Source organism: Peromyscus leucopus, chromosome 3, assembly GCF_004664715.2.
Source record: "Peromyscus leucopus breed LL Stock chromosome 3, UCI_PerLeu_2.1, whole genome shotgun sequence".
NCBI lineage: Eukaryota > Metazoa > Chordata > Mammalia > Rodentia > Cricetidae > Peromyscus > Peromyscus leucopus.
The window spans coordinates 103,271,631-103,335,458 of NC_051065.1; the positions used below are offsets into that span (position 1 = coordinate 103,271,631).

General features: G+C 45.4%; 1 protein-coding gene and 1 long non-coding RNA gene across 6 annotated transcripts; both read right to left on the reverse strand.

The window, feature by feature from the left end:
* Nucleotides 1-6,376: 6,376 nt before the first annotated feature.
* On the reverse strand, nucleotides 6,377-10,585 carry LOC119087634. Its single transcript, XR_005091118.1, has 2 exons — nucleotides 10,543-10,585; nucleotides 6,377-7,232 (listed from the first exon to the last, which is right to left on the reverse strand). It is a non-coding gene; the product is annotated as an uncharacterized LOC119087634 (long non-coding RNA).
* Nucleotides 10,586-21,077: 10,492 nt separating this feature from the next.
* On the reverse strand, nucleotides 21,078-60,029 carry C3H2orf42 (chromosome 3 C2orf42 homolog). Of its 5 annotated transcripts, none has more exons than XM_028853934.2 (10): nucleotides 57,617-60,029; nucleotides 50,610-50,875; nucleotides 48,574-49,408; nucleotides 47,421-47,531; nucleotides 43,506-43,610; nucleotides 38,434-38,538; nucleotides 35,383-35,490; nucleotides 31,365-31,465; nucleotides 27,113-27,275; nucleotides 21,078-21,713 (listed from the first exon to the last, which is right to left on the reverse strand). In XM_028853934.2, exons 3-10 carry the CDS (start codon nucleotides 49,394-49,396, stop codon nucleotides 21,505-21,507), a joined length of 1,725 nt encoding a protein of 574 aa, XP_028709767.1. In that variant the 5' UTR covers nucleotides 49,397-49,408; nucleotides 50,610-50,875; nucleotides 57,617-60,029; the 3' UTR covers nucleotides 21,078-21,504. The 5 variants fall into 5 exon arrangements, with proteins under 5 accessions (XP_028709767.1, XP_037059786.1, XP_028709775.1 ...); XM_037203891.1 differs by having other exon boundaries at nucleotides 57,613-60,029; XM_028853942.2 differs by lacking the exon at nucleotides 57,617-60,029 and adding an exon at nucleotides 57,258-57,584.
* Nucleotides 60,030-63,828: the final 3,799 nt, after the last annotated feature.

The window sequence follows — 63,828 nt, forward strand, 5'->3', positions numbered from 1 at the left end:
TAAACAAACAAACCAACAAAAATCAGTGAAAACTTCTTTTGGGCCTTGTATAACTTTAGTAAGTGACTCAGAACTCTTTTCTGGTTCTTTTTTTTTTTTTTTTTTTTTTGGTTTTTTCGAGACAGGGTTTCTCTTGTGTAGCTTTGCGCCTTTCCTGGAACTCACTTGGTAGCCCAGGCTGGCCTCGAACTCACAGAGATCCGCCTGGCTCTGCCTCCTGAGTGCTGGGATTAAAGGCGTGCGCCACCACTGCCCGGCTCTTTTCTGGTTCTTTAACTTTGTCCAAACATTTAATGCTGTTGACACAGCACCAAGATGTGGTCATCAAATTCAAATTGTCTTTGCAATTCAGCATATTGGCCTTTACCTAGCAATTGATCTTGGGAAATATTAATACCTCTAGCCCTATTTTGTTTTCCTATGGCCCTAGCTACCTCTTTCTACCATACATGCCATTATAACTGAGGACCAGCTTTCAATGTTACTGATGCCAAGTCTTTCCAGTCTTGAGGGATAATTCTGTAATGAGTTGCCCATGAATTTAATATCTGCTTCACATAGGATGAATGCATTACCATATGAAACAACATCTTCCTTGAATCTCCTCAAATCTAATATTTCTATAGGATTACATTTAACTTCTCCATAAAATAAGGTTGGTTTTCTAATAACCTTGGGCTGCCCCTCTTTAATTTTATAATGTAATAGTGAGGTTGGTTCTCCTTTAAATTCCTCTGTCTTTGTCTGAATATCTCTATTATCTGTTTTAATAAATTTTTCTAAGGCTTGTAACTTAGTTAAAATTACATTATTCTCTCTCTCTCTCTCTCTCTATATATATATATATATATATATATATATATATATTTTTTTTTTTTTTTTTTTTTTTTTTTTTTTTTTTGAGACAGGGTTTATCTGTGTAGCCTTGGCTGTCTTGGAACTCACTCTGTAAACCAGGCTGGCCTTGAACTCAGAGATCCACATACCTTTGCCTCCAATAACCTTTTCTAAGGTCTGTATCTTGGCATTTATATCAACCAACTTTTTTAGAAATAAAACCAGAATTACCAAACCAATAATATTTATAATTGACATTCCATAAATCACAGCTAAGTAAATTATCCCCTCATTTAATTGTTTCTTTTTTGTTTGTTTGTTTGTTGATTTTTCGAGACAGCTCTCTCTGTGTAGCTTTGCGCCTTTTCCTGGATCTCCTTCTGTAGACCAGGCTGGCCTCGAACTCACAAAGATCCGCTTGGCTCTGCCTCCCAAGTGCTGGGATTAAAGGCATGCGCCACCACTGCCTGGCCTAATTGTTTCATTTTTAAACCATCCATTTTGGAATCACACAGAGACCTAACTCCTTCCATCAAAATATTATTTCCCATTTTTAATGTGTGTAAAAAAATCATTTCTCTCTCTCTTCTTAACTAATTCTCCCTATTAAGAATTCCAAGTTGGGGTTGGGGTTTTAGCTCAGTGGTAGAGTGCTTGCCTAGCAAGCACAAGGCCCTGGGTTCGGTCCTCAGCTCCGGAAAATTAAAAAACAAAACAAAACAACAACAAAAAGAATTCCAAGTTGTTGGGCAGCTGGTGGTAGTGCACACCTTTAATCCCAGCACTTGGGAGGCAGAGGCAGGCGGATGTCTGTGAGTTCGAGGCCAGCCTGGGCTACAAAGCGAGTTCTAGGAAAGGCACAAAGCTACACAGAGAAACCCTGTCTCAGAAAAACCAACAAAACAAAACAAAAAGAATTCCAAGTTGTCTCATCAAGTCTGCTGACCAAGACAGTGAAGTGTGAGGCTGGCTGTTGCATACCCTGAGGAGGAAGTCCAGGCAAAGGCCACAACCCACGGGAAAAAGGAGCCAATGAGATATCATCTGCAAAGTGGACACAGGAAAACACGAGAAAGCCGATGATGTGTGACAGGCAGGAAGTGAGAGCACTGAGCTGCCTGAAGGCGAGCTGGGTGGCGGTGAGGGGCTGACTCTGGCACGTTTGGAGCACAGGCGCCTGTGGAGTTTGCTGTAGAGAGGCTGCAACAGGAAAATCCCAGACTCACTCAGAGGGCTTGGGGAAGAAAAGGAAAAGCCAGTTGTGCAGTGACTCTAGTGCGTGCAGCTCCCAAGTGCGGCAATGGCGGGTGCTGCGGCTGCAGTCACCAGCAAGTACCTGTCCTGTGAATTCACGCCCCAGAAGGTGGGCACCAGATGAAGCATTAATCTAATTAATCTTTTTTATTTATTTATTTTTATATTTTGGTTTTTCGAGAAGGAGTTTCTCTGTGTAGATTAAAGGTGTGCGCCGCCACCACTGGCAATCTAATTAATCTATATCAATAAAAAGTCAGGAGTCAAATATTGGGGTAAGAATCTGAAAGATCAGAGAACCAGGAGCAGCTGCCAGTTGCTTCCCAGCTTTTCCATTCCTTTCAGCCCCGCCTTGCTACTTCCTGCCTTTCTCTATCTACAGTCCTCCAAACCTCTATGGTTAATTCTGGTCAGCTAGTGGCTGCTTCTGCCCTCTGACTTTAAGCAAGCTTTATCTGTCAGAACACAATCAAAATATCACACGACACACAATAATAACAATTTTTATTATTTTATCATTTTATTTTTATTTATTTATTTGGAAGCAGGGTTTCTCTGTAGACCAGACTGACCTTGAACTCACAGAGATCTGCCTGGCTCTCACTCTCCAGTGATGGGACAAAAGGCGTGTGCCACCACCACCCAGCTTAAAATAAATAATTTAAAACAAACAAACAAACAAACAAAACACAGAAGGATGGAATAAAGGAAACAAAACAAAATAGAAAACCCAGAAACAAACCTTGGGGCAAGGTCCAGATCCTATCCCAGGGCTCCAGTCCCCTAGGTCAGAGCAACAGACCAGGTCCATCTCCTGAAATCTGGGGGCCCCTCCCTGGAATGCTGTTTGCTATTTGGGGACTGGCTCAGCAGCCACTGGTATGATAAGGGGTCGATAGGATCTTGTGAGGTGCAGTCAGGACGCTGTTGTAACCCGGCAAGGTGACAAGTGAGCCCCAAAGGATCCCTTAGTCAAGGTAGCTTGGCAGCAGAGCCTGCGGAGGACAGCCAGAGGGAGCAGGTGTCTCCGAGACGCTGTAGCCACAGCCAAGCAAGCGGCAGCTCTTCTGCGGCTGTCCCTGGGGAGGGCAGGCAGTGGTTAGCAGACAGACGCCTGGCTTCCCTTTATATGGGCACACAGTAACCACGCGATTACAAAGGGCTGTCAAGCTGGGCAGCAGATGGAAGAAAAGGCCAGGGAGCCTTCTCTCCTGACAGGGCACCTTCTGAGGCTGAAATTGTGAGGGGAGGGCTCAGTTAATCCAAGTCCTGCAAGAACTGGGGTTAGGGTGCCACACAGCAGGTCAGCAAGTGGTCCAGGCTGGTGCTTGGGTAAGCAGAACTTCAGGATGAGTGAGGCCAGAGCCTGCCAGGAAGCCTGTCTGGCCAAGTAGCACTACGGGGTACTGGCGGGTTGGAGACCGGCATCTTGCAGGTCTGTGATGCAAGACCAGGAAACAAAGGGATTGGGACACCAGGGGCCTCCTGTGCTCACTGGGGCTGCTAGGTAAGAGCTAAGGGCAGAAGGCAGGGGACAGAGTGTCCGCCTCAGAGTGCAAACTAAAGCAAACGTGTGTTCGTGGTGTGTGTGCGGTATGTGTGTGTGGTTAGCGTCTGTACACGGTGTTTCTGTGTGTATTCTGTTTGTGGCCGCGTGGAGGCCCGTGTAGACACTGCGTGTTTGCTATGGGACCCTCTGCATGCTCACAGCGGGACGGTGGAGGCTGAGGAAGAGGCGGTGCCGGAGTCAACAGGGTGGTACAAAGCCAGACTTGCAGGTTTGGGGCAGCATGGGACTCAGCAGCCCCGCCTGCGTGCAGACAAAGACGCTTGCGCCTGCGCTGTGCCCTCCCGGCCCCGCCCCGAGCCTTGAGCCCCTCCTCGCCTCGGTGGCCATTTACTGCCTGCCCAGTTCCCTTGCTCTTGTGTCTGCCGTTAGGACTTTGCCTGTCTGCTACGTGTGTGTAAGCGGGAACTTGCAATGTTTGCCCTTGCTCAGGCTCATCTAACTTAGTTCAGTGTTTTATCTATGTTGTAACATTTGGTAAGACTATTCCTTAAAACAAACAAACAAACAAAAAACTATGGCAAACCATTTGGGAAGTAGAGGCAGGCAGATCTGCAGTTAAAATTCCTACTCTGGAAGTTGGAGGCCAGCTTAGGTTACAATGAGACCGTGTCTCAAAAGGCCAACAAAAAAAGTAAAAGGAAGCCTGAGTGCTAACAGGAGGGGTCTTAGGTTTCGTACCCGGTATGGAAAATAAAATAGTGTTAAAAAAAAAAGGTAAAATCTTTTCCTTAGGGCTAGCAAGGTGGCTCAGTGGGTAAAGGCACGTGCTGAACCACATGCCTGAGAACCCTAGTTCTATCCCAGGAGCTCGTGGAAAGAGAAAGGCAAGAACGGACTCAAGTGCACCTTCCCATCATACCACTCCCACCCCCACCCCCACACAATAACGATCACTGTAAAATAAATGAAATTAGCCTGGCGGTGGTGGCGCAGGCCTCTAATCCCAGCACTCGGGAGGCAGGCAGATCTCTGTGAGTTCGAGGCCAGTCAATTCCCTGACACCCAGGTCTACGGAGAGGAACCTTATCTAAAAACAAAATTACCTAAATTAAATTATTTTTAAAATAACATATTTGATGCACCAAAACTTATTACAACATGTAATTAATTTAAATGCAAACACGATATTGGACTCATTATTATTATTATTATTATTATTATTATTATTATTATTATTATTATTGGACTTGGTTCTGTGAAATCAGGGTGGCCATATTTAGAGTGCTCAGTTACCACACGGCACCTGGACTGGACTGAGCAGGTCTGGAGAATGTGGACACTAGACAGATCTGGACCCCTGGCTTACACCAGTCCCTTCCTGTGTGCTGTGTGACCCGGCAAAGTACAACCTTGTGGAGACCCACAGAGGTTCCTAGTGAGGACTTACTCAGGGCCTGAGAATCTGAGCTTGCTTTACGCAGCAGGGCTGCATAAGAGGATCATTTGACCATGGGCGGGCGTGGTACCAGGTGTTTGGAAGGGTCTACACTGGGCTGTGCAGTGTGCTTTGATCTTGCAAGGGGGAGGTCTTTTGCCCCACCCCTTGGCATTGTCATAAAAAATCCTTTTGAATAAACGGAAAAGCCCGTTGGGTATTGACCTAGGTCCTCCTGAAGCTATCCTGAGTTTCTGTATTCCTCTTCTTTGGTATCTTTCTATCTACTATTTTCTTATCCCTCTCTCCTCTTTATAAGGACCCTTGAAAAGGTGGGAGCTGGCCTCCGACACAGCCTCTCTCTCTTTTTTTTTAAGGTCTTAATTTTTTTTTTATTTTTTTATGTTTAAAGACTAACATGATCTCTATCATTCACTGGGTGAATGGTCTTGAATAATCCAGTCAAGAATGGTGGCTGAGCTGGGCAGTGGTGGCACTCACCTTTAATCCCAGCACTCGGGAGGCACAGGCAGGCGGATCTCTGTGAGTTCGAGGCCAGCCTGGACTACAGAGTGAGTTCCAGGAAAGGCGCAAAGCTACACAGAGAAACCCTGTCTCGGAAAACCAAAAAAAAAAAAAAAAAAAAAAAAAAAAAAAGAATGGTGGCTGAGTCCAACCTAATGAAGGCTTTGTGGTTCTAGTTCTGATGGAACCCTGCCAGCACATGCTTAGCCCCTCATGGTCTGAGGAGCCCTGGTGGGAGGGAGAGCTCTGGTGGAATTTCTGTGGGAGACTCCAGTGACCCATCCTGCCCTCAGATGTCCAAGGAAGGAAAGGGCTTCTCCCATGTTTCTATTGCTCCCTCTTTTCCTTTTTGTTTGGTACTGGGGACTGAAGCCCGGGCTTGGGCATGGTAGGCAAGCACTCTACATCACCCAGCCCGACTATTTCTTGTTTTATTTGTTGTTTGTGTGCTCTTGAGACGAAGTCTCAAGCATCCCAGGCTAGTCTCAAACCCCAAGTGTAGCTGAGGAGGGCTTTGAACTCGTGGTTCTCCGGCCCGCACTTTGGGACTACAGGTATGCATCACTATGCCAGGTTGAGGAAGTGAACTCTGCCAGTGACATTGTATCCACAGTTCTGTTTCCATGTTTGGATCAACAAAATGGAAATAATAGTACTCACTTTGTAGGGTAATTCTGAGACCCTGATTCAAACCAAACAACAACAAAAACATCTTTCTCATAGCTACTTTTGAAACAGTGCATTTGTTATCTGTAATCACGTACACGGCACACTGAACTTTCCCTTGTACAGCCATTCCAAAGGAAAGACTGGAAAAGGAGAGGTATATACTAATTTATTTGTTTGGTTTTTTTCCTTAAGTTTTAAGCCATGTAAACAAATTACCTATTTAAAGAAGGAGATACATACAAATATTTGAAAGCAAAATTAGAGGAATCTCTTGTTTAGACACACATCTTTGAGGGTGCTCTATGTCCCTTTTTCTGCAGCCATGGGTGACTTCTGACTTCCTGCTGTGGGCAGCAGCCTCTCTTTTTCCCTGAGGTGGGAAACCCCAGAGGCAGTTGGGCTGGGCAGCCTTTCTGAAGTGGCTGGTCGACCGGTCCTCCCCAGCTCTTTTCTCCCTTTTCCAGAAGAGCCTGGGAAGCTTTGACTGTTCTCCTCTGCCTGCTGGTGTTCTTCTCCTCCTGCAAGGCAGCATCCACCTTTCTGCCAGCTCCAGTGCTGGCCATTCTTCTCCAAAGAAAACAAAACTACACAAAAGCCTCCCATGCTTTCCGTAGACTCTACAAACCTCAGATTTGTTCCACTCCGGCCTAGAGTGGGGTGTCCCCTGTGTACAATTAAGCAGGAGAAGTCGGTTTTGAGACACAGCTCTTTGGTTTCATTTCGTCCGACTCGATCAACTGGGAATGCCGGTCCTCATAAAATATCTGGCACCGTGGAGAGTCCCACGGGGCAGGCCAGTTTGTGTGAGAGTCTGGCCTCTTAGAGAGCCCCAGTAAATTTCCATTCGGTATTTCAGAGCCTGGATCTACATGGAATATGCATTTGCAGCTGTCTGAGGCCGGGGGTTGGGGAACAGAAACACGAGACTCAATTCCTGCTCTGAGGTCTCTGTGAGGATTGTTAGGATACCTTCCGTTAGCTATCACTGTCTGAAGTCCTGTGCTTAAAAAAAAAATCCATTTTCAATATCCCAATCACATCACCAAGTTGTAGATATTTTCATAGTTAGCCATTTTATGGTCACCACACTGTGTGTGACAATATAATTTATGGCCATGGCTTTCTCCCCTCCCACCATTTCTTTCTAAGATAGGGTGTCGCCATGTGGTCCCAGCTGGCCTGGAACTATGTAGGTAGGGCTGGCCTAGAACTCACAGAAATCTGCCTGCCTCTGCTTCTCTGGACCTCTTCTTAGTGTTTTTGGGGAAATGGCTTTTATACTGCAAACATCACAGATGGCTGAAGTATAAACTCTCAGTCACACCACCCCTGGTAACTCATTAAACCTCTCCGGCGTTAATTTAGCCCTGACAGGCATAGCATGCAGCTTTTAGCTTTCCTTAGCTACAGTTCCTCGGTTAACGCGTGTGTGATCCGAGACCTCTGCCAGGTGTGCTCCTTGTGGTCTGAAAGCAAGCTGCTTCCCAGATGCTAAGTATAGCCAGACCTCGGACATTTAGAACAGTCCCGGTTGTGCCCTCCAGAGAGGATGCGCCCCAGCGCTTCCTTCCCTCCAGTGCTGTCACAGTGCCGAGGACAAAGAGCAGAGGACCCTGGAGGCCGCAGTTCACTCTCCCCGCCCATCCACAGGGCCTAGCAGAGCCAGTCGGAAGCAGCAAGAAGCTTCCAAGGAAGTGACCTGCACTCACCCACACAAAACTCACAGACAGACAGAAAGAACCGGGAGTCTGTTGATGGCGGCGCACGCCTTTAATCCCAGCAGAAGCAGACGGATCTCTGTGAGTTCGAGGCCAGCCTGGGCTACAGAGTGGGTTCCAGGAAAGGTGCAAAGCTACACAGAGAAACCCTGTCTCTAAAAACCAAAAACCAAAACAAAAAAAAAAAAAAAAGAAAAAGAAAGAAAGAAAGAAGGAAGGAGCCTGGTGTCACTCAGGTTTCCTATCAGGACATCCTGGCTTGAGACCCTGGAAAAGTTAACTGAAAGATGGGGAGAGGCCAGAAGGTGGCCTCGGGACACACCGAATCTGTCAAGTTTACAAAATCCAGTTCAACAGCGGTTATTAACTCTCAGTCCTACCCAAGTCCGTTCTATTGGTATGATGCCCAGTGCCTGTAATTCCAGGACTAGGGAGGATGAGGCAGGGCTGTGAGTTCTGAGCCAGCCTGGGCTACACAATAAGACTTTGTCTACAAACAAATCAACCAACCCGAAATCAAACAAATAAAAACCAAATAATAGCAAAACCAACAAACAACAAAACAAAACAATTCCATAAGTACAGTTTTTCTTTCATGAGGGCATAATCTAGACCCAGGAGCCCGGTGGAAGGATCTGTGTGTGAGTAGATCGGACTCTGTGGTAAAGAGTCATAGACAACATTTGTCCTGGGGATGTGGAAAACCTGGGTCCAAGCCTCCCTGTACAAGTGGCAACTTCCCACCACCTATGGGTCCTGCATGCCTCCCACCTGGCAAAGAGCAGGGCTGGGTTATTCACTATGCAGGATAAGCATAAGAACCTAGGGGTGCTGGGACCAAGGGTGACCCACTTTGGGCTTGTCAGTCAAGTGCAGGAACAGACCAGGCTCATCTACTCATTCACCTAGTCACAAATCACAACTTCAGCAGACACCACAAACACGTCAGTCATACCTAGGCTTAGAGCACTGTGGGAAATGCAAAGGTAAGTGAGCTCCAGTTCACTTTTCCTTTTTCTCTTTGGTGTTTTGAGATAGGGTCTCATTATGTATCCTAGAACTCAATATAGAGACCAGGCTGGCATCAAATTCCCAGAGATCTACCTGCCTCTGCCTCCTAAGTAAGGGAGTAAGGGAGCATGGCGTGAGAGGGTAGGAGGGATGGAGACGGAGTAGAACTTCGCCTGCTGAGGGGCTGTTTTATACTGCTGGGGTTCAAACCCTGGACATGGGCACGTACAGCAAGCACCCTACTTGTGAGCTGCATTTATTTATTTATTAATAGATTTATTATTTTATCTTTTTTTTTCCCCCAGAGCTGAGGACTGAACCCAGGGCTTTGCGCTTGCTAGGCAAGCGTTCTACCACTGAGCTAAATCCCCAACCCCGTAGATTTAAAGTAACAGTACCAGGTACAGTTGTCAGTAAAACCTGGAGGAGCCCTTGAAAGGCTTTTTGTGTTTTCTGAGACAGTCCTGTCACTCAGGCTGGCCTCAAACTCACTCTTGTTCAAATTTCTAAAGGTCTTATAATAAAAAACCTGGAGCCTGATATTGGGGTAAATGCTGAAAGGCCAGAGAGACAAAGGAACAAACCACTGCCACATCTTACCTCTAGGAGTCCCCAGCCTGAAAAGGCCTCAGCCAGTAGGCCTCTAGCCCAATGAGCTTCCTCAGTGGAAAAGGCTTCAGCTGAAAAAGCCTCTAGCCGAAAGGGACGCTTCTGCCGAAAAGCCCTTAGCTCCTGTCTCTTCACACCTTATATACCTTTCTCCACCCAGCCATCACTTCCTGGGATTAAAGGCTTGTGTGCTTCCCAGTACTGGGATTAAAAGTGTGTGCCACCACTGCCTGGCTCTGTTTTCTCTCTTAGACTGAGTCAATCTCATGTAGTCCAGGTTGGCTTTGAACTCACAGAGATCCAGATGGATCTCTGCCTCCTAAGTGCTAGGATTAAAGGTGTGGGCCACCACTGCCTGGCCTCTGTTTAATCTAGTGACTTGCTCTGTCCTCTGATCTTCAGGCAAATTTTATTAGGGTACACAATATATCACCACATTTCCCTTTTTTTCCCTAAAATAATAAAAGGTTATAACTAATATAAGAAAAACTATATACAATAAGTATATACAATATATACAGTCAAGAATTACATTAACAATGTCCAGCTCACAAACATTTGACAAATTCAGAGAAAATATCCCATTATCTATCCTATTTTGATGAGTTCAAAATGTACCTAATTCACTTTCTATCCTAACTTGTATTACCAACAGAATAATATATTTTGATGTCTTTCAAACTTATACACTTTACACTTCTTTAGTGAGTTTCTTTTCTGAATTTGTTAACAAGGAAAACTATAACTATCTAGTCTTCAATTCCCTCAAATACTCTTGAAGGAAATATTACCTAAGAAAGCAGGAAGTGCAAGCAAGTGAATTCCAAAAAATGGGAGAAATGACAGAAACAGCCGGCTGCCTGAACAGTCACCCAAGGTTCCTCTGCAATGTTGGGGCATCCATCATTAGCCTACAGGACTAGACTATCTGACAGACTCATCTGTGAAGCAGGATTTTCTAACGGCCTTCCTACCTTGTCTTGTAAAGGTTCAGCAGTCCTTTCTTTTGTGTCCTGCTTATCCATTTGGACAGCATACTGTCAGCAGTTGAGGCAAGGGCACTTTCTTGTCCAGTGGCTAACTTTTGCCACAAAGAAAGTAAACTCCATATGGAGTTTCTCTAATGCCCATCATCTTCTCTGAAGTAGATTGGTGCTGCTAGGAACAGACATGTCTCATAGTCATAAAAAAAAAAAAAAAAAGAAGAATCTGTTATTAAAACATCTTAATGCCATATTCTGTAGATCTCTAAAGTGTTTGTAGATGACCTGTCTATCCAAAATACATCTGTTTGACCTTGAAAACATACCTGACTGCAAGTTTGATTGTAATAGGTAACTAACTATTAACCTGCATTTCTTTATATCCTATTTAGTTGGTAATAATAACTTTTAAGAACTAGCAATTTGCATTACATTGTTAAATAAACTGTATAGGTACAATACCTTGAACAAGATTAGAAATATACATACAGTATTTTCTAACAAAATCTCAAATTTGTATCAATATACATAATTTGTATACAATATACAAAAATCCAATCCAATGTAAAATATTTAAAACGAGTAGTTGCTTTTTAAATGTAGATTTAATAACCTACCTTTTTATCTGATCATATCCATAGCCTCCTTTTTTTCTTTTCAGAATAGATTCAATAATCTACCCTTTTATCCTATCATTTCTATATCTTTTTTTTTTCAGATTCAATAATCTACCACTTATCTATATCCTCTTTTCTTTTTTTTTTTTCAAACAAGAACCCTGAATCTAATCTGCTTTGTTTAGCTAATGTTCTAACCATTGTCAATTAACAACTTGTGACCAACCATACTAAACAATGACCATAACCCATTCAAAGGCCAAAAGCTACCCACTCCACCTCTTGGGAATGTGGGAGTCATGTTCTTAAAATTAGTTTTGCTGTCTAGGGGCAAAAGCATCTTTAGGAATCCTGAAAAGAAAAATTTGGGGTTAATTGTCAAGTCCTGGGAGAATTAGCTGTATCATTTGTTGTCCAGTCTTAGCATAATGCAAAAGTATAGGGCTTGTCTCAAGTCCTGACTAGAGTAGCCTGTGAGGCTGTATCATCTCAGCTAGCCATCTCAATATTGTCCTGAGCAGTTTGTCGTCCAAAGCTGATCTTTGAGTGGTGTTTGTCAGCTTAGTGGCATTATCATTGTCCTGATGGAATCATCGTTGTGGGGTCCCATCATCTTTTTGGAGACTTCAGAGTCACTGTTAGGCCTGGTCATGGTTCACTGCAGAAAACCTTTCTCACAGGACATTTTTTTCTGGAGGATTTGTCCTTTTCTTTTTCTTTCTTTCTTTTTTCTTTTTCTTTTTTTTCTTTTTGGTTTTTCAAGACAGGGTTTCTTCATGTAGTTTTGGTGCCTGTCCTGGATCTTGCTCTGTAGACCAGGCTCAAACAGCAGAGATCCACCTGGCTCTGCCTCCCGAGTGCTGGGATTAAAGGAGTGCACTACTGTGTGCCGTTCTTTTCTTAAGACGTCCTTTTCTTAAGTCTCATTTGTCTAGTGTGCTTCAGATTCCTTAGCCTTCATTCTCCTAAAAGACAGAAACAAAATCCTCCTCCAACCCTAACTATGGGGAGTTTCCAACTCTGATCTTTATTAATTTTGATTTATGGTTTCACCTTAAATTTTTGTTTTATTTTCTAAAGCTGTTCTATCAGCCAAAGCAGTTTGTGTTTTTTTTTTTGTTTTTTTTTTTTACAATAGGCATTAGGTTCTTTAATTGCTCTGGGAAGGATTTCTTCCACAATGACAGGAAAGGACTGAACTGAATTTGACATGGGGGTCCGCAAGAGGCCCCTCTGAGCGTTTCCCCATGGCAAAGGTAAAGGATTACCTTGTCTGTCCCTTGTTGATCTACATTTGTTAGTCCAATGTCTGCCTTTGCCACACCTTCTGCATAATCCAGAAGGGAAGGGTGTTCTGTTGGAAAGGGTGTTCTGTTTATTCCTTGAAAAAACATTGTTTTTAGGAATGTCCTGTTTACAGTCCCTTTTTTAGGTGACCTTTTTTATGCAATTGAAACATCTGACATTACTATTTTTCTTTAAACCTCTGGAAATCACCTCTCTTATCCAAGTATTATCATGATCATGAGATTCCATATTTATTGTATCTCAGATCCATTCCTCCAAGTATGCTGATCTTGCCTTTAATGGCCTAATTATCCTTTTGCATTGTGCATTAGCATTTTCAAAAGCCAGAGATTCAATTATTATCTGCCTAGCTTCTGAATTTGGTATCATTCTATTTATTGCTGAAGTCAGTCTTTGTAAGAAATCAGTGTAGGTTTCTTTTGGGCCCTGTATAACTTTTGAAAATGACTGAATTTTCTTTCCTACTTCTTCAATTCTGTCCCAACCATTCAAGGCTGTCATGTTGCATAAAGCTAGGGTGTGGTCATTATATAAAGATTCTCTTTGTATATCAGCATTGCTGCGGGCCGCAGGAGTCCCCGATAAGCATAATCACCTTCTCCAAGAAGTTGATCTTGGGAGATTTCAAGACATCTAGCCCTACTCTGTTGTTCAATGGTCTTAGCTTCATTCATCCTTCCACCAGGTCCTCCATTATAATTGGGGACCAGCCTCTAAGACTGCTGTAACCAAATCTTTCCAGTCTTGAAGGATAATTCTAATACAAGTTGACCATGACTTTAACATCTGCTTCACAAAAGATGAGAAGATGTCATATTGAGACTACTGCTTCTTTGGATCTCCTCAAATCTAACATTTGCACAGGAGTCCAGTCAGCTCTTATACAGCCTTGAGGATATCTATCACTGGGTAGTTCCTATAAGGTTACTGGATAGATTAAGGTTGGCTGTTTGAAAGCCTTAAGCTGTTTCTCTGTAACCTTATAATGCAATGTTAAGATTGGTTCTCCTTTAAATTCTTCTGTCTGGGTCTGAACATCTCTATGATCTGTTTTAACAAGTTTTTCTAAAACTTTTAGCTTGATACTCATATTAACCAACTTTTTAAATGATAAAACAAAAATGATCAAACAATATTTATAATTGACATTATATTTATCCCATTAATTATCCTCTCATTTAATTGTTCCATTTTTAGAGCATTTAATGTATAGTCAAAGAGAGATAAAATGCCTTCGATTGTAAAAATGTTTCTCATTTTTTCATGTGGGGAAAAAACTTTAATTCCTCCCTTTAAGAAATCTGAATTGACTCACCAAATCTGCTGACAGTGATGACTCAGATAACGGTGTGGCAGCAGCCTGAGGAGGGGGTTCAAGGAAAGCCAAAACCCACCAGGAGAGGAAAGAAGCGAAAGATCCAGCCATCTCACAGGGAAAAGGTGTGAAAAGTGGCTAACTCCTGTGGTTTTGGGGACCCAAAAGCCTCTGGAGTTTGCTGCAAAGAGGCTGCAACAAAAACTTTTTATCAGTGGGTTAGGGAGTCCGGCCCAGGCAGGGTGGAGATTCTGGCCGCATGGAGCTTTGGCCTGAGCCTGTGGCTTTTTAGTGAATTCGTGCCCTATGTTGGGTGTCAGATGTTGCTTGAATTTCTAATAGGTTTTTAATAAAAACCTGGAGCCATCCTCCTGCCTCCAGCTCCTGAGTGCTGGGGTGAGATCCAGGGCATTATGCATGCTCAGAAAGTACTTAAATTATGCCCCAGTCCCATTGGGGACTTAAGGGGTTCAAGCAAGGGAACAACATGAACTTGAAGCAAGCATCTCATTAGTGGAATGTTTGTCTTAGGGACTCAAGGCCATGTGTTCAAGCCCTAACACCCCAAATTTACAGAATAGACAGTTATGGTAAGGGAAGAATGTATACACTATACACGAAGACCAGCTAAGCAAGAGTCCAGAAAAAAATGCAGCTGCTGAATTCAAGCAGTGCTAATGGGAAGTGGGAAGAAGTGGATCATGGGAGTCGTCAGTTCGGTGGTGTGTTACTGACAGCTGCCAGTTTAGGCAAGCATGGCCGCTTGGGTGGTCTCTCCTGAGTGCTGTCCGGACATGTGTTTAAAGCATTGGTTACCCTGCAGATGTGCTCTGGTCCTCAGACTACATGTTACTGTGGTGGGGGACAGACGTCACCACACTTCCCAGTTTCCTATACCTCTTCTTATGTGATTCCCAGGGAGTTCTCTGTGCAGAGGAAGGAAGCAGGGAGAATCCTGTTTACATAAGGATATCATCAACTAACTTATTAAAGTGGCCAGCAAGGGAAGGGCCCAGCATCCTCTCTTTATACAATGTCTGCACCTGAAGGACCAAGAGAGACAAGTTCAAGTCCTGTGTATGAGAGGAAGCCAGAACTTGACGGTAGAAGAGCTTGAGAAGGCAGAGGAAGCGCCCAGTAGAGTCAGCTAGGATCCCATCTTCCAGCTCCCCTTCTGATAGGAGGCCAGTGTATTTCCTCCAGTCTTCAGGTGGGTAGGTGATACCAGCAATATAATTTACTAGGTAGAGTTCAGCAGACAGTCCTCCACGTTGTGCAGTCCCGTGCTCATTCCCTACCCCCTCAGCTTCAAAGAGGACATCTGGGACCACATTCAGAGGTCCTACCAGTGTAGACCCTGATGATGAGTAGGGTGCCTCTCGGCTTTGTCACAGGATCTACATTACCCCATATTTGATCTTTCCTGCTTTGTCCACAAACCTTTACTTCCTTGACCTTGTACAGATGACAAAATGTCTGTGGAATGGCACTGGTGTTCATCTCTGGAAAAACAGACATTAGCATCAGAAGAAGTAGGTAAGGTGAGATGGCCTTCCAGGCACAGGCTGCTGAGAGCTTGTCAAGGAACTACATGGGCTCCCGGGGCCCTAGTCTCAATGATGACCTCTCCCTTCCATGTCTCCAGCCCCACACCCTGGGCAGAACAATAGCTGACAGCATGCTTTAGCTCTTCTCCTGCTCACTTCTGCCACAGCCCACAAAGTAACACTCATAGAATTGTGTTTGCACGCAGGGTGAAATTCCACTTTCCTGTCAACACACCTAGCTTTCAGGGAATGTGCTCCAGTTGGAGATCTTGGTTTATTTTTCCCTCAGTGAGTCATCCTTATAAATTTATCTCTAGAGACAACACGGTCAGCTCCCCACCTCACCAAGGCCACGGGGCTTCTTTGCCGCTATATTTACTCACACAGAATTAATGTAAAACAGGGGCCGAGTGTGTGCTCAGCACCCCTCTGTCCTGCTGCTTGTGGTGCTGGCTTAAGGTGTATGGGATGTTTACGCCCCTGATTTCCTGACACTGCAGTCAGGGATGCAGAGTACCTTTGAAAAACGGCAAGATATTGTGGCTGGGTCATCATGCCCACCATCCTGAGCTGCAGAAGCAGGAGCTTAGGCTGCAGCGGCAGCTGAGTGGTAGAGCATGTCCAGAGCATGCACAAGGCCCTGCGTCCATTCTCCAGCATTGCAGAGAAAAGGCAGAGGTTTCCTGCTGGCTACAAGAGCCGTATTTCAAAGGAACAGGGTTATAAACATGGATGAATTTGCTTTAAGCTAGCCTTGAGATAATTATGACACTGAGGATGTCCTTGAACTTCTGATCCTTCTGCTTCTACCTTCTCGGTATGGAGATTACAGGTGTGTGCCACTGGGTACAGTTTATGGGGTGCTGGGAGTCTAAAGCAGGGTTCTGTGCCTGCCAAGCAAGCACTCTTACCAACTGAGCTACATCCTTTGTCCTCTACTCTGCTGCTAAGGCTGACCTCACACTCAGTGGTCCTCCTGCCCCAGAGATCAGTCATGAGCTGTCATACTCAGCTTGATTTGAAACCACGGAGGCTGGGAAGTGTAGAATCAAACATATCTCCAATCACAGCTATCTGGACAAGAGACTGAGGGCTTCTCCTGTGCTGCCTTTTGGTGTAGTCCTGCCCACCACCAAGAAGGCCCACATCCTGCTTTAACAATGGACAGGGAAGGGCTCCACACTTCCTCCTGCTCCCCACGCTGTCTGCCTCTCTCAACAGCCCTGTCACTGTCTGACACGCTGCATCTCATTCTCATAGTCTCTTCTGGCGCTCTCCTCACAGGGACAGAAACATTTTGGGAACAGAGCTCCAGTCAAAGCCCACCCCAGTGCCCTACAGTCAGTCACGGTTGCACACACGACTCAATGAGGACATTTCCTCCGGCTCTGGAACTCCCACTTCCCTCTCCCACTGCGGCCACGTCTTTCCATGCACTTAGCAGCTGAGAGCTCGGATGACCACAGGTCTGTATCAGTTCCAGGGGCAGCTGTCCCAGTGTGGTGGTGACAGTCCCTTTCCACCTCCGGATACTGTGTCCATCTGCAGCTCCTCCCCCGCCGCCGCCTCCCCTCCCTGACCCAGAGGAGCCGGCCTGTGCCTCCATCTAGAGTTTCCTCCCCTCTGCCTTGTACTGCTATCACTTTCCTTAAAGGGTCTGCAAGAGGCGGACAGAAGACACTGCCTCGCTTGCCCAGGGAGGCTTTTTGCTTCCCCTCTGCCCTTTCCCACAGCTCCTCAGCCAGTCTGATCTGAAGGGCCCAGATGTGGCCCTGATACTTCCATGCTGGTCCAAAGTGAAGAAAGTGTCTATTTAGCAAGTTCACAGAATTGAGGCAGTTTCCGACACAAATGAATAGACGTAGGTACACACAGATGCTCAAACCCTCGACAGTCCGTTGCTGAGGGCCTGTGCCTGTACGTCTCATGACAGCTGACTCGGGACAGGAACCGCTGCTTTTCCAGGAAAGGCAGAAGGAAAGGACGCCTTCCATCTACACAGGTTCTATCAACCAGGCTCAGAAAGCCTCTGAACATGGAACAGAAGCCCCTGGCATAAAGCTTGGGCTCCTAAGAACCACTACAAAACACACAGCCCTTCAACTGTCTGCCTGGGATTTTTCTCTGCCCCCCCCCCCCAAGTTCGCCATGATGGGGAAGTCAGGATAGCGTACCTGCAATGCCAGCACTAGGATGGCTCAGGCAGGATCCTGCGTTTGAGGTTAGCTTGGGCTATAGAGTGAGACCCTGTCTCAAAAACCAGACAACTGGGGGAAACGGCCAACTCTTCCTTATGCCTGCAGTTTTATCTCCAGCAAGACCTACGTACAGGCTGCTGTTTTCAGAGCGCGGAGCAGAGTTCCTCCCGGAAAGCACTGTGGGTCTGTAGGAGACACAGGAGCCCTTCCAGTCGCTCCCCCTGCTGCAGGCCACAAGCGGGAGGGCTGCTTCCCTCCGGTTTTTTTTTTTTTTTTAACCTCAAATACTGTCTTTCATCTGAACCCCAACATGGCCTTGTACTAATAAACATGACAGGAGTGGCCGCGAGAGCACATGGAGTTAAGGTCACAGCTAACTCACACCCCCAGGAGGTCCTGGGGACTCACCCTAGAGAAGACCCACCAATAGGGCTGGAACAGTCTCCAAAGAGACCACAGCTCAATGCTCCTGCTGAGAGGAGAGGGAATGTACTGTTCTCCGCTGAGAGCATGGTTCCCAGACCTTCCCTCCTGACTTGCTCAAAGTCAGGAATTGGGGGGTGGGGGGGAAGTTGCCTTGTATCTTAATGTTCCAGGAGACAGTCCTGTGTGACCCTACCTGCCAGGCCTTGCTCAAGCTACCCAGGCTGGCTTGCCTCCGGGGGACAGGCCATCTTCTTACCAATGCCTTGGCACTGTCGTAGAAGGTGGGCACTCTGGGCGGGCAGGAAGGGCGTCTCAAGGCCACTGTGCGTGCTGTGCCCCCAGGGACAAGGACTTAGGCTGGTGTTGGGGTAAACTGGGACCCACTTGGAGATCTGAGCAGGTCCCACGTTCTAGCCTCTTTGTCAACCGGAGGACTTGAGGATTACAGGAATGGGAGAAGCTTCTGCTAACTGCCAGGGCCCAGGAACACAAAGCCTTCGAGTGGTTAAGGCTGGGGAATGACTGCCCTTAGAAACAGAAAAGGCCAGACTACCAAGTCTGTGCGGTACTGACGCAGAGCCAAACCTCAGGTGCCCATCGCCCTGCGCAGGGCCACTCGTACCGGATGGCCAGAACCTAAACCACGCTTTGGTCCCGAGGCGGTCCTCGGGTTAAAGGAAGCGGATGTGGCTGACTGCCGAAAAGTCCACTGCCGGAAGGAGCCCCAGACCCACCTCGGAGGCCTCGGGACTGAGCCTGCGCTGCAAGAGGGGGGACTAGGACCTCTAAGTACCCTCCACTTCCACCCGCTTCTCACCCTCTTCCCTTCAACACTCCCCCCCACCAGCCTTTTATCCCCTCCCCCAACTCTTCGTCCTCCCCCTCGCCTCCACGCTTCCTTCCTTCCCCCACTCTCCCCTACCCCCACTTTCTCTTCTCACCTCTCCCTTCCCGTCTCGCGCCCCTCTCCTCGGCCCCCTGTCTCCCCTCTACACGCCCCCCCTCCCCCCACGTTCCTCTCCACTCCCCTGTGCCCACCTCCCTCACCCATCCCCCCCTCCTCATTCGTCTCCTCCCCTCCAGCTCCGCGATCGTGGGCGCCACGTCCCCAGCCCCGCCCGCCCGCCCGCCCGAGCTTCGCGGGGAACCCCGGTGACGTCACCACCCGCTGCGCCCTCCTTCGCGCGCTCTCCAGAAAGGACGCGAAGGCGGTGACGTGTCCGGAGCGCCAGCGCGGCTGCGCACAAGGGGGGGGGGCGCGTGATTAAGCTGCGGCGGCGCCGCCTGGCGGAAGGACCGCGGCGGTGCGGCCGGGGGCGATGCGTGTCGGCAGGCAGCGCGGTGGCGTCATCCCTCGGGGGCCGTAGGACCGCGTGCTGCGCCGACCTCCCCTGTGCCAGTGTGGGCGGAAGCGTGGCTTCATGCCCTGATCTGCTTGGTCTCCTGAACAGCTTGGCAGCGTCGCGCTGCGAGTCGTGAGAAGTTTGAGGACCAGGAAACATGAAGCTAGGAGACTGTGTACTTTGTCTTCTACTGAAAACGTGTCTCAGGAAGGAACAGAAAGTACCACCTCTGGCAATATGAGCGGTTCCCCGTGATGCCGTTTCTCTATGCAGACGAGGAATTGGGACTCAGTGTTTTTTTTTTTTTCTCTCTCTTTCTCTCTCTCTCTCGAACTAGTCCATTTGTAGAGTCGCTCACAGGAGCGCAGGCCAAGCCGCAGCCATAACTTAATGGACCCCCACCTCCAAGTCCAAGTGGGGAAGGCAGGAGGCAGGTCAGCACCCTGTCTTTTGAAGTGTAGTTTTCCGCATAGCACTTCATGCAATGTCTGGGTGCCTCCTAGAAATGCGGGTCTTGGACCTTTACCCTGGAGCTTAGAATTCAGATAAACGTTTGTTTTTTGAGGCAGGCTCTCATCTCAGCTGGCCTGGTACTGGTAGACTAGGCTGTCCTCGAAGGTGTGCACCATTATGACTGGGCAGAATATGCATTTCAACTAAGATCCCTGAGTGAGTCCTATAAACACTCAAGTTTGACATAGCAAAGCTACTGTGCAGCAGGTTTACTATGGAAGCTGTAATACTAGAGCCATAGGCCTTCCCCAAGTCAATCGAGACAGCCTGACAAATTGGCCTCAGGGCTCCTAAGGCCTGGCCACACCCCACATTCTCAAGGTACTTGTCCAGCCTTATCTCCATATAAACAGTTCTGATTTTTTTCTTTTTCTTCCTAAGCCAGTTGGAGCTGGGTTTGTCATTTATAGTTGGAAGAGAGCTATCAGGTCTACTTTTGGCTTCCAACTGTTCAGAGACGATGATTGTAATACATTCCTATCGAGGGGCTGGGAGATGATTCAGCAGTTATGTGCTGGCTGTCCTTCCGAGGATCCGGGTTCTCAGCACCTATATGATGGCTCCCGACCATGTCTAATTCCAGTTGCAGGTGCTTTAACAACCTCTTCTGATTACCCAGGGCACTAAGCACCACGTGGTGCTCATACACACACGTAGCCAAAACATGAGAGGGAAAAAAAAATCCCTTCATATCAAACCAATATGGTCTTTCAAGTAGAAAGTATACACAGAAGTAAACTAAACATAATTTTGTGTAGAGCCAGATCTGTAGCGTCAGTGCGGCTGTTTAACTTTGCAGGAGGAGCAAGGCCTTGCACTCCAGAGAAAGATGAAGACTCAAAGAGACAACTAGAATATCTAAGGTGTGAACACAAGTCCGGGCAGGTGTGTAGGAAATATTTCCTCCTCTTCTAGAAAGGAAGTTCCCACTTCCTCCACCATGTCCATTCTGTGATGAGTGAACCCAGAACTAGGCTTTGAATTTTATCAGCTGCTCTTTTTTGGCTTTTGGAAACAGGTTCTCTCTATGTAGCCCTGGCTGTACTGGGACTCACTATGTAGATCAGGTGGGCCTCAAAATCACAGAGATTAGCCTATATCTGCCTCCTGAGTGCTCAGCTGCTCAAAAATTTGAAGAAAAAAAAAAAAAAAAAAGCAATTAAGTGTCCCTGAACTCTTGGCACTGGCCACTTTTCCCTGTTTGACTACAAAGTAAGTTCACCCGAAGGTTTCTAATTGTAAAATCATGACAGCAATGGTACCATTTGGAAAAACTAGTGACACTATTTTATTTGCTATCAGGATAGAGTATTGGAGCTCTCAGGCAGATCCTTTGCATTCTGCTCTGCCCAGGGCATCGTTCTCTTTTTCACACTGTTGGCTAAGTTCCAGAGCTGCCGACTTCATAGAGAATTACAGAAAATCGGTGAGCTGCTGGTGACTCCATGAGAACGCCAATGACCTGGACTTGGTCAGAAATAAGTGCCTAGTTTATAATAAGACTGTACACAGCAGTGCCAACAAGGCTATGTACAAGAGTTCCTTCTACAGAACCCACATGGATGCTCTGAGCAACTGCACCTTAGCTAAGTGCAGTTTATTAGCAGGGGCCACATTAAGTGCTACTAGAATTTACAGTGGTCAGGGGTGGGGATGTGCAAACTCCGCAAAATAACTCGATTTGCCTCAAGGGAAAGTGATAGTGGTCAGAGGGGCCAGCTCCAAAGGCTGGTCCAGGGGTGGCCTTGGGTCTTGGTAGTCAGCCACATGCCCATTCCGGTGGTGACCATACTCAAACTTGATTCGAAGCTCACCAATCTTGGATTGTGGGAGTATGTCCGGAATCCACTCAATAATAAAGGGTGTTGGCTCCTTTTGATCTGGAGAAGTGTTACCTACAGAGGGAAAAAAGAGAGAGTCCACCTGATTTTCATAAGGACTATTCCTTTCTGTTTTTTGGTTTGTTTTTGAGACAAGGTGCTATGGAGCCCAGGATGTCTTCATACTCAGTGTGTAGTATATAGTAACTCTAGGTCTGGACTGGCAAGATGGTTCAGTGTAAAGGCACTTGGGGCACAAACCTGGCAACCTGAGTTCAATCCCCTGAATCTACATAAAGTTGGATGGAAAGACCCAGCTCCAAAGTTGTCCTCTGAGCTCCATATACAAGCTGTGGTACATGCACACCTCCTTCAACTTTGCACACGCACAGATACACACTATAACAAGAAAATTAAGAATAATTTGGGAGCCAGGAGGAGGAGGTGGTGGTGGCGGCGGCGGCGGCGGCGGCGGCGGCGGCGGCGGCGGCGGCGGCGGCGGCGGCGGCGGCGCGGCGGCGGCGGCGGCGGCGGCGGCGGCGGCGGCGGCAGCAGCAGCAGCAGCAGCAGCAGCAGCAGCAGCTGCACACGCCTTTAATTCCAGAATTCGGGAGCCAGAGGCAGTCGGATCTCTGAGTTTGAGGCCAGCCTGGGCTACAGAGTGAGATCCACGACAGGCACCAAGACTACACAGAGAAACCCTATCTTGGGGGGTGGGGAGAGAAAAGAATAATTTAGGTTTTATTGGTGTTGCAGGCTAGACTGACAGCTGGATATGAAATGAAATGACTTCTTTTGTCAGATAAAGATGGAGAGTTTAGCTGGGCACTGCATTGCCAGTAACCCCAGCTCTTGGGAGGCTGAGGCATGTGGATTACAAGTTCAAGTCCACTCTGTAGAAGGCAAACAAAATAGGAAGCCTTTCAGGAGAAAAAGTTCAAACAAACAAACAACAACAACAAAAATAGGGGCTGGAGAGGTGGTTCTGTAGTTAAGTGTTTACTGTGTTTGCACTGGCCCTGTTTCCTAGCAGCCACATTGGCTGGCTCTCAACCACCTTGTAACTCCAGCTCCAAGGGAACTTCTGATGGCAACTGAGCACAAACACATTTTAAACCTCTGTCAATGGAAGAAAAAAGACAGAGGCCCTAACAGTAATGCACACAGGTACACTCCTCCACTTAGCATTCCGGCTCCACAGGCTACTGACACTCCATGGAGGTAGCCTTTCTGAGCCTATCCTGTCCCCCCTCACACTGGCCGGGAAGGAACACTCCCACGAGGAGTCTGAGGCTGGTGACATGGGTTGCAGAGCTCTGTGCATCAGGTACCCTCTGCTAGGACTTCACTTCAGTGTCAGTCAAAGTAGAAATGCTGACAGCTTGCCAGGAAGACCACATGTTGACTGGTAGCCTCTGGGGGTTAGTGTGTGACAGGGGGGCTGAATGGTAGGTGGAGGGCACCCCACTGGGCTCCATCACCAACCCTTTCATTCACAAATGGTGGCTGTGTCGGGAGGCAGGAAAAACCCTACCCCTCCCACTTGTGCCCAGGTGGAACTTGTACCAACCGGAGAATAAGCAGCCCCAATCTCTGCCCTTTTGAAAGTCTCACACACACCTGTACCCACCCATGCAGCAACTGGAAAAGCATGATTAAGGCTGACTAGCAATGGCAGAACATTCAGGAAGGTGAAGTCCACATGAGGAAAGCAATATGGATGGGTAAAAAGAAGAAAAACCTGGAAACCCACATGCTGGGAGTCTGAGTTTTGTAACATTTTTTTTCTTTTCTTTTTCTTCCTTTCTTTCTTTTTTTTCTTTTCTTTTTTTTTTTTTTTTTTTTTTTTTTTTTTTTTTTTTTTTTTTTTGATTTTTCGAGACAGGGTTTCTCTGTGTAGCTTTGCACCTTTCCTGGGACTCACTTGGTAGCCCAGGCTGGCCTTGAACTCACAGAGATCCCCTGCCTCTGCCTCCCGAGTGCTGGGATTAAAGGCAAGCGCCACCACCGCCCGGCCTTTTTTTCTTTTCTTTTTTAAGAGTTCTTTTCTGGGGCTGGAGAGGTGGCTCAGAGGTTAAGAGCACTAGCTGCTCTTCCAAAGGTCCTGAGTTCAATTTCCAGCAACCACATGGTGGCTCACAGCCATCTGTAATGAGATCTGGTGCCCTCTTCTGGCCTGCAGGGATACATGCAGGCAGAACACTGTATACATAATAAATAAACATAAAAGACTGGTTTTCTCTGTGTAGCCCTGGCTGTCCTGGAACTAGTTCTGTAGAACAGGCTGACCTTGAACTCACAGAGATCCACCTACCTCTGCCTCCTGAGTGCTGGGATTAAAGGCGTGTGCCACTATCACCCAGCGATGTTACCAAGATTCTAGTGCAGATATATTTTATTCTACTTAGCTTTAAATAAGAAACTGGACTGGGTTTAGTGGCCTATATCTTTACTCCCAGTATTCTTTCCAGGTAGAGACAGGTGGATCTCTGTGAGCTGGAGGCTAGCCTAGGGAGACCTACACAGGGAGACCCTGTCTGTCATAAGAGCACTGCAAAAGAAACAGAACAGGGCCAACCAGGTGCCTTAGTGGGTAAGGACACTTTTCAGGGAGCCTGAGCACCTGAGTTCAATCACCCAGGACCCACATGGTGGAAAGAGAGAACAAACTCTTGCAAGTTGTCCTCTATGTTTGGTAGTGCTCTCTACCCCACCCCCAAATACAGTAATTGTAAAGGAAGTAACAAAAACAAAACCAAAAAACCCCCCACGGGGTTAAAGAAAGAAGGAAAGGGAAAGCACCAGAGGAGTCTAAGGAAGAGAATGCTGCTGCTGTAACTATTTAAGAGTTCAGGGCCATCGAGGCCCCTCTAAGGGTGAAGGTGCTTGATACCACAAGCCTGATACCTGATTCAGGTCCTAGAACCCTCATGTTGGAAGGAGAGGACCAACCCCTCTCTCTGTGCTCACTGTGACATGCACACTCCCCTCCCGAAATAAGTAAATAAACATGTAACACATGGATGGCTCCCACCCCCAGGCACACAAAATAAGTGAAATAAACAAACCAAACCACTTCTGGCTTTATGACATAACTCAGAATAACCAGTGACAGCAGAGCCAGGCGAGAAGAGAAACCAGCAAGAGAGGGTCAGGTTCAAAGACAGAATTCAATCTGTCTGCTTCCACCACACGGTCCAAATTGCTACTATGCCAAAGACTGTGGGACTGCCTAAGTGTCTACACAGACTAATGCCTTTCCCACCAGCAGCAAGAACACAACCAAGTAGGTTTACTTTACACAGGGTCTGTGTAACTGTGGCTGGCCTGGAACCCACAGATCTACCTGCCTCTGCCATCTGAATGCCAGGATTAAAAAGCAAGCCACCGCACTTGGCTTAGTAAAAGTTTCTTTTTCTTTTTTTGTTGAGGGGGGAAGGAGGGTGTTTAAGACAGGGTTTCTCTGTGTATCCCTGGATGTCCTGGAACTCACTCTGGAGACCAGGCTGGCCTTGAACTCACAGAGATCCACCTGCCTCTGTCTCCTCAGTTCTGAGATTAAAGGCATGGGCCTCCACTACCTAGCGTAAGAGTTTCTTATATAAAATACTGGACATCAACCAATAACCATCTGGAAGAAAACAGAAGATGGATGGCATATTAATAAAATACAGAAGAATAAACTCCAGAGGATCAAACATTTCCATGTGATAAAACATGTAGGCTATAGATTGCTTTTGAAAAAATTAATATTATGGGGCAGGAGATGGCTTAGCAGTTAGAGAGTATCTTGCTCTTTCAGAAGATCTGAGTTTAGTTCTCAGCACTAACACTGGATGGATCACAGCCATCTGTAACTCCAGCTCAAAAGGTGTCTCTTCTGGCACCTATGGGTACCCTCACACATGGCAAACACACAAACACAAATACATACACATAAAAGTTGCTTTTTTGGCCAGGCAGTGGTGGTGCTCACCTTCAATCCCAGCACTCAGGAGGCAGAGGCAGGTGGATCTCTGTGAGTTTGAGATCTCTATAGAGTGAGATCTAGAACAGGTATCAAATCTACACAGAGAAACCCTGTCTCAAAAAAAACCAAAAAAAAAAAAAAAATAAAATAAAAAAAAATAAAAAAAAATTTCTTTTTTAGAAGGACTGTTGAGATGGCTCAGCAGGTAAAGGTACTTTCCACTAAGCCAGATGACTTGAGTTCAATGCCCAGAACCTACTGGAGAGAACTGATTCCTCTAATCTCCACATACATGCCGTGGCCGATGTATACACACATGCACATAAACACAGATACATAAATGTAAAGAAAAAATTGAAAACTAGCATTGAGTATAAACATGGAGAGTGGTGTAAGATCAAGAGGGAAAGTGGCTAAGGTATGAGTCCATGTTTCAGTTCATGTCTGCTGTAAAGAGTCTAGCCAGACATGCTATCACATACCTTTAATCTGAGCACTGGGAGGCAGAGGCAGGCAGGTCTCTCTGAGTTCAAAGCCAGCCTAGTCTATGTTAGGTCTCAAACCGGGGGAAAATGGCTGGGGTGCCTATTTAACATATCAAATTGGACCTGGCTGCCAGGTTTTCCCAGCATCTTTGGGTTCCTACCTACATACAGGGTATGGCTGGCATACCCACTCCCTACCCTAAACTTCTCCAGCCCAAGGGCTAGGCTGCTCTTCCCTATATAATCCAGCCATTTTGGTTACCCAGCCCATTCCCTACCCTTTACTCTCCTGGCTTCCCCGACATGGGCCAGCTCAGGGTCATGTTCACTCTGGATTCTACCAAATGTCCTTACCTCTGGTTATGCTCTCCCTTTTACCTACAATAAACCTTCTCCTCCACTATACCTAGGGACAATCATGTCCTACCTTCCTTTCTTCCTTTCTTCCTTTCTTCCTTTCTTCCTTTCTTCCTTTCTTTCTTTCTTTCTTTCTTTCTTTCTTTCTTTCTTTCTTTCTTTCTTTCTTTCTTTCTTTCTTTCTTTCTTTTTGGGGGGGGTTTCGAGACAGGGTTTCTCTGTGTAGCTTTGCACCTTTCCTGGAACTCTCTTTGTAGACCAGACTGGCCACGAACTCACAGAGATCCACCTGCCTTTGCCTCCCGAGTGCTGTTTATTTCTTTTTTTCATTCAGTCTACATGTTGAGTTTCAGACCAGCCAGGGCTCCACAGTGAGACCCTGGTGGGTCGGGGTGGAGGGAGAGGGGAGGTTTACATGAAAATAACTGTGATGCTGCTGTGAGGAGGGAGGGCTACAGGGGTTCACTGCTTCTTTCATGATCTGTCCATGGTTCATGTATTCCAGCTGCTGCTCAGAAAGCACTAGCTCAAAAGAGACAAAAGCCTTTTCTCAGGTTCCTACAAAATGAGTGAATGTGCTTTGATTAAGGACGAGATCCAGAACTTCTGATGGCACTGAAAACCGGTGACCCTTGGGGGAAATGGTTCTGAAAGTCACTTACCAACTTTGAGGAAGGTTTTCAGCTCCAAAGGTCTCAGCACTGGCTGCTTCTCTATTCGGCCATAGGTTTCTGCTATGCTCTCTACCTCCACTTTAGGGCATTTAAACAGCTCGTAAGTCCCATCCCGGTTCTGGATAAAGCTCCGTGTGATTTCCAGGGGCATCTGGACACAGAGACATAGAAAACCTGACATACGTGCATCTTGGGTGCCATTAGGTCTCTTAAGATTCTTTTTATCTTTTAAAAATATCAATCTTATTATGTGTTTGTGTGTCAATGAAAATAAGGACATGACTGTTCGTATGTATGATTGAGGAGAAGGGTTTTGTTGTAGATATGAGGGAGAGAACAGCCACAGCTATCTGTAAGGGTCCAGTCTGAACCAGGCCATGGAAGGAGGGGACAGGGAGTGAGAGAAGAAAAGAAGTTGGTTGGGTGCAGGAGTGCCAAAGAGCACATGGAAATGAAGAGAACCAAGATCAGAACCAAGAGAGTGTGTAGCCAAAGTGGACGAGTTCTATGGGAAAGAAACTGGGAGAAGGGAAGCCCAGCCCCTGGCCTAGAGAGTTCAGAGTAGGGTCATGAGAAGTGCTGGGAGGAGCCCCAGGTTTGTTTGGGGTCTGGCAGTGTGTATGTACGCCTCCCATGTATGTGGGTACCTGAAGAAACCAGAAGGAGGCATGTGGGATTCCCTGGAGCTGGAGTTAGTTACATGGCAGTTGTGAGTGGCCATGTGGGTCCTCTGGAGGCACAACCAGTGCTTATAACCTCTGAGCCATCTCTCAGCCCCATGATATTCTTTTTATTTTAAGTGCAGGCAAATCAATAAACTTTCTTTTGTATTCCATGTATATATATGTTGTATATGTGAATAAGTGTACAGATATATGTGCCTTTATATGCACACAGAGAGTGAGCGAAGGAGGATGAAGGGTTTTCTACTCTATCACTCTGAACCTCAGGACAGGGTCTCTCATTGACCCTGGAGCTGGGCTGGAGGCCATCAAGCCCCAAAAACCTGTTTCCACTTCCCACAGCTGGGGTTACAGGCCTGTGTGGCCATACTCAGCTTTTCTTTTTTTAAAACATGGGTGCTGAGGATTTGAACTTGAGTCCTTGTGCTCTAATCCACTGAATCATCACACCATCTCCTCTTTGGTATTTTCAAGTAAGTCCTGCCAACACATCTGTGTCTTTCCTTCCATCACCTGTGGTTCTCTCACTGGAATCCCACCGGCAAACCCTGCATGGCCTGAACCCATCAGACCCCCACACTTAGTGACGGCCGGCACGGGCCTCTGCCTTACCACAGGCAGCATTCTGCTCCTAATACTCGTGGGCACCTGTCACTCATCTCACGTCCTGGTACTTCACTCTCCTTGGGTTCAGCCACCTGACTTGAGAATGACCCTGAGCAAATCAGTGCCTTCCTTGGGAAAAACACAGTGGGTATCAGTGCCACGTGGATGGAGGATGGGCCAGACAGCAAAGGACACTCAGGAACAGGTACCCAGGCAGCAGAGCTCTTGCCCCTCACGTGGCCTTGGGGTCTTTGCTGCCTCCCTGACTGCCGTTGCTTTAGGCTAGAAGCTGGACTCAACATTCTCCAAGCGTCTTCAGTGCTACTCTGGGGCTTTTCTAGGGTTCACACATTAAGCTGTACAGCCTTCAGAACCTTCCCTCTGAACACAATGATGCTTTGTTGTTAATCTAATCTCACTATGTACCCTGGGAATTATAGATTTCTGTCTTTGCCTCCCAAGTTCTGGGATGGAAAGTATGAGCTACTAAGTCTGCCTAAATTAACCTTCATGTATCAGAGTCACACTATGTTGATTTTTTGGAAACATTTTACTTCTTTTGGAAGGAAAAAAAACCTGTCAAAATTTCAGATCTGCTTCAACAAACTATTTAAAAATGCAGAGTGTAGGGCCTGTGAGATGGCTGAGTTGGTAATGGTACCTGGCAAGGCTGACAACCTGAATTCAACCCCAGAACTACTCACAGAGTAGGAGGAAGGGACCAACTCCTACAGACCATCTTCTGATCTCTACATGCACATGTGCGTGTACACACACACAGACACACACACACACACACACAGACACACACACATATACACACACACATACACACACACACACACACACACACACACACACACACACAGACACACACACACACACACAATAAATCAGCAAGTAAATGTAGTAAAATATTCAGTGAGTCCCTGGTGAAAGAGAATAGTAGGCAGAGGTCAAATTAGTTTGGGGAGAGAGCTTAAATACATTGGACACAGTGATTTCACAAGTAAAATGTCATCTAATATTGTTAATATCCATTCTAGTGCCAATCAGTGAAGTCTAGGGTCTTCATACATACCAGGATATCATGAATTAATTCATGAGGGAAATCCTGCCCCCCCCCCCTTTTTTTGCTTTTTGTTTTTGTTTTTTTTTCGAGACAGGGTTTCTCTGTGTAGCTTTGGAGCCTTTCCTGGAACTCACTCTGTAGCCCAGGCTGTCCTCAAACTCACAGAGATCTGCCGGCCTCTGCCTCCCAAGTGCTGGGATTAAAGGCGTGTGCCACCACCACCGCCCCTCCCTCTTTTTTTTTTTTTTTTTTTTTTGAGACAGGGTTTTATTTGATAGCTCGGACTGGTCTGGAATTCACCATGTAGACCACACTGGCCTCTGACTCCTGAGTACTTGGATTAAAGGCATGTACCACCATGCCTGGCCCCAAATCCTGCTTTTTGACCCCAAAGGTGGTAGTTTCGTTTTTCATACAGGGTCTCATATAGCTGAGCCTGGCGTCTAAGTTGATATGCAGCTGAGGATGACTGTGAACTTCTGATCCTCCTGCCTCCATCTTACTGCTGGGACTGAAAGTGTTACCACCTCCCCATTTTTTTTTCCTGTCCTTATGTAATTAATATTTTTCCTTTTATTTTATTTTACAATACCATTCAGTTCTACATATCAGCCATGGGTTCCCCTGTTCTCCCCCCTCCCACTCCCTCCCCTTACCCCCAGCCCATCCCTGCCTCCTCCAGGGCAAAGCCTCCCCCGAGGACTGCGATCAACCTGGTAGACTCAGTCCAGGTAGGTCCAGTCCCCTCCTCCCAGACTGAGCCAAGCGTCCCTGCATAAGCTCCAGGTTTCAAACAGCCAACTCATGCAATGAGCACAGGACTCGGTCCCACTGCCTAGTTGATCACCTCCCCATTTTATATGGTGCTGCGGTCATATTTAAGGTCACCAAACCTTTACCTGTAGAGTCATCTCACTGGCCCTTTAAGACTTTCTAAAGCATGAATACCTACCAAAAATTAGACTCAGAGCTATACAGACTATGTCTAAATAATCCTTTAGCATCAAAAAAGGAACTCCAAGAGCTGGGGAGATGGCTCAGTCAGTGCTTGGCATGCAAGCAGGAGGACCTGAATTTCAGTTGTCTCTAGAGAGCCAGGTGTGGGGAGACTTGTTTGTAACTTCAGTGCTGAAGACACAGAGACGTGTGAAACCCTGGAGGTCACAGGCCAGCCAGCCTAACCTATTTGGTGAGCTCATCAAGGCCAAAGAAAGACAGATTCAAAAACAAGGTAGGGTGGGAGAGACAGGTGGATCCCTGGGGCTTGCTGGGCAGCTAGTCCGACTGAATTGGTTGAGCTACAGGTCAATGAAAGACTACGTCTCTTGCCAGGTGGTAGTGGCACACAACTTTAATCCCAGCACAGAGAAACCCTGTCTCGAAAAACCAATAAGAAAAAGGGGGAGCAGGAGGCTAGAGAGATGGCTCAGAGGTTAAGAGCACTGGCTGCTCTTCCAGAGGTCCTGAGTTCAATTCCCAACAACCACAAGGTGGTTCACAACCATCTATAATGAGATCTGGTGCCCTCTTCTGGCCTGCAGGGATACATGCAGAACACTGTATACATAATAAAGAAAAGAAAGAAAGAAAGGAAGGAAGGAAGCAAGGAAGGAAGGAAGGAAGGAAGGAAGCAAGGAAGGAAGGAAGGAAAAAAGACAGTTAACACCCCAGGGTGGTCAGGGCTACACAAGGAAAAAAAAAGACACCTAATGTGAATGTGAACTTCTAGCCCACACATCCACAAATGTGCATGTATGCCTGCACGCGCGCACACACGCGCACACATGCGCGCGCGCGCGCGCACACACACACACACACACACACACACACACACACACACACACGGCACACACATGGCTCCTGAGGAATAAACTCTTACCTCTGGGGTGTCTAAAATTTGTTTAACTTGCAGAATATTAGTGATATGCCAGGTGTACTTGGAAAAGGTTCCCAGCGGCAAGGCATCTTTCCGAACAAAAGCTGCAGTGAAAAGGAAGGGGACAAAGTTCAGGACCAGACAGCAACATCCTCTCGGTGTACTTGTTACTCAGTGTCGTTCTCACTGCAGTACAGCCGTTCTCCTCACCCTCTGAAATTCTACTTGTCCTGCAAGTGTCTGATCAACCAAATGATACGGATCTCCACCACACAAGTCTCTAAGGCTTCTTCAACATGCTCACTTTTAGACCTTAGAAACTTGTTTACGTGTTTCTTTTCTGTGGTGCTAGGATGAACCCGGACCCCTGGGCTACTGTCCTTGTGTCTGGTAGAGCTATGTGCATGGAACTCCATTCTGAAAACCTCTTACAACATGGGACATAATGTGTCAATCAAATCAGTCTTACACGACCTCCTACCCACCACCCACATGTGGGATTAAAGCAGCTCCAACAGAGGGCCCACAATACTGAGGGAGTAACACTCCTTTATGTGAGTCCTCTAGTCCAAGGACATCAGGCAGATAAGCTATGGCGATGGACATCTTTGGGCCTCACAGTATCTACCGTGAATGCACAGCTTGCACAATTCAAACACAGACTGACTGAACAACTTCCTGAAGAAACATCCTTGCTCTATAGTTGTGATCACTTTTGGGTATTGGCCACCTGGTGGTTTCCTCGCCCCCCATTTTTCCCTTTATTTTTAAAAAGTTACTCTACAACTAAAACCTCCCTTTTTCAAAGCTTAGGAGTGTTTAAGAGAAATTTTGTGGTGGTTAATCTTCATGTTCGCTGGTGTTTTTTGAGATGGGGTTTCTCTATGTACCCTTGACAGGCCTGGAACTCATTATGTAGATCAGGCTGGCCTCCCACTCCTGGAGCTCTACCTGCCTCTGCCACTTGAGTGCTGAGATTAGAAGCATGTGCCATCATGCTTGGCAAAATGGTTAATTTGATGGTCAACTTGTTTGGATTTAGAATCAACTCCAGGCAGGTATATAAGGCAGTTTCTAGATTATGCCAAGGGGGGAAGGTCCACCCTAATTGTGGGTGGCATCACTTCATGGGTTGGGGCATGTGGTAGCTCATAGGGAATGGCACTATTAGGAGGTGTGGCCTTGTTGGAGTAGGTGTGGCCTTGTTGGAGGAAGCATGTCACTGTAGGTGCAGGCTTGGAGGTCTCTTATGCTGTAGCTGTGCCTGGTGTGGACATAGACTCCTGTGGCTACCTGAAGATCAAGATGTAGAACTCTCAGCTCCTTCTTCAGCACCATGTCTGTTTGCACATCACCATGTCCCGCCATGATGATAATGGACTAAACCCCTGAAACTGCAAGCCAGCCCAATTAAATGTTTTCCTTTATATGACTTGCTGTGGTCATGGTGTCTCCTCACAGCAATAGAACCCTAACTAAGACCCTAACAGGGTCCCAAACTGAATGAAAAGGAGAACGCAAGCTAAGGACCAGGATTAATCTGTTTTCCACTGTAAATAGTGCGACCTGCTGCCTCATTTTCCTGGTGCCATGCCTCTCAATAGTAGACTGGCATTTAATAGAGGGATGTGGAGAAGAATGGGATGCCAAGATGAAGCCACACACACACACACACACACACACACACACACACACACACACACACACACACACGAAGAATGGACAGTTGAATTAAAAAAAAAACATCAACAATTTCCAGAATTTAAAATCCTGAATCATGACATGACACTAGTGGAATTCAGGTGTTTCTGGTACATGGACTGCTCTCACCCAATGTGAGGTCGAACTGTTGACCTTGTGTACATCCTACTTCACAAATGAGTCTATCAGATACGCTAAGCCTACAGGCTGAAGATGATGCCCCAACGCTGTGGAGAAACCTTGGGTGACTGAACAGGCAGCTGGCTGTTTCGGTCAATTCACATTTTTTTTGGAAGTTGCTTGCATGCACTTCCTGTTTTTATTTTTTATTAGGTAATATTATTTCCTTCTTGGGTCTCTGAGGGAGTTGAAGATTAGTTAGTTATAGTTGAAGATGAGTTAGTTGTAGTTGAAGATTAGTTAGGATAGAAAGTGAATTAGGTACATTTTGGACTTATCAAAATAGGATTGATAATGGAATTATTTTCTCTGAATTTGTCAAATACAAATGGACTAAACATTGTTTAGGTATTTATTACTTGTATATATTGTATATAGTTAATGTAGTTTTGTATATAGTTTTTCTTATATTAGTTATAACTTTTTTCCTTTTTTCTTTTTATTAAAATAGAAAAGAGGAAATATGGTGATATTTTATTTGTACTGAAATGTGATTTTATTTGTATGTTAATAAACAAAGTTGCCTGGGGGTCAGAGCTAATAGCAAGCCATAGCAGAAGCTGGGCGGTGGTAGTGCACGCCTTTAATCCCAGCACTTGGGAGGCAGAGCTAGGCAGATCTCTGAATTTAAAATCCAGAATTTTAAATTTAAAATTTAAATTTTAAATTTCGAGGATACAGCCAGCATGGAGACATACACCTTTAATCTCAATACCAACCATAGAAGACCTGGAGGTCTGTATAGATGGGCAGTGATGAGGAGGTCATGTGGTTGGGTTTACAACCAATGAGAAAGCAGAGTAGAAAGTCAATAAAAAGGACAAACACACAGGATGTAGGTCTCTTGCTGAGGAGGACAGCAGCGGCAGTGAAGGGTAAGGTTTTTAGCTCTTAGCTATTGCTCTGACCTCTTGGGCTTTCATCTCTGCATTGGCTCTGTGTTTCTTATTTAACAAGACGGTTACATCTACAAGTTATAGATTAACTAAGGTGGGAAGACCACATCTAAATATGATGGTACCATTCTACGGGTTAGAGTCCTAGATAGAATAAAAAGGGAGAGCAAGCTGAGTGGCAGAGTTCATCTCTCCCTGCTTCCTGTGGATGCCATGTGACCAGCTGCCTCCTCTTGCTGCCATGAATTCCTCATCATGATGAGCCAGAAGAAACCTTTCTCTTCTAAGTTGCATTCTTGGATTTTTTTTTTTGACCCAGCTAGCAGAAAAGTAACTAACACAGGATTTTAGTTGCTGTTGTTTTCCTACATAAGCTTTCTGAAGTTCTAGTCTTATCGGTGGAGGCTCATTCTAACAGGATTTGCTAAGGAATTATACTCTATATTTTTTGTTTTGTGTTTTGAGACAGGGTTTCCTCTGTGTAGCCCTGGCTGTCCTGCACACCAGACTGGCCTCAAACTCAAGAGAACAGCTTGCCTCTGCCTCCTGAGTGTTGTGTGTGCATCACCATGCCAGGTTGGAATTATATTATTATTATTATTTATCATTTTGTCTTTCCAGACAGTTTGTCTGTGTAATAGCCCTGGCTGTTCTGGAACTCACTTTGTGGACCAGGCTGGCCTCAAACTCACAGAGATCCACCTGCCTCTGCCTGGAGTACTGGGATTAAAGGTGTGCGCCACCACCGCCACCACTGCCACCACCACCACCATCTGGCAGAATTATAGTCTTAATGTACTACGGGAAGTGTTTCCTCCAGACCAAAGTTTTTGGAAAGCTCCCCTCTGGACTGTCAGTTTAACACAAATACTCCCAAAGATGCTGATAAGAAATCATGTCTGAGAGAGTGGAACCCTAGGTCCATTTGCATACTGATGACATATTTATTAATGTCCCTTTAGGTTTTGGCCACTGGGGCTTCAGATGTTTTTGTGGAAACTGTACCAGACCTAGAAGTATCAAACAGTCTTTGCTAGTCATTTACAAGGTTTACATCTCCTGAATGTTTTCATTCACTCTTACTGGAAAAAGTATCTGCCACTGTCATAAGAGCTAATTATTGTAGGTTTCATGCTCTGGTAACATGCCCAGACTTGCTAACCCTGAGAGTCCCATGTAGATTTTTCTACACAAAGTTCTCTAAGGTCACAGTTGCCACTGGTCTTCCCAGGGAGACTCCGCACCTGTGGTGGAGTTGGGGAGCCGCTTTTTTGCACTTCCTATGGATATTCTCTGTTGCAAGGCATCAAAAAAGGACTGAGGAATGTGGAACACCAGGGGCTCTGGTTTGCCTGCAGAAAAAAGAAGGAAGTCATTTAAAGAAATGGTTGTCTTGATGTGTAAGGAGAGGGCAAAGGAAGGAATGAAGGGAGCAGTCATCTAAAGTACCTGATGTGGGCTGGGGAGACAGTTCAGTGCCTAAGGGCACCTGCCGCCAAGCCTGACAACCTGAGTTCAATTCATGGAATCACATGGTGGAAAGGGAGAACCAACTCCTGCAAGCTGTCTTTTGACTGACACACACTGGCCATGATATGAACGTGCCCCTCTCCCAACCAAATAAATAAGATGTAATATTAATAGTAATAATAATGTAATGATATACGCGAGGTTTCTTTAAAGGAGAAAGGCTAGTGGGACTTCATGAGCCAAGGACAGCATCGCCTTATCCTTCATTCCTTGCTCAGAACACACCTGTCCTTCACCAAGGATGACTTCAGATCGCTAGTTGTGTAAACACCACCAGAGAAGACTTCTTCATTGAAGGGCATAGTGTAGTGATATTTTATTTGCGTGCTAATAGAGTTTGCCTGGAGATCAGAGGAAATAGCAAGCTGGTGAACACAAAAGTCAGGCAGTGGTAGCACACGCCCTTAATCAGATCACATGGCAGGCAGAGTCTCTGTGTGTTCAAGAACACATTAGGGAACAGCCAAGTGTGGTGACACACGCCTTTAATCCCAGTACCAACCACAGAGACAGTGACAAGGAAGTGAGGTAGCTGGGCTAAAAGTCAATGAGAGGGCAGAATAGCAAGGCAATAAAGGTGCGGGTAGAGAGGAAGTCACTCCTTTTTAGTAGCCACAGAGCTAGAGGGGTAAGGTTGGTGGCTCTCACTATTTCCCTGACCTCTAAGGCTTTCACCCCTATATTTGACTCCGTGTTCTTATTTAATAAGACCACTTAGAAATTCATCTACAGCACAGGAAATGAGAACACTCAGGTAGAGCTGAGGAGCCTCTGATTGGCTGGTCCGTTTGATGAACTCTGACCTCCATGCCCAGGCACTTGCCAACTGGACTCTTGTCTAAGCAAAGCAGGAGGCTGCTCTCACCTGCAAGGTCAGGACCATGAGTGCTGAAGATTACAGGGTTTGAGTGCATCAGTCTGTGACTCCAGGGCACATTCAATCTGGGAAAACATCCTCATCTCTTCATTTGGATGAAGAAAAAGTCAACAGTTCTGTAGAGGGGTGCACGAGCTCAGAGTTTTTCCTAATCCTAGCAGAAGGGAACATCTAGAGCTCTATGGCTAAGCACAGAGTTGTGGTTCACCTGAAAGAGATTTTTTTTTCTTTGAGACAGGGTCTCTCTGTGTAGCCCTGGCTATCCTGGAACTCGCTTTGTAGACCAGGCTGGCTTCAAACTCAGAGATCCACCTGCCTCTGCCTCCCGAGTGTTGGGATTAAAAGCATGTGCTTTTTAAAAACATTTATTTATTTATTATGTATACAATGTTCTGCCTGCATGTATACCTGCAGGCCAGAAGAGGGCACCAGATCTCATAGATGGTTGTGAGCCACCGTGTGGTTGCTGGGAATTGAACTCAGGACCTCTGCAAGAGCAGCCAGTGTTCTTAACCTCTGAGCCATCCCTCCAGCCCCCAAGAAAAATATTTGTTAGACATGCTCTTACTCTGTAGCACGGCTGGTTTGAATTTAATTCATTCTGTAGCTCAGGCTGATCTCAAACCTGTAGTGATCCCCCTTCTTCTGTCCCTTGAGTGTTAGAACTACAGGGTTCGCCACCACACCTGGCTCTGAGAGAGACTCCAGCTGACTTGAAGAGTTAGCTCAACAGTTAAGAGCACCTGTTGCTCTTGCAGAAGACCCAGGTTTGGTTCCTAGCACCCACATGGTGGCTCACAACCATCCATAACTCCAGTTTCAGGGAGTCTGATTACCTCTTCTGACCTTCACAGACACCAAGCATGCATGTGGTGCACATACATATATTCGGGCAAATAACTCATTCAAATAAATCTAAATATTTTTCTAATGTTAAAAAATACATTACAATGAGTTAGGCATGGTGGGACACTCTATAATCCCAGCATTTTTAGAGGCTGAGGCAGGATTGTGCTCCCTGGAATGTGCTCAGGGTAGTGGGCAAGCACCAATGACTCTCCTCTGCTGACGTCACTGGGCTTCCAGGAGGCTTCAGCATCACACTCTGAGCCAGCCTGTGTCCCAGCCTTCTTCAGCCTATGCATTTGGTACAGCCTTTGGTTCTCACAGATTTAGGCTTTCTTTGAGCCTCCCCTCCCTGCTTGGATTTATAATACATCTAAAACTTTGGCATCTACCCCAAAGACACAAACTCAAGACAAAGAGCCAGGCAGACCACAGTTTTTATCTACTATTCTTTTTCCTTCTGTCTCTAAATTCATTTTGTTGGTTCTGTACTCCAATTATGACTTATTTAAAAATGATTCTTTAGTTCTTTCAACTTTGGTGTCTACTTTCTTCTTCTTTTGCTTGTTTGTTGTCTTTATATACATTATTTATTTACGGGGGAGGGGAGGACGTGCTGCCACAGTGCATATGTAGAGGTCAAAGGACAACGTGTGGGGACTGGTTCTCTCCTTGGATCTCATGGGTCCTGGGGATCAAACTCAGGTTGTCAGGCTTGGCAGCAAGTGCCTTTACCACTGAGCCATCTGGCTAGCTAATTTTTTTTCCTTAGTATTGGGAACTGAACCCAGAGACATGTATATACAACACATGCTCTAACATTAAGCTATACCTCTATTCCACTCTTCTTTGAAACAACAAAACAGGTCTCACTCTATAACTCAGGGCAACCCCCCAGCCTCAGTACTGCCACACCGGCCTGCCTTTTACTTTCTTGTGGTTCTGTGTTCTCGACACTCAAGTTCACTGATTGTTCCTGTGACTCAGAAGAGTAGAACTATTGCATATCACTTTGATGTTTCCTACTCCCAGCAGTACTTACCATCAAACTGATAGTGCATGGTTTGATGGATACGCTCTGTGACACTGGCCAGCCAATCTTGGAAGGACAAGGTCACTTGTGCCTCATCTAACAGCTGACCACAGACTAGGAAAAGGAAAAAAAAACAACTTTTTTCATTAACTTTCAAAATAGTTAACTGAAGCTTCAAATAGTCAAGCAGTTTATACAGAAAAAAAAACCCACACACACAAAAATTAAATACTGAGAAATAAACTAAGTGAAATAGGTTCCAGGACTTTTTCTTTTAATTGACATATAACAACTACACATTTTTTTTTCTTCCTTTTTTCTTTTTGGTTTTTCAAGACAGGGTTTCTCTGTGTAACTTTGTGCCTGTCCTGGAACTCACTCTGTAGCCCAGGTGGGCCTCAAACTCACAGAGATCCGCCTGGCTCTGCCTCCCGAGTGCTGGGATTAAAGGCGTGCGCCACCACCGCACAGCCTACACCTTTTTATGATGTCCAATGTGATAACAGACTTCTTTTTTAAAAGATTTACTTATTATTTTATGTATATGAATGCTCTATCGACTTTATGCCAAAAGAGGGCATCAGATCCCACTAAAGATGGTTGTGAGCCACCATGTGGTTTCTGGGAATTGAACTCAGGACCTTTGGAAGAGTAGCCAGTACTCTTAACCTCTGAGCCATCTCTCCAAGCCCCCAGACTTTTTTTTTTTTAATATTTATTTTTATTTATGTGTCTACATGGGTACCTACATATATGTATATGCACCATGTGCATGCAGTGCTCTCTGAGGCCAGCAGGCCATTGAATTACCTGAAGCTGGAGTTATAGATGCTTGTGAGCTACACAGTGTGAATTCTGGGAACTGAACTTAGGTCCTTTCTAAGAGTAGCAAGTGCTCTTAACTGAGTCATCTTCCCAGCCCCATTTAAAAAAAAAAAAAAAATCCGGGCTGGAGAGATGGCTCAGAGGTTAAGAGCACTGACTGCTCTTCCAGAGGTCCTGAGTTCAATTCCCAGCAACCACATGGTGGCTCACAACCATCTGTAACGAGATCTGATGCCCTCTTCTGGCCTGCAGTCATACATGCTGTATACATAATAATAAAAAAAAAAATCCATTTATACTGGGCATGATGGTATATCCTCGTAATCCCAACACTTAGGAGGCAGAAGCAAGATAATGATAAGTTCCAGGCATACTTGAGCTACATAGTAAGTTTGAGGCCAGCCTGGGTTACATGAGAATCTGTCTCAAAAGAACAAAAGTAAATTCATTTGCAAAAATGAATTCAAACCCTTAAGACCAATAGGTTTAAGACTGTTAATCACAGGCTAGAAAGATGACTTAGCAGTTGAGGAAATTGCTGATCTTCCGGAGCACTCTAATTCTGATCCCAGCATCCACATCAGGTATAATTTTAGTTCCAAGGGATCCCATACCCTCTTATAGAAATTACTCCCATTTCTGAGTATGTATTTGCCTAACACAAATTCTCTCGGTAATGAAGCTCTCTGTTTCCCACTAAGACTGGTAGAGAGGCCAGGAGTGGTGATGTCTGCCTATAATGCCAGCATTTGGGAAGCAGAGGTAGGAGGAGCAGGAGCTCAGGGCTATCCTGGCTACACAGTGAGTTCTGAGAAAAATAGGTTGAACAGCCAGGTGTAGTGGCCCATGCCTTTAGTCCTAGTACTCAAGAGGCAGAAGCAGGTGGATTTCTGTGAGTTCAGGGCCAGCCTGGTCTACATATCAAGTTCCATGACAGCTAAAGGCTACATAGTGAGACTCTGTATCAAAACCAAATCAAGCCAAACCAAGGTCTAGAGAGATGGCTCAGAGGTTAAGAACACTGGTTGCTCTTGAAGACCAGGATTTGATTCCCAGGACCCACATGGCAGCTTAAAATTGTTTATAATTCCAGTCCCAAAGGGATCTGATGCCCCTTCTGGCCTCTGGAGGCATTAGGCATGCACATTTTACACAGACATACACACATGAAAATGCCTATTCACATTAAATAAAAATAGTAATAAAAAATAATGAAACAAAAAGTTGAGCACGCCACTTAGAGAGGTCATTCACTCTGAGTTGCTATGGTATCTTCACACTTAAATATAAATGTTTGTATTCAGAAATGCAAAAGGCATTATCAAATAAAAGAAAATGGTAAACTCTTGAAGCCCTGGAATAAACAACTGAGAAATATAGTAACAAGGGGTGGAAATTAATGGGGCCAGAATAAAGATCTGGGAGTACATGAGGCTCAGTGTGAGTACACATGCCCAGCCTACTTGAGGCCCTGGTCCAATCCTTTGCATCACAAAAGCAAACAAAAAAAAAGATATAACTTAGAGCTTTAAAAATTTTGGTTTTAGCTAGGTGGGCAGTGGTGGCACACACCTTTAATCTCAGTACCTGGGAGACAGAGGCAGGTAGATATCTGTAAGTTCTAGGCCAGCCTGGTCTCCAAAGCTAGTTCCAGAAGAGCTAGGACTGTAACACAGAGAAATCTTCTCTTGAAAAAAAATCCTGCCTCCGGGCAGTGGTAGCGCATACCTTTAATCCCAGCACTTGGATCTCTATGAGTTCAAGGCCAGCCTGGCCTACAGAGTGAGTTCCAGGACTGCCAGGGCTACACAGAGAAACCCTGTCTCGAAAAACAAAAAAACAACCACAAAAAACCAAACCAAAGATTTTGTTTTCACAGGTGGGAGTAGCATATGCCTTTAATCCTAGTACTTGGGAGGCAGAGGCATCAAACATCTGAGTTTGAGGTCAGCCTAATGTGGAATATTTACACTGTGTGAAGATGTGTTGTTGTGATTGGTGTAATAAAAAGCTGAACGGCCAATAGCTAGGCAGGAGGTATAGGTGGGACTTCTGGGCAGAGAGAGGACTCTGGGAAGAAGAAAGGTGGAGTCACCAGCCAGACATGGAGAGGAATAGAAGGTGCAAGATGGAAGAAAGGTAATGAAATGTAAGAGAATTGGGGCTGAAGATATGGCTCAGCGGTTAAGAGCACTGGCTGGTCTTTGAAAAGACCCAGGTTCAATTCTCAGCACCCACATGGCAATTCACAACTGTCTGTAACTCCAGTTCTTGGGGATCTGACACCTTTACACCAAAGCATATAAAATTATTTTTTAAAAAAAGAAGTATTTTTGGTTGTGAACCTAGCCTTTAGTGGCTGAGCCATCGGAAATAGCTGGGCGGTGGTAGCACATGCCTTTAATCCCAGTACTCTGGAGGCAGAGCCAGGCAGATCTCTGTGAGTTCAAGCCCAGCCTGGTCTACAGAGCGAGTTCCAGGGCAGGCATCAAAACTACACAGAGAAACCCTGTCTCAAAAAAAAAAAAAAAAAAAAAAAAAAAGTGACAGAATATAGATTAATATAAGTGGGTTAAGTTATAAGACCTAGTTGAGACAAGCCTAAACTAAAGGCCAAGCTTTCATAATTAATAAGAAGTTTCCATGTCGTTATCTGTGAGCTGTCAGCAGACAAAAAAGCTTGTAACAGCCTGGTCTACAGAGTGAATTCCAGGACAACCAGGGCTACACAGAACAACCCTGTCTCAAAAAACAAACAAAATTGTTTTCAGTAATTTTAAAGTTTTTTCTTTAAATGAATATATACAGCTTTTTGTTCTTATGTTCTTATACAGTTGTAGGGAATACAAAGCTTTCCTGGGTGTGATAGTGTGCACCTATAACCCAAGTACTCAGGAGTCTAAAGCAATAAGATCTGCAGTTTGAAGCCATACTGGGCTACACAGTGAGACCCAGTCTCAAAACTTAAAACAACAAAACCCCAAGAGCTTGTATTCCCATCACCTAGGTTCCCCAGAGTAACATTTTATAATGTGCAGAATAAATACTCACTAGAGAAAATGGCATGGACAACCCGATGGCCTCATCTGCCCCTCACCAGCTTCTCATACCCTGTGTGGTGGGTGTACACAGCTCCACATCCTATCTATGTTCAGCCACAGTCAAGACAAAACCACTTCCACTGCAAGACACCTTCCCACCAACCCTGGCAAGCGCTGATCCACCCTGTCTCTGTGATTGTAGACTTAGCATTGTTATTATTATTATTATTATTTCATCTTGGCTCTTTAAAGGAAGGTCTTGCATGTAGCCCTGCCTGGCCTGGAACTCAGTGTGCAGTCCAGGCTGGCTTTGAACTATGGTGATACTTCTACCTCTACTTTCTGAGTACTGGGACTGCAGAAGTACACCACCATATAGGCAGCATAATTTATTATTTTTAAATTTATTTTAGGAGCTGGAGTAATGGCTCAGCAGTTAGGAGCACTGGCTGCTCTTCTAAAGGAGCCAGGTTCAATTCCCAGCACCCACACTACAGCTCACAACTCCAGTCTCAGTGGGATCCAACAGCCTCTTTTGGCATCTGAGGTCACTGAATGCAGGCACACAGACACACATGCAGGCAAAACAACAGGTGTATATAGAGAAACTAAATAATAACATAATAAATTTAGAGATGTATTTATTTTTTTACACAGTGTGTAATATGCACCATGTGCCTGCTCAGTGTGCTTGGAGGCTAGAGAGCATGCTGAATCTGCTGGAGCTGGAGTTCCTTTTGGAGCTGAATCACAAGTCCAGAACCAGCTTGGTCTACATACTGAGTTACAGTTGTGAGCTGCCTGAAATAGGTGCTGGGTCCCCTGAAAGCGCTGTAAACTGTCGAGCCCTCTCTTTAGCCTTGAGATTGTTTTATTTTTGTGTGTACGTGTTTTTCCAAGACCAGAAGACATGTAAGACCCCTTGGAGCTAGAGTTACAGGTGCTTGTGAGCTGCTCAAGAGAGTCCTGGGATCCAAACTCATGACAGCAGCAAACTGTTTTAACTGCTGGACCATCTTTCCATCCTAGCATAGTCTTGAGCATGATTTGAGCCTGGGAGAAGAGGAGAGACCCCAGCTACTGTGACTCCACCCACTGCTGTTGTTTGTTAGTGACACAGCACAGGAGACAACATACAACACTTCTTTGGATTACTCCTTCAGACTACCTCTGGATAGTATTCACCCACGAAGCCCCTCTAGGAAGGGAACTTACCTTGCCTTTTTAGTGAAGCGGCAACCACGGGCTTTTTCAGGCCACTCTTCCTTACACTGCTGTTTACTGCGTCTTGAGGCATCAGGGAGTTGTTCACCTGTGAACCTAGATCACGAATCGGTTAGAATACTTAACACGTGCCTAGGAACTGGGTGCAACTCAGCTGGCAGAGCACATGCCTAACATGCTAAGCCCTGGACTGAGCTCTGTGCCCCATTAAACTGGGGGTGGTGGCCTAAGCCTGTAATCCCAGCAATCAGGAAGGGGAGGCAGAAGAATCAAGTCAAGGTCATCCTCCACAGCATGGCTAGCCTGGGGTTTAGGAGATCCTGTCTCAAAAAACAAAACGAAGTCAGGCATTGGTGACTCATGCCTTTATTCCCAGCACTCAGGAGGCAGAGGCAGGCAGATCTCTGTAAGTTTGAGGTCAGAGCTAGTTTCAGGACAGCCAGGGGTACACAGAAACCCTGTCAAAAAAAAACAAAAAACAAAAAACAACAACAACAAAAACAAACAAAAAACAAAGAACAAAAAACCAAACAAACTAAAAACTAAAAACCAAGACAAAATAAAGCATGACATCATTTCCGCAGCTGGGTATGTAATATTTTCCCCCCAAGACAGAGTTTCTCTGTAGCTTTTGGAGGCTATCCTGGAACTCGGTCTATAGACCAGGCTGGCCTTGAACTCACAGAGATCCACCTACCTCTGCCTCCCAAGTGCTGGGATTAAAGGCATGCGCCACCACCGCCCGACTCAGGTATGTAATCTTAGCACATGGGAGGTAGAGGCAGGAAGATCAGGAGTTAAAAGGTCTTCTCAGCTACATAGTAAGTTCATTAGACTCAGCTATGTGAGACCCTGTTTCAAAAAGGTCAGTCCCAGCCTACTCTCCAGGCAAAGTCTTCAGGCAAATAAGATGGCTGAATGGAGAAAGGTACATGTTGTCAGCCTGAAGATCCTGAGACCCACACAGTGGAAGGAGTGAACCAACCTCCACCCAAGAACATACACACACATACACACACACACACACACACACAGTAGGAAAAAGCAATTTTATTGTTACATCTTTATTGATTTTTAAAGATGTATTTATTTTTATTTTATGTGCATTAGTGGTTTTGCCTTCATGTATATATGTGTGAGGATGCCAGATCTTTTGGAATTTGAGTTACAGACAGTTGTGAGCTGCCGTGTGGGTGCTTGGGAACTGGCCGTGGGACCCCTTCCAGAGCACCCAGTGCTCTTAACTGCTGAGCCATCTCTCCAGCCCTTTTTAAAGATTCATTTATTTATTATGTATACACCATTCTGCATGTATCCCTGCAGGCCAGAAGAGGGCACCAGATCTCATTACAGATGGTTGTGAGCCACCATGTGGCTGCTGGGAATTGAACTCAGGACCCCTGGAAGAGCAGCCAGTGCTCTTAACCTCTGAGCCATCTCTCCAGCCCTGGAGATAATCTTAAAAGAAGTCTGCAAACCTGGGGCTGGAGCAATGCTCAGCAGTTAAGAGCACGGGCTGCTCTTGCAGAGGACCCGGATTTAGTTCCCAGCACCCGCACGGTGGCTCCCACCTCTTGTGACTGCAGTTCCAGGGTATTCCATATTCTCTGGCCTCCTCAGGTACCAGATACATACACAGTGCACAAGCATACATGAATATACATACATGTATATATATATATATATATATATATACATTCAGACAAGACACACATAAAATAAAATATCATTTTAAACTGGGCAATGGTGGTGCACGCCTTTAATCCCAGTACCCAGGAGGCAGAGGCAGGTGGATCTCTATGAGCTCATGGCCATCCTACACTACAGAGTGAGTTCCAGGACAGGCTCCAAAGTTACACAGAGAAACTTTGTCTTGAAAAACAAAAAACAAACCAAAACCAAAATCAAACCAAAAAATATAATTTTAAATTCTTTAAAATTATAAAACTTGATTTGATAATAATTTCTAAAGCATCTAAAACACAGTCTTTGCTAATATCCAGGATAGCTTTAGTTTCTAGAAGGAACCAGTATTAACCTTTAACCACCAAATTGTAACTTTTCCTGCTGTTTATGAGAGACTGTGGCTGCAAACAGAAGTGGGACAAAGGAATCTACCCACTGTTTTCATCTTTGATAACCAACAACATACTTCCTGTTGAACGTTCCTCCACTTTCTTCTCTATGGATAGCTTTGCGATATTTCTTTGATTTTTGTTTGTTTGGTTGTTTTTGAGACAGTGTAGTCTAAGATGGACTCAATCTTGCTACACAGCTAAGAATGACTTTAATCCTGATCCTCCAGTCTCCACCTTTAAGTGTTGGGATTACTTACATATACCACTACAGCCAGTTTATTTATTGTTTGTTGTGTATGTATGTGTCAGGTTGTGGCTGCATTCCTGCTGAGCTACTCTTGGCTTGGTTCCAGAGAGTAGCACCTAGCCCTAATCCATCCTTTGTGAATCTTGTCTGGGAGTCTCCCGAGGATTAAAGGCCTATGCAAAACTTGGTTCACAAAACTCGGAAAACAGTGGTACCTGAGAAATCAAGGAATTTGCACTTGGCATTTTATCTTTGGGAGCTCCTTTCAGGTTGCTTTGAAGATACGGAAATTAACTGGCTAAAGTATGAATAGAGAGAAAATAAAAATGCCCTGGGCGAAGGGAAAGTGCTTCAGTCCTCAGAGGTTGGACTCCCCTCCAGCGGCCAAACGCTAAATTCATTCTTAAGGTGCGTTTGAGTCTTCTTCCCATGGATCCGAGTGAACCCACATACCCATGCCGTGACACACTGCAACATCAGGTGGTGTGGGATGAGCCCTTTCGTGTGTAAGAATGTGGCAGTCAGAACAGGATGTTGGCTACCTTCCTGTACTGCTGTCTACCTTAATCCCATGAGAAGGGTCTCTCACTGGTGTTGTGGGATGTCTTTCTGCTGTGAATATGTTTTGCTACGATTGGTTAATAAAGAAGCTACTCTGGCCTATGGTGAGTCAGGATATAGCCAAGCAAGAAATCTAAGCAGATAGACAGGAAGAGAATGGAGGCAGAGAGACGCCAGCCTGCTGCCCAAGGAACAACACGCCAGCAGACGGGTAAGCCATGGAACACATGGCAAAACATAGATTAATAGAAATGGATTAATTTAAGCTTTAAGAGCTAGCTAGCAAGAAGCCTGCCATATGCTATGCAATTGGTAATTAGTATAAACCAACCTCTCGGAAGTGTCTGTGGGACTGCAGGCTGGGTGGGACTGGAGAAACCTTGAGACTACACACTGGACCTAAAGCTCTCCATTTGGCTAGTTAACTTGTCAACACATTCCCAGGATCCACCAGTGTCCACCTCCCAATTTCCATTATAATAAGCTGTTTGGTGTTGGAGACTTTGTCCGTGCTAAGCAAGTACTCTACCAATGAACTACACTCCCAATACACAGTGTGGTTTTTGTTGTTGTTTTGTTTTTTTTGACATAGGGTTTCACTACATAGCCAAGGATGGCTTGGAACTCTTTAGGTAGATCAGACTGTCCTCAAACTCAAGATCTACCCACTTCTGCTTCTAGAATGTACCACCAGGCCTGGCCCATACTTTGAAAAAATAAATTGTTCTGAACAAGAGTCCTAGCAGGGCAGTGATATGGCACGCCTTTAATCCCAGCATGAGAGGCAGAGACAAGTGGATCTCTGAGTTCAAGGCCAGTGTGGTCTACAGTGTGAGTTCCAGGACAGTCAGGGCTACCCAGAGGAACCCTGTCTCAAAAAACAAAAACAAAAATGAAACTTAAAACAAACAAACAAACAAAAAAACCCAAAGAGCAAGAGTCCTTTCCACAATTCTTCGGACTCAGTTAAAGACAAAAGACAATCTCCAAACACCAAAGAAATAAGTGAAACTGTCTCACCAGACACTTCCTCCTTCTTCCTCTTCCGTGGCTTAGGGGCAGCAGATTCACAAGCGGAGACAGATGATTCTGAGTGGCAGCCTAACTGGGGCACAACTAGTTCTTTAAGACCTTAAAAAAAAGTTTCTGAATTACTATTACTATCCAAAAGAAATTATGGCCCCTAACTATAGAAAAAATAGTCCATAAAAATCTGACTCCAGGGGAAAAAAAAAAAGATAGACCAGTTGTCTAAAGTAAAATATGTTACTTGAAAGAACTCTCCCAAACACTGTGATCTATTTAGGAGTGGGGAAGCGGCTCGGGAGCAGAGGGCTTGCTTAGAATGTATAAGGCTCTGGGTCCCGTCTCCAGCACACACACACACACACACACACACACACACACACACACACACACACACTTTGCTAAATCCATTATCTCAATAATAATGTTCCCCTCTCTTTATCGTTAGTTTCAACCATCCAACCAAACTCGTATGCGTGTGCTGTGCTGGCTGGAACTCGAAGGGAATGTTAGCCAGGAGGGATGGCTCTGGCCTATAACCCCAGCACACAGAGGCCAGAGGACTGAGTCTGAGGGCAGCTGGGTTACTTGACTAAAACACTGTTTTATTTATTTATTTGTGAGGGTTTTTTTTTTTTTTTTTAAAGGCAAGGTTTCTCTGTATAGTTCTGAATGTCCTGAAACTCGCTTTGTAGACCAGGCTGGCCTTGAACTCACAGAGATCCGCCTGCCTTTGCCTCCTGAGTGCAGGGATTAAAGGTGTGCACCACCACTGCCTGTCTAACAGTATGTTTGTTATTGTTTTTTTTTTTTTAAAGATGCACTGGTGAGATGGCTCAGTAGGTAGAAGTACTTGCCATGGATCTGAGTTCAATTCCTGGATCCCTTGTAAAGGTGGAACGAGAGAAATGACACCAGAGTTGTCCTGAGAGATGTGTACATGTGAGCCATGGTACATGCCTACCGACCTACCTACCTACACACACACACACACACACACACACACACACACACAGAGGGAGTGCTATGCATCTGTTCTATCTAGCACCTGATTTTAAGGGCTGTTAGGACAAGTTCCAAAGGCATCAGTGGAACGCCTTCACTGCCATCTTAGAACAAGTGAATAACTGTCAATCTTCCCACCTACCGCTGGCATCAAGATTTAGGAAGTCCGAGAATTCCTGAGCCAACGTTTCATCACTGGCAAAGGCACAGAGGCAGGCAAAGAAGTGGATGCACCTCGGGGCTGCCTCAGCCTTGGGGACGCTGGACTTGTGTGACTTCAGAGTCTGGCAGGAGCAGAAGAAGCGGCGCTCTGGCAGGCTTCTGGAGCTGATTTTCTGCGTGAAGGACGTGTGCAAGTAGCCCAAGCTGTGCTTTTGGCTTGCCTTGCATTTTACTACCATGATGTTTTTAGTGACCCTCTGTACTAGGGGACCCGTAGGTTCTGTGGCCAACTGCCAGATGGTCTGTTTGGTTTCTGGGGGGGCCTGCATAGCATTCAGGACTGAACTCTTCAGAGTCAGAGGGGTAGCCTCTGCCTGGCAGTTAACTGCTAGCTTGATGTGCTGACACTGGTTTTCCACCATGCCTTGAGTGGCAGCTTTCAAACACGAGGGGACATAACACCGGCCAGAGCTCAGCTGAGTGATGATTGTCCCATCCACTGTCTGGATTGTCGTCTCTGAAACACCTAGCTCCACAAAGCATCGGTAGTCAGGGCCCCGGTCTCTTTGCCGCACAGAGTAGACCTGTAGATCAGAGCCTGTGATGATTTTGACAGCTTCAATACTAGGCTGCTTCCGGGCACCATAGCGAAATATGGTTCCGCATGTCTTGTTCTTACAGCTCAACCCACGGGTTCCATTGTACGTACCACATCGGGGACACTTCCTGATTCCCCTCAATGTGGCCTTCCCCAAGTCAGATAAGAAAGCTGGGACTTTAGTCCTCTGAGAGTTTGGTTCCATTGTTCACAGTCCCTAGAAAGACAAGACCATCAGCAGAACACATTCACACAAAGTTAACATTGAGAGAGAGGAAAAGAGAGGGAGGGATTTCTATTTATTTTTGACATCGGATCTCACTTTGTAGCTCAGACTGGCTTGTAAAAATGTAGCTGTGCTGGGTAATTTCCACTTGACGCAAGCTAGAGTTACCTGAAAGGAGGGAACCTCAATTGAGAAAATGCCTTTATAATATCTGGCTGTAAGGCATTTGCTTAATTAGTGATTGATGGGGGAGGGCCCAGCCATTGTGGGTGGTGCCATCCCTGGGCTGGTGGTCCTGGGTTCTATAAGAAAACAGACTGATGCCAGGCATGGTGGCACACACCTTTAATCCCAGCACTCAGGAGGTAGAGGCAGGTGGATCTCTGTGAATTCAAGGCTAGCCTGGTCTACAAAGAAAGTCCCAGGAAAGCCAAGGCTGTTATACAGAGAAACACAAAAGAATACATTTTAAAAAACCAAAAAAAGAATAAAAGATAGGAAGGAAGGGAGGGAGGGAGAAAGAAAGAAAGAAAAGAGAAAGAAAAAAAGAAAGAAAGAAAGAAAAGAGAAAGAAAAAAAGAAAGAAAGAAGGGAAGAAAGAAAGAAAGAAAGAAAGAAAGAAAGAAAGAAAGAAAGAAAGAAAGAAAGAAAGAAAGAAAGAATAGAACAAGCAAGCAAATAAGCAGAGTAAGCCAGTCAGCAGCACTCCTCCATGGCCTCTGCATCAGCTCCTGCCTCTGGGTTCCTGCCCCTTATGAGTTCCTATCCTGACTTCCATTGATGAGGAACAGTGATATGGAAGTGTAAGCCAAATAAACCCTTTCCTCCCCAAATTGCTTTTTGGCTGTTGTGCTTTGTTACGGAAACAGTAGCCCTAACTAAGACAGTCGTCCAGGCTAGTCTCAGATTCTCTCAGATCCTCCCGCCTTAGCCTCCCAAATCGCTGGGCCTAGGGTGCTGCTTTAGCATCACATACACTGGAGATGGTGGTACATAGCCAGCACTCAGTATAATCCCAGCACTCAGGAGGGAAAGACAAGAGGAACATGAATTCAGTGTCATCCTCAGTTACAAAGGAGTTCAAGGCCAATCTGGGCTACATGAGAACCTATCTCAATAAGAAAGGACCAGAGCACAGGAAAGATGGGTTCCTTCCCTTCTACTGGTCCCCAGAATCCCAGCCCAATCCTACCTGTACCAGCTGCCAGGGCACCTGGAGAAGAGTGGAACCTGTGTCCATAAGACCTCAAGTGTGCTTCCTTAGTTTGTGATGAAGAGACAGCTCAGAGACAGGCATGCTCATTTGCAGTGAGACATGCCACTTGGCCCAAGTCTTCTGAAGGCTCATCTCTGATGTAACAATGCAGACATTCTCTTTCCCCCCCGGCAAAGCTTGCTCAGGGTTCCAGTCAGAGTTCCGGTTTGATTCCAGCTCCCCTAGGTAGAGCTCTTGGCAGCCTAAAGCAAAGCAAGAGACGACAGTTGTCACATGACAAAGGTGGCTCTTTCCACTTAGAAACAGGCAGGCGAGGGGCTGGGGCAGCTCCGCAGCGGAGCACGTGCACAGTGCACATCACGTCCTGGGGCCAGTCCTCAGCACCAGAACACCAGCACAAGCAAAAGCCCCCGGGGTCCACACCTCAACTTTTGACAAGTATTTGAGAACCCGTTGTCAAATATTGCTCTGGAAATTTCTAACAAGAAAGTAATACAGCAATAGTAAGGGCATTATGCAGGGCTGACAGGAGCACAAGTCACAGCAGCAAACTGGTCACACTCCTCTTCCCTAATGGTAATACATAACATCTTTGAGTGCTTTAGGGTTCTTATTTTTCACTGAAATTTTTGAAAATTCCATTTTTATGTGTTCGTTTGGCCTGCATGTATATCTATGCACCAACTGCATGCCTGGTGACTATGGAAGTCAAAAGAGGGCACCAGACACCCTAGAATGGGAGTCATAGATAGTTGTGAGCCACAATGTAGGCGCTGGGAACCAAACCTGTGTCCTCTAGAAGAGCAGTAAGTGCTCTTAACTGCTGGGCCATCTCTCCATACCTCCCCCTCGACACTGAATGTAGCCTAGGATGACCCTGAACTTCTCCTCTTCCAGCCTCCAACTCTTTTTTTTTTTTTTTTTTTTTTTTTGGAGACAGGGTTTCTCTTTTGGAGCCTGTCCTGGAGCTCCCTCTGTAGCCCAGGCGGGCCTTGAACTCACAGAGATCTGTCTGGCTCTGCTTCCCGAGTGCTGGGATTAAAGGCCTGCGCCACCGCTGCCTGACCCAGCCTCCAACCCGAGTGCTAGGATTATAGGCCTGTGCTGCCATCTCCCCACCATTACCACTACTTATTTAGAGAAACTTTTTTTTTTTTTTTTAATGTGCATTAGTGTTTTGCCATGGGTGTCAGCTCCCCTGGAACTGGAGTTACAGACAGTTGTGAGCTGCTATATGGGTGCTGAGAATTGAACCCGGGTCCTCTTGTAGAGCAGTTAGTGCTCTTAACCTCTGAGCCATCTGTTTAGCCCCGACACTACTTATTTTTGAGACAGATGGCCTCAAACTTCCTATAAGATGATTCTGAACCTCTGGTCCTCCAGCATCAACTTCCAAATACTGAGATTACTGGTATGTGCCATAATTCCCAGTTTATACAGTGCTGAGGAATCAAATCCAGGGCTTTGTGGATGCTAGGCAAGTACTCCACTCACTGACATGCTTCTTCAGCTTCTTAAGTTCAATGTTTATAACACTATTATTTATTTTTGCTGTTTTTCGAGACAGGGTTTCTCTGTGTAGTTTTGGAGCCTGTCCTGGAACTCACTCTGTAGATCAGGCTGGCCTCAAACTCACAGAGATTCACCTGGCTCTGCCTCCTGGTGCTAGGATTAAAGGTGTGTACCACCACTGCCCAGCTACACTTAACTAATACTCCTGTGTATGTGTAAATGTGAGCGTGGTCCCAAGTAAGGAGCCAGAGGTTGACAATGGGTGTCCTTCTCAATTGCTTCACACTTTTTTTTTTTTTTTTTAGACAGGGTCTCTATATGTAGCCCTGGCTATCCTGAACTCCATATGTAAACCAGGCTGGCCTGAACTCCCAGAGTTTGCTTGCTTTTGTCTCCTGGGTGCTGGGATTAAAGGCTTACACCACCACACCTGGTCCACTGTATTTTTTTTTTTTTAAGATTTATGTGTACGAATGTTTTGCCTACATGTATGTATGTGCACCACATACATGCCTAATAATTATGAAGTTCAGAAGAGCGCATCAGATGCCCTGGAACTGGAGTTACAGGTGATTGTGAGCTACCATGTGGGTTCTGGGAAATGAACTCAGGTCCTCTGCAAGAATAACAAGTGCTCTTTACCACTGAATCATCTCTAGCCTTACACCTAAGTTTTTGAGACAGGGTCTTTCACTGAACCTGGAACTCATCATTTTGTCTAGACTGGTTGGCAAGGAAACCCAGGGATGCTCTTGATTCTGCCTCCCAAGCACTGGGATTACAGGTATGCACCTCTGTGCCTGGCTCTATATGTGGGTTCTGCAGGCATGAACTTCACCATGAGAACCATCTTTTCTGCCACTTAATGCTTTTTTATTAAAAGAATAAAAAAGATAATCTTGTGATTCTTTAAAAACATGTAGGTAAAAATCAGAATGTATAATATACTGCCAATTATGCATAAAAATAATGGAGAAACAAATTTACAAATACACACATACATGCATATTTGTATTAGCTTGTAAATAAAGTAGTCTTTTTGTTTTTTTCTGGGACAGGGCCTAACCATGTAGTCCTGGCTGGCCTGAAACTTACTAGTAGACCAAACTGGTCTGGAACTAATGAGAATCAGCTCCCTCTGCCTCCTGAGTGCTGGGATTAATCTAATCATTAAAGGCACGAGTAACCACACCCAATTACTCAAAATGTTTTCAGAGATGTATTTTTATTTGTGTATCTGTATTAATATATGCACAGAGGCCAGTAAGAGGGTATAGGATCTTCTGGAGCTGGAGTATCATGCAGTTAAAAAGCTGACTGATGGCTCAGAGGTTAAGAGCGCTGCTTGTTCTTCCAGGGGTCCTGAGTTCAATTCCCAGCAACCATATAGTGGTTCACAACCATCTGTAATGTGAGATCTGTTGCCCTCTTCTGGCATGCAGACAGAACATTGTATATACAATTTAAAAAAAAAAAAAAAGCTACCTGATAGTCTGATATCGGTGTTGGGAACCAAACTCTGGTCCTCTGAAGAACAGCAAGCACTTTTAACTGCTGAGCTATTATTCTAATTCCTGTAAAATCTTTTTGTTAAATGCAGTATTTCAGTGTATCAGTAAGTCATGTTTGTTTATCCACTTATCAGTCAACAGACACTTGGCTTATTCCCAGGTTTTTGGCTACAATACATAGTGCTGAGATCATTGGGAGCAATATTTGTGTAGTCAAATGTTTTCACATAAACTTACACTGGACTGGAGGTAGTACCCCTGAGGGCGTAGCACTGGCTCAGCAGGGGTAAGACCCCCGTGTATGTATTTATTGGGTACCATATACTATTTCTTTTATTTTGTTTTTAAGATAGGGTTTTATTCTGTGACCTGGAACATATTATGTAGCCTAGGCAGGCCTCGAACTCTTAATAATCCTCTTCCTCAGGCTCCTAAGTGATAGGATTACAGGTATGGACCACAATGCTGGACTATATAGCTCAATGTAATATTCAAACACAGTAAACATGGCTATCTTCTCTGAATATAACATTTTCAGAACCTGAAAAGCTGTTTTCCAAAGGGGCTGTGCTCTTTATATTCCCACAGGCAACATACGATTTCTATTTCTGCAGTCTTCTTCATTTCAGCCCTCTGATCGTAGTGGGCATCATCATATGGTATCTCACTGTAGTTTCATCTGCAAATCTCTATTGGATACTTACATTGAGCAAGATTTTTCATGACTAGCCATTTGAAACAGTACGCCACATGAAAGGAGTTAAATATAGAAGCCCATACATTGTATGATTCCATGAGCGAAACATCCAGAGTAGGAAAATATGTGAAAACAGAAGGAGGCTAGTGGTACAGGGCTGGACGGAGGAGGGATTGAGTAGGCGTGGTTACAGTGTTTCTTTTGGGATGATGAAAGATATTATAAACTCTGTGAAATGATTTTCAATTCTGTATATTTACAAGATCTCTTGAATTGTAATATTTTTTAAAAAGTTGATTTTATGTGTATAGCATTTCAATAAAACTATTACTACCTTAAAAAAGAGAGGGAGAATGAAATTCAAATGCTAAAGGAATAAGAAAGAGAGGGAGATGTGGAGATGGCTCAGCAGTTACATGTACTTGTTGTTCTTGCAGGGGACCTGGGTTCGATTCCTAGCACCCACATGCTACTCAGAACTGCTCCAGAGGTCTAATTCTTTCTTCTGGTCTCTGAAATGATGAACAGACATACATGTAAACAAACATTGAAGCACATAAAATAAAAATAAATACATCTTTTAAGAAAAAAAGGGGGTGGGGAGGCCGGAGAGATGGTTCAGAGGTTAATAGTATTTTTTTCTCTTGCAGAGGACCTGGGTTCAGTTACCAGGACACAGATAGTTGCTCATAACCATCTCTAACTCCAGTTCCAAGGGATTCGATGCCCTCTTCTCAAGTCTGAGGATACCGGGCATCTGGGTGGTGGTGTACAGGGCTCATATACATAAATAAATCTAAAAAAATTTTTTTTGAAGAGAGAGCTGAGATATAGTTTAGTTATAGAGTACTTATCGGGGGAGGCCTCTAGTTTCAATCCCTAGTACCAATTAAATTAAAAAAAAAAAAAGCCATCAGAAAAGAGCAGAAAGGACTTTATAAAAGTTACAAAGACTGGAAATGAAGCTGAGAGAGTATTTGCCATCATGCTTAAGGCCCTGGATTTAATCCCCAGCACTATAAATCAAACAAATAAACCGGGGTTGGGGATTTAGCTCAGTGGTAGAGCGCTTGCCTAGCAAGCGCAAGGCCCTGGGTTCGGTCCTCAGCCCTCAGCTCCTAAACAACCAACCAACCAAACAAACAAACAAAACAACAATAAAAACCAAATAAACCAAAAAGCAGCAAAGTAATGAAACAGATGAAAGTAATTACTTATTAATAGAATGCGAACTAGTCATGGTTACATTGTTAGTGGGCATATTAGAAACTCTATTGGAAAGGAAGTAAATAAAAATATGTAATAAGGGGCGGTGGTGGCACACACCTTTAATCCCAGCACTTGGGAGGCAGAGCCAGGCAGATCTCTGTGAGTTCCAGGCCAGCCTGGATTACAGAGTGGGTTCCATGAAAGGCGCAAAAGCTACACAGAGAAACCCTGTCTCAAAAAACCAAAAAAGAAAAAAAAAAAAAAAAAAAGTAATAAGCACTTTGCTTTAGCAAATTCACTTCTAAGATATAATTTATGTGTATATATTTTCATTTTTGCTTTTAATTACATGTATATGTGTGCCTGTGTCAGGCTATGAGCACACATATGTGACACACTATGTGTCAGTGCCCTGGATACTCCGGGAACTGCAGTTACAGGTGGTTGTGAGCCACCAGACATGGGTGCTGGGAACTGAACTCAGAACTCAGACCCTCTGCAAGAACATTAGGCCCTCTTCACCGCTGTGACATCCTTCCAGCCCCCACCTCCCCTTTTTGAGATAGGGTCTCACTATGCAAACCTGGACTGGTCTTGAATAATCTGTGGACCCCGCTGGCCTCCAAATCACAGAGGTCCCTCTGTGAAACTTCCTAACTGCAGAAGAGGAAGAGGAGTTTCAGTAAAGAACTAAAAACCAGTGGGATCTGTATACTGAGCACCTATCAACAGATACTGTGGAGTGTAAAAATGTAGTGCTTTGTGTATGCTATTTTTTGTTTTAAAAAGAAATTAATGGTGGTAGGGAGGTAGGGCTGGAGAGATGGTTCAGTGGTTAAGAGTATGTATTGCTCCTCTAGAGAGCCCAAGTTCGGTTGCCAGCACCCACATCAAGGGGCACACAATTTCCTATCACTCTAATTCCAGGGAATCCAGCTCTTTTGGCATACTGGCCACACACACACACACACACACACACACACACACACACACACACACGCACGCACACGCTTAAAAAAAAAGAAATTAAGGACACAGTATAGAGGTCTATTGCCTCAGCAGTGATTTGAGACCTGGGAAACGGAGAATTACGTTTCATTTTTTTACTATTTGAATTTTAAAGCATATACCATTACGACTCATTATAGAATTTTCTTCTTTTTCCCTTTTTTTTTCTTTCCGAGGCAGGGTTTCCTAGACCAGGCTAGACTAGAACTCAAGAGACCCGCCTGTCTCAGTCAGAGTGCTGGGATTAAAGGCATGCGGTACCACGCCCAGCTAGTTCTTTTTTTTTTTTTTTTTTTTTTTTTTTTTGGGAGGGGGGTCTGCTACCTAGCCTAGCTGTCCTCGAACTCGAGATCCTCTTGCCTCTGTCTGCCGAGTGCTGGGATGACAGGCAGCGCCACCGAGCCCGGCTTGCAGACTCTGTCTTGAAAGGATACACAAGGAGCGCGACTTGTGAAGGAGCTGCGTTGGAAACCTGAAGGGTCTCGGGATGGTCGTCTCTCCTTAGCAAGAGGATGAACAGCGCCTGGCGCTGGGAGAGGGAACCCAGAACGAGGTAGGCTTCGCCTTGGTGCCACCCAGCCGCAGAGCTGGGGATGCTGGTTGGGGGCGTGTTTAGCGCTCCCCAGGCGAGGAGGAGCTGCTGGAGTAGGCGCATTCACTGAAGGGACCTGTGGAGGCGCTATTTACCCATGTTAGGGATGAGACTGTCGAACTGGACCGAAGCGTCAAAGCCCGTAGGCCTTTACTGAGTGTGGGGATCAGGTCAGTTGCTGTCAGATCACAGAATCCGGGCCTCAGTCCCACAGTGTTGTTTAGGAGCGCGCGCCTAAGTACAGCTTCCGGGACCATCCGGCTACCAAACGCACTTCCCATGCGACCTGCATCCCGGCATCCTCCGTACGACGCCCACTTCCGGTGCCATGTGAGCCCCAGCAGAAGTGTAACCAGTCCGGCACGCAGTCCCCAGAACACATTCTCCGCCTTGACCCCCACCCCAGGCCGCGTCCGGCCACTCCCGGCCTTGCACACAGGGCTCCCTTACCTACCTCGCACCTCTAGGGACCTCTCGCTGGCGACCGCCCTCGCCGCGTCTCTCTTTGCCTGCTGCGGCCTTTTACAAACGCGGCCAAACTGTTCGCTGTAACGACAGTCGTTATTGGTCAGGGTCGCCCACGTGCACCAAGGGCCCACCCACCTCCGCTGGGGAGGCACGATGGGATTTGTAGTGTTCTCAGCTGAGAGCGCTGCCTTTCGGACATGATCTAGTGACGACCGAAACGGCCGAGAAGAGTCTGGGTGTTGTCACACGTTCGTGGTCTTTCTAGCTTGACCTAGAGGTACAGAAAACACCTCCCGGTGGCCCCGACTACTTCGAGCCGAAACAATTCTGTACTGAAGATAATGCTACTCACGCTCTATCTTATTAGCAAAGCAGCTGCAATTTCGAGTTTGCGTCGCGCGCTTACTCTTTCACTTATATGGTTCTTTCTCTCCCTTGGCACTTGCACGTTTATTACTTGAACGCTTCCCTCTTGGAATGAGCCGAAATAGCCTGTCTGTTCTTTCCTTTTGCAGAGTCATACAGAATAAATCTACGTTCTTCAGTAATTTTTCAGTTACTCCAGACAGCAGTAATGTTTTTTAGGTGAGGCTTGTGTGTTGAAAAATTCTCTAGCCTGGCCACTTACTGATGGTGGCGCTGTAGGCAAACTGCTTTACTCTAACCAAATTTTACTCTTCTCAGTTGTAGAAGTGGCCTTTTGTGGGATCAAATTTCCTAATATTGTTCCAGAAACTGGAGGGAGGAGTTAAAGAAGAGATGATCCTCCTCCCCACACTTTTTATCTGCTGTTGCGTTTAAAAAGATTCATATTCATATTTGAATCATCATCTGGGTAATTGCCTTCTAATGAAAACATGGCTTTTCAATACCTAGTTAGAGCCTAGCAATTGGCTTAAGTGGTGACTGGAGAGTCCCAAAACCTAATTTCTTTTTTAAAAAGATGTACTTATTTATGTATATGAGTGCTCTATTTGAATGAATGACTGCATCACAGAAGAGGTCACCAGTTTACATTAGAGATGATTGTGAACCACCATGTGGTTGCTGGGAATTGAACTCAGGACCTGTGGAAAAGCACTCAGACTCCTGAGGAATGCCTCTTAACCTCTGAGCCATTTCTCCAGCCCCCAAACCTGCATTTCTCTGCCTGGCTTTGGGATGAGTTTCTCCTTTGCCCTACACTTCAGTGGCAGGCTGTTAACCAGACATGTGCCGGCACTTCCTTTCTGGGTGCTGTTTCTCTTCCTTCTCATTCAATGTACAGTGGTTCACGAAAGATCCCTTGATGCTCACCTCCTGTCCTCAAAACCAGTCAGCTGCATCCTCATACCATGCTTTCCCCACTAAAGAGTTCTTGGAATCCCTGGCTGTACTAGCTTGCAACTCTTTCCAACTGACATAAAAGACAGGACAGCCAGTTAAGCCATTTCACTGCACCCTGTGTGTCCCGTGGTATCTGGCGACCCCAGCTGTCTCCCGACCTGGTGGAATGTTTCTCCACTTCCATTAGGCCTGCATATTCCTGTTCCTGTGGTAAATGAGCTCCTTGGAAGGGTTAGGAGCTCAGCTGTGGCTGCAAGTGTTTTCCTTACTCTCTTTCCTTCTCTTCCTGCTGAGCACAAGTAGTTGCTTTCTGTATTCCTACTATTTGACTATTGTCTGCCCACTAGTCATTAGCCAATGTTTACTTTGTTCCAACCGTTGTTAACGAATCTTTCATCATTTCCCTTAAAATTAAAACAACTTTTAAAAATGTACACGGGCGGTTTTGCTTGCCTGTACATACCTGGTGCTGGTGGAAGACAGAGAGGGCATCAGATCCTCTGGAATTATAATTACAGATGGTTGTGACCCACCACTTGGGTGCCTGGAAGCAAGTGCTCTTAAAGCTGAGCCATCTCTCTAGCCCCAGCATCTCTTTTTGATCTTTGTCTCCTGCCTAATAAACTGTTCATTCAAACACAGGTCATTGTGGCACTGAGGGGTTTATGTGAGAATGGAGGTGGGATTCTATGGTGTTGAGTAAAAGCTAAACTATGACAGGTACTGAGAGGCATGCTGTAGTTTCACTGACCTCTTAGGCACCATTTGAAACAATGTGAGGGCTGAAGAGCAGAGAGGTGGTGTGAAGTCAGTCCCAGGGGTCCAGACACATTAAGAAGCAACTTGCAAAACAGGAGCTGGATTCCTTTGGGCAGCAGATGACGGAGAAAAGGGAGCTAGCTGCTCAGGACCAGCACAGAACTCTTTCTGAGAACCCAGGGCTAACCTATCCCATTGCTAGGGACTGAAAACTCTGGCACCAAGCAGGTTAAACAAGGTCTACTACCCTTGAGCTGCTGCTTTTGTTTTAGGATTATTTATGTTTTTCAAGACAAGGTTTCTCTGTGTAACAGCTCTGGCTGACCTGGAACTCAATTTGTGGACCAGCTGGCCTCAAACTCGCAGAGATCTGCGTGTCACTGTCTCCTGAGTGCTGGGGTTAAGGTGGGAGCCGCATACCCGGCATTACTTTTTAAATTGTTATGAGTAGTTTGCCTGCGTGTACTAGTGCACATGCTTGCAGGGCCCACGGAGGCCACTGGATCCACTGGAATAGGAGTGGATAGATTGCAGTATACTGCCATGTGGGTGCTGGGAACTAAATCCATGTCCTCTCCAAGAACAGCAAATGCTCTTAACTTCTGAGCCACCTCTCTATCTCCCACCATCTTTAAGAATTCATTACTGTACCCAAAAAAGGAAGAAGCTGTGAAACCTGGAGAAGGCCCCTCCAGGGAGTTAGTGGAGGAAGCCCTGAGTGTGTGTGTGAGCTGTTGACATGGCTATGTCACAGGCCCAGCCATAGACCCACGGGAAAATGGCAAAGCTGTCTCTTCAATCCAGGTGAGGCTCAGAGAGATGGCAAAGCCTTCCTCAGGAGTCTGAGTGCAAATGTTGACAGTGTGCACAGAAAATGGACACCACAGCTCTTCCCTCTGAAGAGTCTGTTCCTACCAAGATCAGCTAAACCTGCCTCTTGATCCCCCTATACACCATAACCCCTGCCTTTCTGTTCAAGTTTATGTAATAAACACCCTGGGCTTATGGAGTGCTGGTTTCTTCATTAGTCCAGTTCATCGGACAAGCAGCTTTTCTGTGCATCTGTGTGTTTGTTTTTACTTCATTCCCTTGCTACCCCAGTCAGGTTCAATCCCTGGAGCTATGGCCGCACCTCCCTTTCATACTCCTGCTAGTACTTGGTCCAGCAAACAGAAGTAAACAGAAGGTAATGAAGAGCATCTGTATAAAGACACACCAATAGAAGTGTGGCAGCAGAGCAAAACCTATCTAGAGGGTCCCTGGAAAAATTCCAAAAAGCACATGCCACAAGGGCTGGGATGCAGCTCAGTTGGTATAATCCTTGTTTAGCTTTCACAGCGTGCCTTTGCTCCTCAGGACTGCATAAGACAGGGCATAGTGGCATATACCCGTGATCCCAGAAAATGGGGTGTGGAGGCACGAGGATCAGAAAATACTGCCCACATAGCAAGTTTGAGACTAGCCTGGGCTACATAGGGCCCTGGCTCAAAAACAAACAAACAAAAATCAATCTCTACCAAATCTAAAACAGATTCTAGAAGACTCTAGTTAGGGACATCCATGTCTAGAAAACTACCTAAATACAGATTTGGATTTATCCTGTAACTGAAATCTCCTTCACACAATTCACCCATCTACATTTGAAAACTTTTATTCAAAGACTATTTATGCTGTGGATTTCAGAAAGGTACAAATGACTTGCTCTAAGTTCATTTTTTAATTATTTTTAAAATTATGTGTACATATGTATAACAGTGGTTCTCAACCTTCCTAATGCTTCAACTCTTTAATACAGTTCCTCATGTGGTGGACCCCTAACCATACTACAATACAACTGTAATTTTGCTACTGTTATGAATCATAATGTAAATACTTGATATGCAGGATATCTGATATGCGATCTCCAAGGGGGTTTTGACCCCCAAGAACCACAGGTATGTGCACCTGAATGAAGTGCATGTGCACAGAAGAGGGCACCAGATCCTCTAGCTAGAGTTAGAGGCAGTTGTGAGCTGCTCAATGTGGGTACTGAGAACCAAACTTGGTCCTCTCAAGAGCATCAAGCGCTCTTAACCACTGAGCCTCCTCTTCAGCCTTTAATCCCTTCGATCGAGAATAAGACTACTACCACAGTTTAAAGCCAAATTTGAAGCAAGCTTTCATTAAATACCAGTCAGGTGGATGGGCTCTGGCTAGGTCCATACCCAGGTTCCTGGGAAATGGCAGAATCACGTATGGCAAGGGTTTAAGAAGCAAACCCCAAAATTAATTGCATTTCCTATCAAGTCCAATTAGGGCAAGCATACATGCTGACATACCTCCAGCCTACATCCAATCAGGGCCAAGCGTACATCTTGATGTGTTTCCTGCCTGTGAACCACCTACACATGTGATCAAGCACATTGGTGCAGATGGGTCAAAGAAACTTAATTAGGGGAGTGAAAAACATGTGGCTTGTCACCGCCCATAAACTGTAGCCTCCAGCATTTCAGAAACTATCTGTCCTTGGGCAAGAGGCTTGCAGATCAAAGGCATTTTTATTTCAAGGCTCTCTTAGGCATAATGATTAGAACTTAAAATGTAACTGGTTCTCACACAGACCAAGTCCCTTCTTTTAATTCTTGCATTGAACTGTAATTAACCAGCCGAAAAAAACACCTCACTGATGGAATTCAGAACTTTGGGTGACTTTCAAAAGCATCTTGACTGGGCGGTGGAAGCACACACCTTTAATCCAGGCCGATCTCTTGAGTTCCAGGGCAGCAGGGCTACACAGACTACAGAGAGAAACCCTGTCTCGAAAAACCAATAAATAAATAAATAAATAAATAAATAAATAAATAAATAAATAAATAAATAAATAAGTAAAAAAATTAAAGAGAGGACATTGTACTTTCTGAAACTGGAGTTACAGATGGTTCAAAGCCACCATTAGGGACTGAACCACGGTCCCTTGGAAGAGCAGCCAGTGTTCTAAGTGCTGATGCATCTCTCTAGCCTCTCAAACACGTATCTCTTTAAAAAGATATCTACTCCCTCATATACACACATAATTTAAAAATAACAAAAATAAAGCTTAACAAAAAAAGAAATAACAGTTTAATTATGTGTATGTTAGTGTGGCTACACATATATGTGTAGATGCCTACGGAGGCCAGATTTAGAACTCATGGTCATTCTCCTGCCTCAAGTTCCTAAGTGCTAGAATTACAGGCATCTATCACCATGCCTTGCTAAAAAGCTGACCTCCTTTATCATATAGTCACACGACTAAGGTCTCAAAGGGAGAAAATCCTGCTCAGCTGAAACATCTTCATTTCATTAAGACTGAAAACTTAAGGTTTTGGAGGATGCTTGTCCAACCTTAAAAATACCAGCCAGACTATAGTGACTGGAATAAAATGGAACAGCTCTCTGTGACAGTTTCAATGAGAATGGCTGCTGTAGGCTTATATGTTTGACTGTTTGCTTCCATTGGTGGACTATTTAGGAAGAATTTGGTGTGGTCTTGTTGGAGGTATGACTCTGGGGTGGGCTTTTAGGGTCAAAAGCCCATGCCAGGCTCTGTCTCTGTCTGTCTCCCTTCCCCTTTCAGCTATTGCTCCAGCACCATGCCTGCCTGCCGCCACACTCTCCGCTATGATGATAATAAACGTAACCCTCTGTAAACAAGCCTCCAATCAAATATTTTCTGTCATAAGTTGCCTTGGTCATGGTGTTTCCTCACAACAATAAAACAGTAACTAAAACGGGCCTTTAATCCCAGCACTCAGAAGCAGAGGTAGGCAGAGCTCTGAGTTCCAAGCAAGCCAGGGTTATATAGTGAGACTCTATCTCAAAACAAAACGAACAAGCAAAAAAACAGAAAAGAAGGACTAAAAAGAAGGCTCAGTGGTTAAGAGCACGTACTGTTCTTTCATAGTTCGGTTCCTAGCACCACTGTCAGGCAGTTCACAACCACCTGTAATACCAGTTCCAGGAATTCAACATCCTCTCTTCTGGCATCCACTGGCACCTGCACCCACAAGCACAGATACACACATATACGATGCAATTTAAAAAAAAAAAAAAAAAAAAAAAAAAAAAAAAAAAAAAACCCAACAGCTTTTGTTT

Excerpts from the sequence above, each read along its gene's own strand:
- C3H2orf42 (XM_028853934.2), bottom strand. The coding sequence starts at position 49,396 with ATGGAACCAAACTCTCAGAGGACTAAAGTCCCAGCTTTCTTATCTGAC. Across the intron at positions 35,491-38,433 it reads CATGCACTATCAGTTTGATG|GCAAACCAGAGCCCCTGGTG; the intron begins GTAAGTACTGCT and ends TTTTTTCTGCAG. Across the intron at positions 21,714-27,112 it reads GAAAACCTTCCTCAAAGTTG|GTAACACTTCTCCAGATCAA; the intron begins GTAAGTGACTTT and ends TTCCCTCTGTAG.